The sequence below is a fragment of the Dendropsophus ebraccatus genome, chromosome 13, assembly GCF_027789765.1.
Source record: "Dendropsophus ebraccatus isolate aDenEbr1 chromosome 13, aDenEbr1.pat, whole genome shotgun sequence".
NCBI lineage: Eukaryota > Metazoa > Chordata > Amphibia > Anura > Hylidae > Dendropsophus > Dendropsophus ebraccatus.
In genome coordinates this window covers 20,923,393-20,995,481 of record NC_091466.1, presented here as the reverse complement: position 1 = coordinate 20,995,481, position 72,089 = coordinate 20,923,393, and the positions used below count along the sequence as shown (strand labels likewise).

The 72,089-nt window shown below is 41.5% G+C and overlaps 6 protein-coding genes and 1 long non-coding RNA gene across 7 annotated transcripts; 5 read left to right on the top strand and 2 right to left on the bottom strand.

Moving 5' to 3' along the window:
• The first annotated feature begins 9,767 nt into the window (after nt 1-9,767).
• On the top strand, nt 9,768-10,739 carry LOC138770475 (olfactory receptor 6N1-like). The gene has a single exon (XM_069949581.1). It carries the CDS (start codon nt 9,768-9,770, stop codon nt 10,737-10,739), a length of 972 nt encoding a protein of 323 aa, XP_069805682.1.
• A 7,940-nt stretch (nt 10,740-18,679) lies between these two features.
• On the top strand, nt 18,680-19,612 carry LOC138770474 (olfactory receptor 6N1-like). The gene has a single exon (XM_069949580.1). It carries the CDS (start codon nt 18,680-18,682, stop codon nt 19,610-19,612), a length of 933 nt encoding a protein of 310 aa, XP_069805681.1.
• Nucleotides 19,613-27,099: 7,487 nt separating this feature from the next.
• Nucleotides 27,100-28,041, top strand: LOC138770473 (olfactory receptor 5AR1-like). Its single transcript, XM_069949579.1, has one exon. It carries the CDS (start codon nt 27,100-27,102, stop codon nt 28,039-28,041), a length of 942 nt encoding a protein of 313 aa, XP_069805680.1.
• Nucleotides 28,042-39,191: 11,150 nt separating this feature from the next.
• Nucleotides 39,192-40,163, top strand: LOC138770472 (olfactory receptor 6N1-like). Its single transcript, XM_069949578.1, has one exon. The coding sequence runs from the start codon at nt 39,192-39,194 to the stop codon at nt 40,161-40,163; it is 972 nt and encodes a 323-aa protein (XP_069805679.1).
• Nucleotides 40,160-47,988, bottom strand: LOC138770844 (C-reactive protein-like). Its single transcript, XM_069950101.1, has 3 exons — nt 47,895-47,988; nt 45,179-45,237; nt 40,160-43,933 (listed from the first exon to the last, which is right to left on the bottom strand). The coding sequence occupies exons 1-3, from the start codon at nt 47,897-47,899 to the stop codon at nt 43,284-43,286; spliced, it is 714 nt and encodes a 237-aa protein (XP_069806202.1). The 5' UTR covers nt 47,900-47,988; the 3' UTR covers nt 40,160-43,283.
• Nucleotides 46,905-58,331, top strand: LOC138770846 (uncharacterized). Its single transcript, XR_011359516.1, has 2 exons — nt 46,905-46,939; nt 58,144-58,331. It is a non-coding gene; the product is annotated as an uncharacterized lncRNA (long non-coding RNA).
• Nucleotides 58,332-63,957: 5,626 nt separating this feature from the next.
• LOC138770471 (DNA damage-regulated autophagy modulator protein 1-like) lies at nt 63,958-65,916 on the bottom strand. The gene is made up of 7 exons (XM_069949576.1): nt 65,772-65,916; nt 65,236-65,303; nt 64,897-65,039; nt 64,566-64,737; nt 64,416-64,471; nt 64,160-64,246; nt 63,958-64,038 (listed from the first exon to the last, which is right to left on the bottom strand). The coding sequence occupies exons 1-7, from the start codon at nt 65,888-65,890 to the stop codon at nt 63,958-63,960; spliced, it is 726 nt and encodes a 241-aa protein (XP_069805677.1). The 5' UTR covers nt 65,891-65,916.
• Nucleotides 65,917-72,089: the final 6,173 nt, after the last annotated feature.

Genomic DNA, 72,089 nt, shown 5'->3' with positions numbered 1-72,089 from the left:
GACATGACTGCTTTGTACATGCTGTTATGGTGACTATTCACATTACATGTCCGGTATATGGATGAGAACAATCAGCCATCTCAGCAATAGCGGCGGTACCGGAGAACATGGAAGTCCGGGGTGATGCCGTCTATCTGGATTTGGCTGCTCTCACTACTACTACAACCAACATTCCCATTACGGGTTTGAGCATGATGGGTGTAACTGTTTACTCTTTGGGCGCTGACATGCGCACTACTGCCTGGCTTTACGTCCCTCCTTCATTGATGGTGAACCGGAGCCGCTACAATGGACTATGTTTTTAATATTTAGTTACATTTCACATGAATTTTTACGATACTTCGCCGCCTGATTCAAGCGGCTAACATTACACTGGAGCACTTGTATATAGACAATTATACTTTTGTATTCACTTATACTATTGTTATGTATGTTTTTGTTTGCTGGCCAAACCCTAATCACGTGCACATTTGCACTAATCACTGTTGAGCACTAATTTGTACACCTGTATAAAAGGATCTGCTGTTGATGTATAGTCACGCTTGAAAAAGACGACGGTGGTCGTTGAAACGTTGCTTTGACTTTTTTGTGCTGTGTTTCACTATGCAATAAATCACGTTTGATTGCTACATCGGAGTGCTGTGGGAATTTTCTACGTATAGATAGATAGATAGATAGATAGACAGGAAAACAATAGATATAATAGGTAAATTGGAGGTGGCACTGGAGTGAATAAATTCCTTGGGGAAGGTGCTCGCGATGTGCACAAGAGAACCACCTGTGTAAAGCTGTATAATTAGGGTAAACCACCGCAGCACTCCAGCTGCTGTCAAACAAATAGGTTTATTGCTCCCACAGGTGCACCTATGGTAGCAATAAACCTATTTGTTTGACTACACCCTGAGCACCGCGGTGGTTTACCTTAATTAGATAGATGGATAGATAGAGAGATAGATAGAAAGATAGATAGATAGGAGATAGATAGATAGATAGATAGATAGATAGGAGATAGATAGATAGATAGATAGGAGATAGATAGATAGATAGATAGATAGATAGATAGATAGATAGATAGGAGATAGATAGATAGATAGATAGATAGATAGATAGATAGATAGATAGATAGATAAGATATTGCAAATTTTTATCTTAAGTTTCATGTAATGTTTAAATTAAAAGTCTGGTAAAGTAATTCATGGTAACATAGTTTGCTAGGCTGAAAAAAAAACAAACAGTAGCTGCATCCAGTTCATATTAATCTGCAAGAAGTTAAAAAAAAAAAGAATGATATATGATCTGTAATGTTCTTTACAATGTAATGTAATTATTATTCTCTTTAAATCACTCTATTCTTTTGAAGCTTACCATGGACTTACAGACAAACGATAGGAAAAGAGATAAAGAAATAAAACCTGGAAAGTGAAGCCATGTATCCCAACCATTCTATCAGTGAGTTTCTAATAGTGGGATTTCTGAACATACGTAGTTCCCAGCCTCTCATTTTTACATTTATGCTTGTACTTTTTGTTACTATTATAGTCAGTAATGCGGTTGTATTACTTGCTGTTGTCGCTGACAATCGTCTCCACAAACCCATGTACTATTTTATCTTTGTTTTATCCGTGACAGAGATCGGGATTGTCACCATTGTTTATCCTACATTATTAACACTTGTCCTTAAGGGAAATGTCTATGTTTCTTTTCATTTTTGTTTAATACAAATGTATATTTTCCATTCTCTTGTAATAAGCGAGAATTTCCTCTTGAGCGCTATGGCCTATGACCGCTACGTTGCGATATGCAAGGCTCTTCAGTACCATAGTATAATGACTGTCAGATCCTGCAGGATGCTGATCCTTCTTTGCTGGATCCTCGGCTTTTTTACACCATTGCCTTTGGTTATTATGGTTTATAGATTGCCTTTTTGTGGGCCAAACATAATTCACCATTTGTTCTGTGACTCTTCTCCACTCTTATCATTAGCTTGTGCCAACAATGACACCAACATCGTACTGGATTTAATGATCAGTTCATTCACCATCACGTTGACTTCATTGTCTATTTTTGTGACATACGTTATTATTTTGAGATCTATACTGAAGATGAAGACGTCCGAAGAACGTAAAAAGGCTTTTTCCACTTGTGCCTCTCATCTGATTCTGGCTATTGTATTCTATGGCAGCATTGCTTTTATGTATATAGAACTTCAGACAAACTACTCCTCGAAATACGACCTGGCCATAGCAATCCACCATACCGTCTTCACGCCACTTCTAAGTCCTCTAACTTATAGTTTCCGCAACCGGGAAATTTTGACTTTCCTAAAAAGATCATTTAATTCAAAAAGAACTTTTCACAAAAATAAAAGAATTTCTAGCGTGTTTGTTAAAAAAAGGCTAACCTTGGATCGCAGTCGATGTGCTAAATGTATAGATTAACATGAACAAGAAAAATAAAAAAAATTCAATACATTTTTTTTTTCAATAGTTTTTTCATTCCTATGATGGAACAGATGGGAAAAGGGGGAGGGCTGTTGGTACTGAAAAATCAAAGCTGGGAGCTGATTGGTTGCAAGCAGCAATTGCTTCACTGTTTAACGGCACAAGGTTTGATTAAACTCTGCCAATAATTGTAGTTAAAGAGGTCGGTCACTCTTTCAATACTTTGTTGAAAAAATATATGAATGAAGGCAGAACATGAATAACTGCAGTACTGTTATCATACGTCTGCTCTTTCATGCGTAATTGTGAAGGTCTACCCCTAAATTGCTGTGCTTCTCTCTAGGGATGGTCGACCTAATACAGACTAATAATCGCTTTGTGTAAAAGGGCTTTAAGGCTATATTCTCACACACATAGTAAAATATTGCCCCTCGTCAGCGTGGAATAGGATTCTGGCTAACGGGGGGCAATAAAAAGTAGACCAACAAAACACAACAATCACTGAGCTCAGGGAGATCAGTGAAAACAGTCCGATGGTGTACTCATTTAAGAGTCTCCATTGATACCTAGCCCCCTATAGATTTTGAATTTGGTCTGCTTTTTATTGCCCCCACTAGCCAGAATCCTGCTCTACACATTACCCCAAAACAGCTTTCTGTGGATGGATGCCTGGCTTTGGTAATCCCTTGTCATGTTACAATACTTGCAACTGAGGTAGACATTGACGCAAAAGGGGCCACCCTGGTATTTCCCTATTTGTGTATTGATACTCACAACCAAGTGGGACTTAAGGGGCTACGTTTCAGGGTGGTTTGGTGATCTCCCCACTGGGAGGCACCCCCTTGGCAACAGGTTTTCATTCCATGGAGGGATATCTGGCTATTCCTGTGTTTTGAGACTCGTAACTGAGGCTCCACTGACCCCTTTTTTCATATTTAAATTTTATAGGGAGCAATATATCAATGGAGACTCTTAAATTAGTACTCCATTTAATTTTTTTTTAACTGATCTCCCTTAGCTCAGTGATTGTTGTGTTCAATTATTTATGTAGCTAAAGAATATATAGTATTTAGGTTACTTATAACTTTTTTTTCAATCTTTACCGACCTTATTTGTCTCTTACACAGAGAGCTGACCTTCTATTATAAGTAAATAAGTGTTTTTCCATGAAATACATTTTTTACTGTTGATTTTTCTCAATACTGGAGTATTATGTTGTTTGACATTCTACTATGGTTAATAGTCGTAGATTTTGTTAAGCTTCCCCAGCTCTTAAAGCAACTCTGTACCCACAATCTGACCCCCCCAAACCACACTATGGAGTGTGTGGCCGGAGCTGCTTGCTCCATAGTGTGCACTGACAGGTTTTCGGCAGCCGCTAATCATTGAATAGCGTCTGCAGAAAACTGACATGTCAGTTTCTTGCGGCGCTGCTGGGGATCCTGGACAGAGTGTATACTATGTAGGCCAGGATTCCTTAGAAGGCAGCATTACGTAAGTTCCGTACTAATCACGGCCGTTGTTGCAATGGCCGAGATTATTACGAAACTTGCGTAGTGTGGACATAGCCTAAAAAAAACACTGACTAAGCAATGTAATGTAAGCGTTGCTTGAATATCCCAACTGAGCTTTAAATTCACCTCAGTGCATCTTTCTTGTACTACAATTACTAGGTAGAAAATTTTAATTACAATATAACAGATGCCTTTAAAGAGTCACTGTCGTGAATTTTTTTTTTTGCAGAAATCAATAGTCCAGGCGATTTTAAGAAACTTTGTAATTGGGTTTATTATCCGAAAAATGCATTTTTATCATGAAAAAGCAGTTTGAAGCTCTCCCCCCTGTCTTCATTGTTCTCCTATGGAGAGAGCTGAAGAAAAGACCAAAACAGGACAACAAAGAGTTAATCTACAAATCCCTCAGGGGATATCTCCTGTGACAGTCACCAGTGACCTGTCTGAGCTCGGATTACAGCTGTCACCCAGCTCTGTGCCTGTAATCCTCTGTTATCTGCTTTCTGCTGCCGGCTAACTCCCTCCTTCCTCCTCCCCCCTCCCCTCTCCCTAGAGCAGACAGGGTACGTCTCCTGCAACAAGTCACAATTTTCAGATTTTTCAGAGTGGATGAAAAAGAGGAAGGAGGGGGGGGGGGGCTGGGAAAAGGCTTTTTACATGCAGATAATGGCAGATTTGGCTAATAAACCCAATTACAAAGTTTCTTAAAATCGCCTGGACTATTGATTTCTGCAAAAAAAAAAAAAAAAATACGACAGTGACTCTTTAAAGCCAATCTGTACCCACAATCTGACCCCCCCCTACCCCCCCCCCCCCCAACCTTCAGAAAGCTGCTTTTAATCCAAGATCTGTCCTGTGGTTCGTTTGGCAGGTGATGCAGTTATTGTCCTAGAAAACAACTTTTAAACTCGCAGCCCCGTGCCCTACGGGCTTATCTGTGCCCTAACTTTGCACCACCCCCCGCCCTCCTCATCATTAGGAATGTTTCAGGCAGATTGCCTCCTATTCCCCACCTGTGGCAGCCCGGCACATGGGCTGGATCGTTAAGCACCTGTGCAATGTTCAGCATGGAGGAAATGTTCCAGTAGCATTCCTAATGATGAAGAGGATGGGGAGCGGGGGGGAGAGGTGGTGCAAAGTTAGGGCACAGATACTCCCGTTAGGCATGGGCTGCAAGTGTAAAAGTTGTTTTTTAGGACAATAACTGCATCACCTGCCGAACAGACCCCGGGGGGGTCAGATTGTGGGAACAGATTTGCTTTAAAGGCATCTGTAATATTGTAATTAAAATTTTCTACCTAGTAATTGTAGTACAAGAAAGATGCACTGAGGTGAATTTAAAGCTCAGTTGGGATATTCAAGCAACACTTACATAACATTGCTTAGTCAGTATTTTTTTAGGCTATGTCCACACTACGCAAGTTTCGTAATAATCACGGCCATTGCAACAACGGCCGTGATTAGTACGGAACTTAGGTAAAGCTGCCTTCTAAGGAATCCTGGCCTACATAGTATACACTCTGTCCGGGATCCCTAGCAGCGCCGCAAGAAACTGACATGTCAGTTTTCTGCGGATGCTATTCAGTGAATAGCGGCTGCCGAAAACCTGTCAGTGCAGACTATGGAGCAAGCAGCTCTGGCCACATGCTCCATAGTGTGCAGTGGGGAGTTCTGATGCGGGCACCTGCATCCGAATTCAGCGGCAGTGAAGATCATCCGGCCGGTACTGCAGTACCAGCATGAAGATCTTCTCTGACAGCCGGCCGGGTCAGGAAACGCCCGGTGTCTCACGCAGTGGGAACATGGCCTCAATTCTCATGAGACAAACTGTGTGTAATCAGAAACTTATTATGAAAAGGGTTTTCCTTGTAATTCCTGCTCTGCTTTTGGCTATGCTCACACTATGTTTAACAGCGTCCTGCTGGCCACCAGGCTGCATTCAGAATGTTCCTGCAGCTGATACATCTGTAGCTGATATTACCTCTGTACCTCTGTATCAGCTGCAGGAACATTCTCTTTTTACAATTGACTTGCCGGCACTGTTGGGTGTGCCTGCAAATCAATTAACCATTTACTTCACAGCCGTTTCTAGGACCAGGCGGGCGGGGCCACTGCGCAGGGCACTGACAGCTAGGGGGGCGCCCCGGCAGCGCCGACAGCGCCAAGCCCTAGCGCCGTCTTTTCCCTTGGGAAGCACTGCTAACTGGAGGCTAAGGGCCGCTGCCGGACCGAGTGTCTGGCAGCCCCCTTAGTCCGGTGGCGGCCTTCAGCCACCAATTAGCAGTGCGGCGTCAGCGCTACCATCTACTCCTCAGGTCGTGGGGGGGGGGTTACCAGGGCAACTCACCTGTCCCGCTCCCCAGCAGCTCCTTTCTCATTTTCCGGCACAGGCAGAAGGGTTCAGGGAAGCTGCTTGCGCCGGATGTGACCTGCAGCCTCTGTCATTCCTCTGCAGGGACACCCAGCACAGGCAGCTGAAGAATGACAGGAGAAAGCATGCTGCCAGGAGAGGAGCTGCTGGGGATTACTGTTTTTTCTGGTGGGGGCATTATGGGGAGGGGGGGCTGGCTACTATATGGATATATGGGGCACTGTGGGGAGACAGGCTATTATATAGGGCATTAAGGAGGGGACAGGTTACTATATGAGGCACTATGGGGGGACTGGCTACTATATGGGACACTATGGGGGAGATAGGCTACTAAAGGGGGGACAAGCTACTGTATGGGGCACTATGGGGGGAGGACAGGCTACTGTATGGGGCACTATGGGGGTACTGGCTACTATATGGGGCATTATGGGGAGGAATGGCTACTTTATGAGGCACTATTGGGGGTGATTGGCTTCTATGTGGCGCAGGTCTGGGGGAAGGAGTAGGGTGGCTTTGGAAATAGCCGGGAAGATGGGAGAGGTTGCATGGTTAGGGGTGTTTGGTCAGCGGAGAGGGGGGACAACAGTTCATAGCTCTGCCCAGGCGCCCATAATGCTCTGCCCCCCCCCCCCCCCTTTCTACCCCACTGAGCTCTGGGCTAAATGTCGGCACCAGCCAGCACCCACCAAACCCTCCCTCTCTGCAAACCCCATTGATCTCCCCATCACTGCCCCGAGCACAATCCCCTAATCTCTCTAGCAGAAGGATCCTCCAGCTGACGGGCTGGAAAGGAGGGCAGAGAGCCAGACGAGAGGAAGACCAGCTCCATACCAGGATAAGGTGAGTATTTTGGTTCGTTTTTGTGTTGAGGCAATGCAAGGGAACATTATCACTATGGGGACAGAGCCCAGCGGGACATTATTACTATGGCGACACAGCACAGGGGACATTATTACAATGGGGAAGAGCACTGGGAGACATTATTTCTATATGGATGCACAGCAGGAGATATTATTACTATATGGGGCACAGTAGGGGATCCTACATACAGGGGGCAACCCACATACCTACTGACTTTACTGCACCAAACCGCAGAATTACCACAGTTTTGGACTGTATGAGTGGGAAAAGGGGGAGGAAGTTTCTGGAAAAGTGCAGAGTCTGAAATGTTTGTCTGGCAGGTTCTGAAGAGACAAATTGTAGCTGGAAGAAATCATCATTGAGGTCTTGGCTGGAAGGAGAAGAAAAGGAAAGTGATGCCTCAGAACAAACAAGACGTCACCTGTGAGTCACTCAATGCTGTTTGAGTGGGCCTTAAAATAACGATGTGTGCATGCAGCAGACGGCATTGCGTTGACTTCAGTGCAATGACGCCCCTGCAGTAATGAGCAAACGCTGATTCTATTGCAATCAGCTTCCGTTCTTTACTCAAAAATAATGTTGTGTGAACATATCCTTTCAGTGTTTTGTTAAGCTTCCCTAGCTTTTAAAGGCATCTGTAATATTGTAATTAAAATTTTCTACCCAGTGACTGACGTACAAGAATGGTGCACTGAGGACATCTTGTGGTAAATGTTGTAGGTTAAAGCTCAGTATAAGATGTCTAATGTTTAATAAAAATAGAATGTTCCACTGTGAATTTAACTATCTTTTACTCTATAAGACTATGGAGTTTCAGCCTTATATAGGGAGATTTGGTCATCTACATTACTAGATGTACCTCTCCACACTCCCCTGGTGTCCACAGTCTCTGGTCTGGCCAAAATCCTGCTTATCCAATCACTTACTGAGGAACAATGCCATGGCCAGTGATTGGCTAAGTGCTCTGTCACTCTCGAGACAGAAAAATGGCAGTCTACTCAGCCAATCATTGGCCTCTGTGCTCTCCTGGCTCAGTCAGTTGGTCATTGCTTGAGCAAGGTGTAACTCTAGAGATGAGAGAAACAGCCCATTCAGCCAGTGACTGTCTGAGACGAGACAGCACCATGGCCAGTGATTGGCTGAGCTTTCTGTCACTCTCCAGACAAGAGTGACAGCCCACTCAGCCAATCACTTGCTTCGGCACTGCCCCATCTCAGTCAGTAACTGCCTGAGTGGGCTGGAGGAGGCTGGAGACACCAGAAACACAAAGTAGGACATTGGGGATGCAAGAACAGGCGAGCATACAATTATTATTTTTTTTTAGATGTTTAATGAATTTTAAAACTTAGATTTGTCTAAATAAAACTATGGTTGCAAGATTTTTTTTATGGGGCAATAATCAGGTATCAATATATTTAAAAATTCTTGTCTTGTAAATTTCATTTAGTACACATTAATAAATTGCTATAAATAAGTATACATTGTTTGTTATCCTACCTTTCTATACTGACAGCTGTATTGACCTCATTAATTCTGACATTAATAGGAAAGATACAAACTTACACCACCTGTCACTATCTCCTGAGGTTTATCCCTTTCTTGATTCCATTTCCCAGAGGGATTTGTAGTTTTCTTCAGAGCTTAATAAAAGAGCGAGATTATAGGAAACTATAGACAATTGGAGCTTTCGGAGACCTGAAATTCTTACAGTCTAAGAACATTCAATGTTGCATCTTTATTGAATTGTATATTTACTAAACTAGCAGGTCTTTGCTGCTAATACTAATGGACCAAGATGGATGTACACGATTCAATGAAAGCATAATAATAAAATGTAAGTAATAATAATAACTTTTAGACATTACAGACATTGACATTATGAGAAAACTCATAACTCAAGAAGGATATTGATTCTTAGCAGAGATACGATTATCCAGAGGTAGGAAAACAATTTTTTGAGTACAAAAAGAAGCTTTTTTTTGCCTAATAAAACCTATTACAGATTTTCTTAAAAGCTCTTGTACTTTTGAATTTATAATTTGGTAGCAAAAAAAACAACAACCCTCAAACAGACAAAAAAAAAAACATTCTGTGGGAGTGGCTTAATCATGTTATGAGGTCATAGAACAAATTTCATAACAAAAATCAAAGTTTTGTTACACTAAATTTCTGTAGTCTTGTGATGCTGTTATTGGCAGCTCTGTTTTCTTTCGTCTGTATAATAATGTGTTAAATGTCTGTCATTTGAACGGTGTGTGAATGGAGCCTAAAATTGTATCCGATTTTATTCCAATATTTCTTCCTTTGCTTTCAAGTCCCTTCATCTCTGTCATATTTTCCAGATGTATCAAGATCTGTGGAGAGTCCTTAAACATACTAAGATGTTTGCTTCAGGAATCCATTACGTGAAGTTTTCAGAACCATAGATGTTCTTACCTCCTTTGTACATGTCCTCATGGACAATGTGATGGACTTCTAGTCCGGCAGGAGCTCAACGAACAAGTCTATAGAGATACTTTTAGAAAGAAGTTAAATGTGTATACTGCTCCAATCTTTTTATATTCCACATATACCAGACTAATGGAATCTCTGAACAATAATACAACTGTATCGGAATTCATAATGATAGGTTTTTCCAGAATCGAACATTTTTGGCCTTTGGTCTTCATGGTCTTGCTAGTCATATATCTTTTTATTGTTTCTGGAAATCTGTCAATATCAGTACTGGTCCTGGCTGATAGACGTCTCCATACGCCAATGTACTTGTTTATTTCCCTCTTGTCTTTCTTAGAGACTTTGTACACAACTGTCTCAATTCCTTTTATGCTAACAAATATATGGAGGGGTAAGGTAAAAATCAAGTTCCATCATTGTATGTTACAAATGTATCTTATACACTCATTGGGCATTACAGAGAACTATTTGCTAAATATCATGGCTTATGACCGTATGGTGGCCATCTGTGACCCGCTTCGGTACCACATTATAATGACCTCTAAGCATTGCACCGTTTTAATTTCAAGTTGTTTGCTTCTCGGATTCACAAGTCCTATTGTTCATCTTGTATCTGTCGTAAAATTACCTTTCTGTGGTCCTAATACAATCAATCATGTTTTCTGTGATTTATTTCCCCTTTTAAAATTGGCCTGTACAGATACTTCTTACACCTTCATTGTCAACTTTTTGATCAGTCTCTGTATCATCAGTTCCACCTTCTTCTTTATCACCCTTTCATACCTTAAGATAATAATCGCTATTCTACGAATAAGCTGCATGGACGGACGCAAGAAGGCCTTTTCTACATGTGCTTCTCATCTTACTACCGTCCTTCTCTTCTATGGCAGCCTAGCCTTTATTTATATCAGACCCAAAGTAGATCATACCCCAGAATATGATAAACTAATGGCAATAATTTATGCTGTGCTCTTCCCATTTTTAAACCCTATAATATACAGTTTCAGAAACAAAGAGATTAAAAACACCTTAAAAAAGCTCCTGAAAAGGAAGAAAAGTTTTTCTACGACACTTACTATTAAAATTAATGGGACATAAATGTCGTCATGATTTTATGATTATTGATCCTACTACTCCCACCCCCACCCCTTGCTATGTAGTTCATACCCTGTTTCTCTGAAAATAAGACAGTGTCTTATGATACTTTTTGCTCCCAAAGATGCGCTATGTCTCACAAGTCAGCAAACCAGGCAACCCACCATTTTTGCCCACTCCACCCCCTTGCCCTCAATGCCCCCCCCCCCCCCCAACAGCAAGATGGCCAAGGGAGACAACAAGGGTCTTTCTTTCAGGGAAATGCCTTATGTTTGGAGAATGTCTTATTTTCGGGAAAACGGGTAATGAATATAATTTATAATGGTCTTCTTGTTTTTCTTTTATCAAAAAAACATACTTTACTAATCAGTGGATAGTTTCATGGGGGTTGGGTGCATTGTCCATAGTTCCATCCATCCTGCCTCATGCCCAACGCTGTAACTTGCCTTTTCATAACTATAAGCTCAATGATGTCAGCCGAGCCCAGAAAATCCTCACAGGCACTTTGGTCTCCTAAAAATACTGTAGGAGATCAAAGAGGCTCTGTGGCATTTCTTTCTGGGCCCAGCTTGCCTCACAGAGCCCAGCATCACCAGGATGTGGGTTACAGAGCTGGGGACCAAGGTGGGACAGAGAGCACCAACAGAAAATATGTCTCACTTCTAAACACTGTCCACCAATGATTAAAGTTAGGGATGAGCCAAGAGAATCCAGTGAAGCTGGGTTCGCTGCAAAGTTTGCAAAAATTATCTTAGTTGACAAAGCAAATGTTTTAAAGTTCGCAACCACTTAGTAAATTACTGACTGCCAGTCAATAACTGACTGACAGCAGCACAGTCAGAGATTGGCTGTGTGGGCTGTGTCATTTTTCATACAAGAATGGCAGCCTGCCCAGCTAATCACTAGCTGCAAGGTTGTCCTATCTCTGGATAGACAGCCCACTCAGCCAATCAGAGACTAACTAAGAAGAGGCAGCCCAGCAGCAAGTGATTGGCTGAACAGGCTTTGACTGGCTGCGGTGCGGTCCTGTCTGAGGGTATTTGCACACAGAATAATTCTGCCGGAAACCTCTGTGGAATCCTGCTTCCCTCTCTCCTGGCTCCATAGGCTCCATTATATGCTCAGGTGGATTCCACTTTCCGCCAAAAAATTGACATCAAAACTGCACTAAAAGAGCTAAACAATAGTTTAGCTGTTTTAGTGTGGTTCGTCAGGTTTGGTTCACAAGTTCACAAATTTCAAACCAAAAATTCTCGAACCTGGCGGAAAATACGCTCATCCCTAATTAAAGTACATTTCATGCCAAAAGAAAAACGTGGAGGCCATTATATGAGATATTTTTGGTTACAGTTCCTTATGAACAAGATCATGGTGCTAGAACATACATAGAAGCCAATGAGGTGATGGAATTATAGTGGATGGTTAAATATTTTTCTCCTGTGAACTAAATATTCAGACAATATTCAGTGGAAGCTTTAAAGGGAACCTGTCACCCCCCGTGCCGGGGTGACAGGCTCCCGACCCCCCGTTAGAGCCCCCTATACTCACCGAATCCCGCTGGGTCCCGCTTCTGGATCCGGTCGGGTGACGGAGATCTCAGCCGCTGCAGCCCGGCGCGTGCGCTCCTCAGATGAGTCCAACGCTCATAGAGAATGACGGAGTGTCGGACTCTCCTGTGTTGGGTGTTGGACTCACCGCGCCGGGCTGCAGTGGCTGAGATCTCCGTCACCTGACTGGATCCAGAAGCGGGACCCGGCGGGATTAGGTGAGTATAGGGGGCTCTAACGGGATGTTGGGAGCCTGTCACCCCGGCACAGGGGGTGACAGGTTCCCTTTAACCAATGATACATGTCATGTGAATAGTTGTAAGCCTGTAATAAAAGAGAGAAGAAGTCAAAAAGTCTTTTTATTTTTTTTAATTGAATTCTCAATTATTTACGAAAACTGTTTAAGATTGGCCAGCAATAACAGCTGCTGTTACATTATTCTAGTGGTCATTAGGTGGACTAATTGGCCTTTTGCTATGTTCATACTTCGGCCGCTGGGCTCTGTATCGGCTGCAGGAACGTTCTTTCTTTACAATTCTTTTAACACCCCTTCTAAAGAACAGACTATCAGCAACTTACCTGCCAGGGCTCCAGTGTCGTCCTCGCTCTCTCCCTCAGCAGACAGCGCTAGGACACAGCGCCGCCTTGGAGACCAGAGCTGGGTGACGTCATGGAGACCCTACGGCTTCCCTGGGAACCAGGGGAGCCGCTGGTCTCATGTCACTCGCAGCCAACCGGCCATGCAGCTGAGTTGCATTGCACTCAGGATGAGTGGCAGGTCGCCCTGCCACTCGGCATGTGGTGCCTCAGCTGCAGTGTGGCTGGATTTAGGAGGCCGGACCAATCAGCTTTTGGTCTGGACTCCTGATCCAGTATAAAGTATGATTCGAGCCAGTATGTGATCGCTGGCTATTAGTTTTACTCCTGGTCCCAGCTCCCCTGTGTCTATTACTGCTACTCCCTCCCTAATTCCCGCGGACTGCTTTACTTGTTATTTAACCTCCCGCCTGACCTTTGACTACCCGTTAGGTTGCTGATTCTGTACTGCGCAGCTCATTTGGTTGTGATCCGGCTTGTTCACCACTCTATATTGTGTTTGTCTGTCTGTCCTGTTTTGTGTTCCATATACACAGCATAGGGAACGCGTGGTTGTCCGCGGCTGCCTAGAGCCGGCTGAGGCAAGTAGGTAGGGACAGTGAGCGGGTTGAGGCCTAGGGCCCACTGTCTTGTCCTGTTCATACCTTCCAGTCTTGAAACGGATGTTAAAATAACAATGTGTGGATACAGCGGGCGGCATTGCATTGACTTCAAAGCAATGCTGCCCCTTCAGTAAAGAACGGACGCTGATTCTATTGAAATCGGCATCCATTTTTTACTTAAAAAGAACATTGTGTGAAAATAGTCTTTAATTGAAAAGTCCATTAAATGTAAAGGGGTAGTGCGGCGTTTTAGTTTTTCCTCTTAACACACATTACAAAGTTATACAACTTTGTAATGTGTGTTATTAAGCGGTCTAGCTTAAATCTGTGTGTAAACAACTAAAAAATAATGTCTGCTGTTTGCAACAGACATCCGGAAAGAATTGCAATGATCATTATTTTAACTTTTGGACAGATAACGCCCATCATTTTATACACTGTGTGCATTTGACGTCCGTCATTTCATTGACTTCAATGCATTGCAGTCTGTAAAATCACGGCAATAACGAACGTCTTTTTAAATAGAAAAAGCAGGCACCTTTTTTTGGGCAGATGCCAGCTTCAGGGCTCACCTTTCCTTTTGTCATCCTGTCCCTGATTCCTAACACTATGGCTATGTTCCCTTTAGGAGCAAATTGGGCAAATATGTCCGTCTCATTAAATACTGTAGATAGCCGCTAATAATAATCATGATCATTATTGGCGGCCTTCAATGTTAGGAGATGGCCACCTTTCCCAATATGTTCGTGCAGTGGGAACATAGCTGTATGGCTGTATTTTTACCTCAAGATGACGGATGTAGCAGAGAAACCAAATCTGTCAAATCATGTAACAGATCAGCAGGTGTCAGCCCAGTGGTAGTCTGGCATTGAGCTTGCAGGCTGCCGATAGGTATCCATGACAACAATACTCTTCCAGATTCACCGCTCCTCTACACCATCATCCTCAGAGGGACATTGAGACATCCCTCATCATCCTCCGCAGCAGCCACAGCCAACATGCCAGTCTAAACCTAAAAAACATCACCTGTGAGAAACCCGATGTAAAAGTTGTATGCTGATCAATATAACATGACAGGGTTCATGAAAACATTTGCTATGGGGCCCAACCTTTTAAGTTATACCAACTTATAATTGCTTATGCTTAAACAGAGATGAATATCTCTGAACAAAAAGGCTTTTGGGGAAGGTAAGGAGTCTTTCCTAGTGGAATAGGGTAGTCCAACCTCAGGCAGGGTTTATTTAAACAATATGACTAGACATGAGTGAAGAAAATCAGGTGAATCAAAATTCACTGCAAATCGGGCCATTAATTTGCTGTGTTCTACAAAGCAAATCCCCGCCCATTCATTTAGAAAATTCGCAAAAAAAATAAGCTGGTGGGCTGATTGTTGTAGCTGTCAACCAAGTGTCCAGTTTACCAAGTAACTGGGTGCCTATAGGAATTTACTGGAACCACTGAAGACACAGTCCATATTATGCACTTACTTGCCACTGGGCACTGTAAACTCTTATTGAGGTATACCAATTTATTGGGATCATTTAATTGAGCATGTGCCTTACATAATCAGTGGTGGCACTCCACTCCTGTGTTTCAAAAAAATTTTTCAATACTGAAGTGAATGTGCACTTTACATTATCAGTGTTTGCACTCCTCTCTTACTGTGTTAGAGAAATTTGTTTTCATTATTGAACTGAGTGTGCTTTTTGCACTCCACTTCTGCTGTGTTATAAAAGTTAGGTTTTATTAATGAACTGTGTGTGTGCTTTACTTAATCAGTGCTTCCACTTCATTCCTACAGTGTTATACAAGTTGGGTTTCAATACTAAACTGCGTGTGTGCTTTAATTACTGAGCGCTCACACTCCAATTCTACTGTGTTATACAAGTTGGGTTTTATTACTGAACTGTCCACTTTTTTCCTGTCAAAAAAAATAATATTACTCCACTGATCCACGAAGGTCCACTGCTGTTCATGGCGGAAATTGGATGACTGACTGGCTGACATTTTTTTGGAATTTATTACACTTTTACTTTTAAACATGCTTTAACAAATTCACTTTTCTGTAATAGTCCCAGTATTGTAGCTACTATAGTTTGGCTGTTTTTTTGACATTCGTAAAGGTTCGATTTGCGAAGATTAACGAGTTTGACACAAAATTCTCAAAACTAGCAAAACAAATTTCCAGCTGCTTCGCTCATCTCTAAATATGACAAAAAATATTCAATAAAAATTAAAGGCACCTGAAAATATTAATATAATATAATGTAATATTGTAATATTGAATATTGAAAAAGTGTACACACATAATCAGCTTGAAATCAACATGTCACTTTCAGTTGTTTCACAGTGTGATGATACAATAATAATATTTGTTTATGTTATTAAGATAATGTACATAATATTATTTTCATCTCTTTCCTAATAGCTGTATTTCATTCATTGATCATATTCTAAATTTAAAACAAATTTAATTATGCACCTGGTAAGTCTTCTGGGGTTAATTTACCGTTCTTCCTCTCTTTTTCCCAGAGGGTAAAAAGAGTTCAGTTAACAAGCCCTTAGGAGCCGAATATGAGGCTTGAATATGACATATGCTATACCAAAACTGTATATATAATTGTAGTACCGTGCCTCTGAGAAATGGTAACATCTCAGATTAGAAAAGGACAGAAGATTCCTGTAAATATGTGAGTTTTATATGAGATGATCCAATTTATTTATAAAAATAGAAGATATTATTTAATTAAGAACAAAAAAACATCCAACTCATTTGGACAAAATTTGGAAATAACAAAATTGACATATTAAGGTATGTACTTAGGAAATAACCCTTTTTGCTTTAAATAAATTCTTAGAATTTTGTAACGTCTCAGCTTGAGCAATTTATTTACGGGAAAGTTCACACTTTTTTTAACACAAAAAAAGTCTGTATTATAGTCGAAAATAATGGTCGGGGTAATTATTTACAGCTGGAAGTATCAAAATACGGTCATGTTTTCAGCTAAAAAAGTTGTGTGAACATGCCCTTAAAATGCAAAGAAATAGCCTTAGAAGTAAAGTATGTACCATAGCCTGCACAATATTATGTACCATGCACATGACATGCAATGAAGATATTGGGGGAGATTTATCAAACATGGTGTAAAGCAAAACTGGCTCAGTTGCCCCTAGCAACCAATCAGATTCCACCTTTCATTCCTCACAGACTCTTTAGAAAATAAAAGGTGGAATCTGATTGGTTGCTAGGGGGCAACTGAGCCAGTTTCACTTCACACCATGTTTGATAAATTTCCCCCATTGTGTATGAATATAAAGGAAATGTGGATTACTGATAATAAAAATCACCTTATTCCTCTTCTTAAAGGAAAACTTAAAGGGATTATCCAGCCTGTAAAAATGGATGGTTTATCCCCCAACAGGAAGTCTTAACTGAATAGTTTGCAAATGTAGGGGTGCTGTAGTCTCTCTTTAAAATTTACTTCTGTTCATTCTTACATTACTGTACTATTTGTATTGAACTGTAGCAATGTCCTGCTCCCTGGAACAGGACAACAGTTCCATGCACCTCCACCATGAATGGTATGGTGATGGATGGATGGATAGAAAAATGAAGAGACTGTGCTGAAGTCCCCAGGTGCTGCAGTCCATTCAGAGAGCTGATCAGCTATATGTAGTCATGTCAGGAATTGTACGACCATAGCGCAGTCTGGTATTCCAAAAGTCTCTATGTCCTATAGATCTGATTACTATGCTTTGAAGGCAGCGATGGCAATGCATACCACAGCAGCTAAAAGCTATGTTAAGATCTTGAATTGAGGTTGAATTCAATGCGGAAATCATGTAAATTGACAACCACTAAATGTTGCCAGATTGTTATCAATTCACTTCTTGAAGAAAACCACAGAAGAGATTTGTAACTGCAATATTTACTGTTTAGTACTACTATTGTAGATGATTATAAAACTGGCATGTTAAAGGGATTGTCCTATCACAGAAATACAAATGTCATAGAGATTAGGATGATCCCAGATGGGGTGGACTTGGCTCATTTATTGAAATAATTGCCAAGTAACGTGAGTGGGTCTGCACTTGGTATAACAGCTGATTGCTATAGATAGAGAATGGCTTTAATATCATAATAAGTTGCTTTAACTTTTATCATAGATGTCTACATAATATAATTTGATCGTGATCAGCTGATCGGTAAGAGTGTGACTGCTTGGACCCCCACAGATCATAAGAATGGAGGAAAACTGTAGCCTGAATTTATCTCGTGACCATTGGTAGTCCCAGCAGTCAGACCCCCAAGGAGAAGCTTGATATCCTGTGGACAGAGAATAACTTTGAATATCGCAAATGCATCTTTAATTAAAAAATTAAAAAATTAAAATTAAAAAAAGGAAACACTAAAATAGTGGATAAAAAAAAATAATGCAACCAAATCCTGTGGCTATCCACTAGTTAAATGAATTAAATGCTATGTAGTACCTGTAGTTAATCACATTAAAGATTGCAAATATGGACATAGGAAATAGTACGCATTTTTAAGGTTATGCATACTCTTTAGGCACACAACCTACAATTAGGATCTCTTACAAAATATTGACAATTTTTAAGGACCAAAAATTTTGAATACCAAAAAATAACCCTCATAGACAAATATGCCAAGAGGTTCAAAAGAAATATAATCTTTATTAAATCATAATTACCCTTTAGGCAGCTTGGGGAGAAGGGGTGCAACTGGATTGTATGTATGGCACTTCCATGCAGAACCCAAAAACACAGTTTTTATACTTCATTTGCCCTATGTGATTCACTTTTAGGGTCTGACAATTAGTGAGTTTTTTTTTTTTTACATGACAATGCCTAATTTTTATTTATTTTTTTTATTTAAGAAAACACCATTGATCAAGTATGTACGCCAATGTATAAGAATATTGCTTAAGAAGACCTTTGGATTCAGTATATGTTAACAACACGGGACTATATTATCTATATAAAAGCTATATGATTACATGTTGGATTGGGAATCTCATGATCTTCAAAAACTCAATAGGAGGAAAAGGAATAGTCTCCACCGATTTTGTCAGAATCAGTAAAGCGTTTACATTTTTATTGTCTACTGTGAAGTAAAGAGGGATACTACAGGGACTTTTGTGGATTCTGTCCTCATTTCTTACCCACCCTCAAATTTATGGATACAGAAGACAATAACAGGACAGTGACTGAGTTCACTATTTTAGGATTCTCCAGTATCGGTCCTTATTGGCCTTTGTTCTTCACAGTCTTGTTATTTATTTATGTTACTATAGTTATTGGCAATATTTCCATATCAGTTTTGATTCTGAATGATAGACACCTTCATACACCAATGTACATGTTTATCTCCATATTGTCTTTCCTTGAAATATTGTACACAGCAGTCACAATTCCATGTATGCTAACGGTGATATGGAAGGGCAAGATCCAGATCACCTTTGGTAATTGTATGTTACAAATGTATCTATTCCATTCGTTGGGTATTACAGAGAACTATTTGCTCAACGTGATGGCCTATGATCGTATGGTGGCCATCTGCGACCCACTTAGGTACCACACTATAATGACCTCTAAACGTTGCAAAACTTTGGCTTCGAGCTGTTGGTTTTTAGGTTTTATAAGTCCAACAACTCTTCTAATATCTGTCTCTACGCTCCCCTTCTGTGGTCCTCATGAAATTGATCACCTCTTCTGTGATTCCTCACCCCTTTTGAAGCTGGCTTGTACAGATACCTCTATTAATGCTATCACTGACTTTGTTATCAGTCTCTGTATGATCGTTTTAACCTTTCTTTTTATTTCAGTGACATACGTGAAGATTATTATCACTATTGTAAAAATGGATTCTACGCATGGCCAGGGGAAAGCCTTTTCCACATGTGCTTCTCACCTTGTAGTTGTTTTCATATTCTATGGAAGTGTTACATTTATGTATGTAAGACCTAATGTAGATTATACTCCAGAATTCGACAAATTAGTGGCTCTGAATTATTCTGTGCTTACCCCACTCCTAAATCCCATAATCTACAGTTTTCGAAACAAAGAAATGAAGAACACCCTGAAGAGGTTCTTGAAGTTGAAGATTTGAAATTAATGATGAAGATTTGTGAAAGAATATTTGTGCTCCACCAAAACATTGGGCTAATTCTAATATAAATATATATATATATATATATATATATATATATATATATATATATATATATATATTGCCCTTTAACAAGTGATTTTTTAAAATTTTTTATTTTAACCCTTTCCCGCACAAGGACGTAACTGTACGTCCTCGCGCGGGTGCGGGCGTTCAGAACGGGGCCGCGTGGCAACCCCGCTCTGAACCGCGGCGGTCCCAGGTGCCGCTTGTAGCCCGGGACTGCCAGTATTAGCGGGCACGGTCCGATCACCGTGCCCGCTAATACAATTATCAGATGCAGCTGTCAAACATGACAGCTGCATCCGATTACCGGCTGCAGCACTTCCCTGGTGTCTAGTGTAAGGCCCCATTCCCACTGAGCAAAGCTAGCGGAATTCCGCGACGGAATTGTCCGCCGCGGAATGCCGTTAGTCTCCCGCTCATAATGGAAGTCTATGGGAGGCGCGCGCTCCTGCCCTGTCCGCGCTGAAGAATGAACATGTTCCGCTAGCTTTGCTCAGTGGGAACGGGGCCTAAGATAAAAAATAAAAATGTTGTTTATAGTAAAAAGCCCCCTCCCCTAATAAAAGTCTGAATCACCCCCCTTTTCCCAGGTTATAAATAAAAGTAAATAAATAAATAAACATGTTTGCTATCGCCGCGTGCGTAATCGGCAGAACTATTAATTAATCACGTTCCTGATCTCGCATGGCAAACGGCGTCAGCGCAAAAAAATCCCAAAGTGCAAAATTGCGCATTTTTGGTCGCATCAAATCCAGAAAAAATGTAATAAAAAGCGATCAAAAAGTTGTATATGCGCAATCAAGGTATCGATAGAAAGTAAACATCATGGCGCAAAAAATGACACCTCATACAGCCCCATAGACCAAAGGATAAAAGCGATATAAGCCTGGGAATGGAGCGATTTTAAGGAACGTATATTTGTTAACAATGGTTTGAATTTTTTACAGGCCATCAGATACAATATAAGTTATACATGTTATATATCATTTTAATCGTAACGACTTGAGGAACATATATTACAAGTCAGTTTTACCCCAGGGCGAATGGCGTAAAAACACATTCCCCCCAAATAAAAGAAATGCGTTTTTTTTTTTTTCAATTTCACCACACTTTGAATTTTTTTCTGGTTTCGTAGCGTACTTTATGCAAAACTTCAGCCTGTCATTGCAAAGTACAATTAGTGACGCAAAAAATAAGGGCTCATGTGGGTCTGTAGGTGTAAAAATGCAAGTGTTATGGCCTTTTAAGCACAAGGGAAAAAAAACGAAAACGCAAAAACGAAAATTAGCTTGGTCCCGAAGGGGTTAATTTCTTGTATACTGGGTAAAATGCAAACACCAGCCTGTTTTATATGTTACTTTCATAAAAATGTAGAGTAGTTTTTAACAGGCTATCCATAAAAGTCTCTAGAGAGGAGCGCTACTCGAGCATGTTTGAAACTGATCATTCTGCATTTGAATACCAGTGGCTGAAGAAGTGGCGGTCAACTGTAGGGAGTTCTGAAAAACATGGATACAGCCTAAAGCCTTTGTCAGTTACAGGTTATCAAATGCCGAACAATAAGTCGCAACATGGTCAAGAAGCGCTCAACTCTAGCTGTCACATGTACTTATCCAGGCAGCTGATTACGCCTGCCACTCCCCATTACTTTTTGCGTTCTGAAGCAAGTGTTTTCACCATGGTTACTAGACTCCCTGCAAGGCTGGTTAGCCAATTACAGCAATAGGATGCCAAGCCTATCAGGCCCAGCCTCAAAGACAACGGGTTGTCTTGCCCGAGCAATTTAAACCAGGTTCCTGTAAAAGAAATGTTCACCATTTTTAGATCATTTTAGACCATTTGTGTTCAGACTTCTTAATTGTTCACCCTTAATTGTTTAGTCAAAGTTCTCTTTTCATTTTCTTCTCCGTCTGGCTCAGCCCATCATGAAGATTTCTTCAGAATCTGTCAAGCAAACATTTTTGGCTCCTTGCCCCAGGATCATCATTATTACCTTCGTCATCATCTTTTCTATAAAAACTCCCCATGTATTGCTCCACACAGTAAGAATGCCCCTTCTGGGCCCCCATACAAGCAGTTATGCCCAATATATGCCTGTATAATATAGTATTCAGGTTGTTCTGTGTCCCCCATATGGTAAACAAGGCTGCTCTCTGACCCCATATACTATTGCCCTCCCTGTGCCTCCATATGGTATAGGCCCCTATATGCCTCCATATAATATAGCCCCCTCTGTGCCCCCATATAATAATTAAAAAAAAATCTATCTATCTATATCCCCCATAGGTATTCATGTAGTTAACCCCACTGTAGCTAATTACCTTCCCCCTTCCAACCCTGTAGTTAACCCTCCTTCCCCATAGGTATTCCTTTAGTTAACCCCATTGTAGTTAACCCTTCTTCCCCATAGGTATTCCTGTAGTTAATTCCCCCCGCTGTAGTACTGATATAGTACAGAGAAGCCATAGTATAAAACAAAAACATTAAAAAAAAACACATACTCACCTGTCCCAGCAAAGTCCACCATATTCTTCCTCTAAGCTGTGAAAGCAGCCACGCTCTCTTCTCGCTCACCATCGCTGTCACTTTGGGAAGACAGGGAGACAGAAGGGCCTCTTGTGGCTGGAGGTATTATGCTGCTTCGGACCACAAGAGTGACTGGCAGGGCTGGGGGCCAATGGCTCCCTGGCTCTGTCAGTCAGAGCGCGGCCACAGTATTTTAATGTGAGCGTTCATCATGAACGCTCACAGTTGAAGGGCCAGTGCAGGGTTTGCGGTGCCATGCACCTGCCCTCTGTAGAGGCCGAAATAATTCTTGCAGCCCCTAAAGAGGGCTAGTGCAAATCTGTGACTGGACCAGCTGCCCATGGCAGGCATTTGCCGGCTTGCCAGATTGACGATCCAGGCCTGGAGGGAGTGCTGACTTACTTCTAGAATCTACGTTTCTCACTTACCCTCAAGCCTAGTATTCATTACACGTTTTGAAATACATTTCCATCTATTCAGGAAATAACGCAGAAAGTCAACCAGAGCGTTCAATCCTATATATGTTGCAGGAAAATTATCAAATCCCGGGAAATGATGAAATGACCACTCCGTTACATTATTTCAATTAAGAAAGTCAGGGATTTGATCAAATTTCTTACCCTTTTCAGGGAAATGATCAAATGAACAAATCGGGAGTTGTCACAGCCGGCACCAGGCTTGTTCAATTGCTCACCCTGCTCACTAAGCACGGCGGGCGGACGACATGGGAGCAGGGGGCCAAGGATATCCTGGCAGGCGCTGCAGGCTCAGCGGACAGGGAACAGGAGGCCCAAGACGGGGATGGCTTCCCGGAAGACTCGGCAGCGGGGGGCAGGTGGCCCAAGATGGCAAGCTCGGCAGACGGGGACCAGGAGGCCCAAGATGGTGCCAGCCTCCCAACAGGCATAGCTTTCGGGCTGGCAGGGTTGGCAGACGGGGAGCAGAAGGCCCAAGATGGCGCCGGCCTTCCAGCATGCTCGGCGGACGGGGAATAGGAGGCTCAAGATGGCGTCGGCTTCCCAGCAGGCACAATGGTTGGGTGGACGGAAATCAAAGGTGGACGGAAAGGCCAATAGGGTAAGCAATGCTTGACCATTTCATCTTTTCTCTGAAACTGGTCAGGGATTTGATCAAATCCCTAACTTTCTTCAGGAAAATGATATGGGTAATGGTGTGGTCATTTCATAATTTCCCGGGATTAGATCAAGTTTCCCTGCAACATATACAGTACATATAGTGAATAGCGCAGCATAGCAAGAAATAAAGCCTTGAAATCAGGGCACCTGAGGTTAAAAAGTAATAAATAAATAAAAATAGGGTGGCATGTGGAACAATACTATATAAGACAAAAAGTGTTATCTATTATACCTACCATAGCTCCACTTTAGGTGAAAATATATGAAAGATTATCAAGTACTCATTTAGGAAATTTTTAATGCACCAATTTAGATTTTATGCGATAAAACCCATATATCATATTGGGAAATATTTATTTTAATGGACACAACACACATATATTCTATTTTGTCTTATTTTTTGTGTGGTGTATGTTTAATACTAAACCTATGTTACAATTATCAAGAATTTCATTATGTAACAATTATATTAGGCCAGTGGGAATGTAAATATAAAAAAAAGTTTAGTGAAATCCTTAAAGGGACAATTAGCACACTATGGTAATTATGTAAGAAATATATTAAATCAATGCCTTGCTGGATATAAATGAACAAAAAGTATACACTCTGCTCTATCTTATGGCATGAAAAAGCCTGGCAATACGGTAAAGAAACATGATACTTTATTATCACAGAAGAGACTTTTATCTGTATTTTGTCTTTTTTACTGTTACTGGTGACTGCCTAAATCCAGGGTTTTGCTTCTATTTAAACTTAATACTTATAATTTAAATATTAAATACTTAATATTTAGTGTTTTATTTTCTTAGTATACAGGAAATGTTACTACTGTTGTTTGTTCTATGGAATGGCGTCTTCCTCTGTAGTTCAGAGCTGTATTTTGTATGAATTTAGAAGCTATATGTAGGGACAGAAAGGCTCCAAAGGCATCTGCGGGATCATGCAATCTGTATGATTTGAAATCTAGGTTCAAAGCATCTTTCTCATTTGTTGTTTTTTTTTTGTTTTTTTTTAATAAAATTTATTTTTACTTTTTAATACAGTGGCACCTGGGTACACAAACTCCTTTGACCCTAAACAACTAATTTCTTAACCAATAATTTCAAAGAAATTTTGCTTTAGAATTTACTTGCTTGGTTGTCAACCGCATGTTCCACACAAGTCTTCCAATCTTGTGTAAAGGCGTACTACCACACACAGTGGCTATGATCACACAACGTTTTTTCCTCTCCGTTTAAAATGACATCCGTCATTTTGAGTTTAAAGTTTGGCCGCCCGTCAGTGCAATGACGGCTATTGGTACATTATTAGTTGAGGTGGACTGATTGGCCTTTGGTTGTGTCTTTAGCTGAAAAGTCCATTGAATTTAATAGTAAAAACAGTGAAAGGACGGTGAAAAAATAAAAACTGTGTGAAAAACTAAAAAATGAAGTCCATTGTTTGCAAAAGACGTCCAAAAAGAATTGACATGACCATTATTTTGACATCCGCACAGACAAAGTCTGTCATTTTATACACTGTGTGCTTGGACGTCATTCATTCTATTGACTTCAATGCATTGTACTGAAGTCAACTAAAATTGCCATAATAATGGATGTCTGTTGGATTGTCTGTACCGGCCAGTTCCTCCTACTGATGCCATGCGGGTTGCCGAGATCCCTTTGTGCACTAGTTTATTGTACATGTATACTACTGTACAGCAGTGATTAAATTGTCCATTTTCAATGAAATACATAGGTATTGTAGTTGGCTATTGGTGGGTCCTGGAACTAATTGAACAAATTTACATTTCTTCTTATGGGAATAAAATGCTCTGTCCTAAACCACAGTATATAATATTTAACATGACATTCTATTATTTTCAGTGCAGTTAATTCCACTGACTTGAGAAGCAAAACGTAAGTAAAAATTAAAATCCATTGAAATCTATACACTCAGTTGATATAGAAGTTGAGGTTTTATCCCAATTTCCATATAGTATTTATATAGGGTTAGTCTTCTAGACAAAATTATAATGCTACAACTTTTTGTCCCTGCCCAGCAGTAGAACTTGGTAATGATGATCCACAGATGACTGTAAGGACAAAAGCACACAGCTATATCCTAACTTCCTATCAGTGGCGTAGTTATAGAGGTCGCAGCTGTCGAAAAGTTGACCGGCCTTCATGGTAGGGGGGCTCGCTGGGCCCCCTCACTACATCCTGTGAATCTGCAGCTCTCCCAAATCAGCAGTGATAATGACAGACGGTTCGTCTGGTAGGAGCCAAAAAAGCTCAACTTCTGTAACTTCTGCTCTGTGTAATGCCATTTCAGTGATTAGCTCTGCCACCATTACACAACAGCCAGACCCAACCAGAGGAGGCCAGAGCACCCAAAAAGAGCAGAAACCTGGACAGGTGAGCGGAGTAATATGGGCTGTACTTCCCAACCTGAGACTCTGCAGACTGCAGAACTACAACCCCCATCATGTCCTTCTGACTGTTCATGATGGGAGTTGTAGGTTTGAAACAGCAGGAGAGCCACATGTTGGGAAACAATGATTACAGGACTGCACACTACATAAGGGGCTGACGGGGCACAGTCTACATGAAGGGGCAGACAGTGGCACAGTGTACATAAGGGGGCAGATAGAGGCACAGTGTACAGGAAGGGGCAGACAGGGGCACAGTGTACATAAATTGGCAGACAGGGGCACAGTATACATGAAAGGGCAGACAAGGGCACAGTGTACATGAAGGGATAGACAGAGGCACAGTGTACATGAGGGGGCAGATGGGCACAGGGTACATGAAAGGCAGGCAGGGGCATGGTGTACATGAAGGGGCAGACAGGAGCAAAGTGTACATGAAGGGGCAGACAGGGGAACAGTGTACATGGAGGGACAAACTGGAGCACATTGTACATGAAGGGCAGACGGGCACAGTGTACATTAGGGGGCAGATGGGCACAGGGTACATGAAAGGCAGGCAGCGGACCGGTGCACATGAAGGGACAGAAAGTGGCAGTTACATATACAGTCCTTTGACTACAGAAAAATATATTTGCATGCTCCATCAGATATTGTGTAACCACAAGGGGAAAATCCCTCTGTAATATGTTGCAGATAGAGATACAATACAGCAACACACGGAGTATTTGCTGAGTATAGTCCCCTGAAAAATGCATGTGTAATATTAAATAGTCTTGGTAAGTAAAGGGTTTCTTTTTCTTTCTTTTTTTTTTTCTCCATAAAGATATTTAACTTTGTAATATAATTTTATTAATTTGGTTGGCTGCAATTTGGTAAAATAGTTCAGTGTACAGTATTAGTAAGTGTACTCACTTTATATACTGACAGCAGCTCCCTGAGTACCTCATAGAGCTAAAATCAGACTCCTCTTCTCCAGGATGTGCTGTCCTGCTCTGTGGTGAGTCTGTCCATAAATGGCTGACATGGAGGAGCATGTGACCATCTGAATTTCTCCTGAAGTCTATTTTAATACATGTTAGCAATAGAATAGACATTACAGTTTGGGAATCAGCCTGTGTCAGTAGCGCTACAACTATAGCACAGCAGGTGGGGATAACTATCAATATTCGCTGTGCTACACTGTGCCATGGCTGCAGTGCTAGTGACACAGGCTGCTTCCCCAAGTCTAATGTCTATTCTAATTTTAACATTATTATATTTATTTTGATGTTAGTCATTATTATTATTATTATTATTATTATTATTATTATTATTATTATTATTCTTTATCATTACGAGGAACCTTCATCATGGCATCAGTTAACCACACAAAAAATGGAGACTTCATTTTGATCGGGCTATCCAGTGACCCGCAAATAAAACTTGTATTATTTGTTCTATTCTGCTTAGTTTACGCTACTTCAGTAACGGCTAATGTGATTTTGATTGTGATAACCCAACTTGATAATGATCTCCAAACACCAATGTACATATTCATATGCAATTTATCTCTTTTGGATATCACATTTACATCGGTGACTGTTCCCAAAATGCTGATTGGACTACTTTCAGATCACAACTACATTTCATACGTTGGATGTTTTGTCCAGCTCTACTTCTTTCACTTCTTGGGAAGTTCAGAATGCTTTCTATTAAGTATTATGGGATATGATCGGTATGTGGCTATTTGTCATCCCTTATGTTACTCACAAATCATTGACAAGAAAGCCTGTATCCAAATGGCCTTGGGTTGTTGGATAACTGGCGTCTTTTACTCATTTGTTCATACAATACTTACTTCAACTCTATCTTTTTGTGGTTCCAAGAAAATCAACCACTTTTTCTGTGACATGCCCCCCCTACTAAAGCTATCATGTACAGATACAAGAACCAATGGTATTGTTATATTGGGTCTAGGTGGTCTTGCTGCTGGTGCATCATTTTTATTGACCATAATATCTTATTTTTATATCATTTCTACTATTCTGCAAATCCGTTCTACAATAGGTAGACGTAAAGCCTTTTCGACCTGTGCATCCCATCTTCTGATTGTGATAATATTTTATGGAACTATTATAGTTATGTATATAAGGCCCCAATCAAGTTATCACATGGAACATGATAAAATGCTCTCTGTATTTTATAATGTAATAACTCCCATGTTAAACCCAATGATATACAGCCTGAGAAATAAAGAAGTCAAGCGAGCGCTTAAAAAACTATGTATGACAAAAAGAAATCAGCTCGAGTAAAATTTGAAATGGTGATTTATGTGCATGTATTTCTTAAGGCTTTGTAGTATCCCAGTACGGTTGGTCCACTAAGTCCAATATCACTTGGGTAAAGGTAACTTTGTAAGGTGTCACACTACGGGATTTAAGATGCCTTTGTGAACTTTCACCACTTGGTGTCTCACTCTCCGTTTGTAAGAGCACAGCTGCTTTATAAAGGGTTAACTACTGTGGCTTTATGTTCACTGTTCTAACCAATCACAGGTGCAGGTGCCTCACATAGCCAACTACAATATTTCCCTCTTTTTCCTTTGCATAGCCCCACCATTTGGAGGTTAGACCCAGTCATCCCTTTTTAACCCCTTAACGACCCTGGGGCGTATATTTACGCCCTGCGGTCGTTAAGGAAGTTCAGAGCGGGGCCGCGCTCTGAACCGCGGCGGTCCCGGGTGCCGCTTGTAGCCCGGGACCGCAGGTATTAGCAGGCACGGTCCGATCGCCGTGCCCGCTAATACAGTAATCGGATGCAGCTGTCAAAGTAAACGAGTGCCTATCTCATGGATCTCTGCAGCATATCTATGCTGCAGAGATCTCTATGAGAGATCAAAGCACTTATACTAGAAGTCCCCCAGGGGGGCTTCTAGTATAAGTGTAAAAGTAAAAAAAAAAGTGTTGTTATTAATAAAAAGCCCCCTGGTGTCTAGTGTAAAATAAAAAATAAAAATCTTGTTTTTAGTAAAAAGCTCCCTCCCCTAATAAAAGTCTGAATCACCCCCCTTTTCCCAGGTTATTAATAAAAGTAAATAAATAAATAAACAAACATGTTTGGTATCGCCGCATGCGTAATCGCCCGTACTATTTATTAATCACATTCCTGATCTTGCACGGTAAACTGCGTAAGCGCCAAAAAATCCCAAAGTGCAAAATTGCGCATTTTTGGTCGCATCAAATCCAGAAAAATGTTAATAAAAAGCGATCAAAAAGTCGAATATGCGCAATCAAGGTACCGATAGAAAGATCACATCATGGCGCAAAAAATGACACCTCACACAGCCCCATAGACCAAAGGATAAAAGTGCTATAAGCCTGGGAATGGAGCAATTTTAAGGAACGTATATTTGTAAACAATGGTTTTAATTTTTTACAGGCCATCAGATACAATATAAGTTATACATGTTATATATCGTTTTAATCGTAATGACTTGTGGAACATATATAACAAGTCAGTTTTACCCCAGGGCGAACGGCGTAAAAACACATATCCACTAAAAACACAAAATGTGTTGTTTTTTTTCAATTTCACCACACATTGAATTTTTTCCTGCTTTTGCAGTGTACTTTATGCAAAAATTCAGCCTGTCATTGCAAAGTAAAATTAGTGGCGCAAAAAATAAGGGCTCATGTGGGTTTCTAGGTGAAAAAATGCAACTGCTATGGCCTTTTATGCACAAGGAGGAAAAAACGAAAACGCAAAAATCAAAATTGCCCCGGTCCTTAAGGGGTTGAGGATAGTTAGTTCCTAATGGTAGGTCTAAGTGAAGACGTCTTTTGTCAGTAGATGGTGGGAAGACACCAGATTAAGACAGAACAGATTTTTTTACAAAGATATTATGATGCAGTGCTTAACCCACCAGAGGGGTAACCATCCCCTAGGGTAGGGGTCCTCAACTGGCGGACTGCGGAAGCCAGCTGTCCGGACCCCTGCTGCAGCTCAGTATACCTGTATACTGAGCTGTGCCGCTCCCTGCACAGTATCGATGAGCGCTTGAAACGAGCGTTCATAGTTACCGTGCGGCAGCACTGACAGAGAGGGAGCCATTGGCTCCCTCCCTGTCAGTCACTCTTGTGGCCGCAACGGTCACAAGAGGCCGCACTCTGCCTCTGGTTTCGGCGCTCGAGTGATGTCACTGGAGCGTGGATGCCAGGACAAGGGGAGAGCGGCCTCTTGTGACTGCTGCAATGCGGCCACAAAAGGGAAGCTATATGGGAGGGGGAGAGCGCACAGTGGGGCTATATGGGAGGGGGAGCACTTAGGGGGGCTATATGGGAGGGGGAGAGTGCACAGGGGGGCTATATGGAACGGGGAGCACACAGGGGGGGTATATGTGAGGGGGAGCGCACGGGGGGATATACGTGAGGGGAAGCGCACAGGTGGGGATATATACTACTGAGGGGGAGCTCACATGGGGATATATACTACTGGGGGGCTATATACTACTGGGGGAGCGCAGAGGGGGGCTATATATACTACTGGGGGGAGCGCACTGGGGGCTATATACTACTGAGGGAGCACTCAGGGGGGCTGTATACTACTGGTGGAGCACCCAGGGGGGCTGTATACTACTGGGAGAGCTCACAGGGGGCTATATACTACTGGGGGAGAGCACAGAGGGCTATATACTACTGGGGAAGCACACAGGGGGGCTATATACTACTGGGGAAGCACACAGGGGGGCTATATACTACTGGTGGAGCGCACAGGGGTCTATATACTGCTGGGGGAGCAACAATGGGGCTATATACTACTGGGGGAGTGCACAGGGGGTTATATAATGGCTGGTGAGAGAGAAAAAAAATACCAGTTTTCCCACCGATAAGCATCCATTCTGTATGTAAATAGTTCAACAACGTTTGTGAAAAGTTAAAAAAACACATTTCCTACTGATGTTCAGCTTGGACCTTCACCTGACAATAGACCCTGGTAAGTGGACCTTCACTAAAAGTTGTTGAGTACCCCTGCCCTAGGGCAACCTTGTTTACGCTATAGATCTTTCTCCACTTTGTCAGGACAGTTTGAAAGAGTTATTTGACTGATTCCCAGTAGGACAAAGAGCCTAATCCTACTGATCCATGCTTGACCAGCTTGAGAAGCCTTCAGGAGTTAGTTATGCCCAGTTGTAAAAAACTGGGGAACTGGGGAACTGGGGCTTGTACTACCAAAACCTGGCACTTTCTGATCTAGTTTGGCAAAAGCCTGCCTTCTATATGTATGGTGAGTATGAGTATTTTTCACAAGTACACTTGTCTCTCAACACAATCCCAGCAGAGTACATTCCTACATTAGACAAGGCCCCCAAGATGGCCCCCTGCACCTAGTTCCAGTCAAGCAACACTTCTAGTTCTCCTGCACTTCTGCTATCAACCAGCTTCTTAAGTCACTACCTTAACGCTTAAGCCACCCACTCCTACAGCTAGTGAAATGCCTGTGTTATTCTGTTTTGCACTGAAGAGTTACAGTGAAGCCTACATTTGGTTAGGCGCCGGACTCATTTGGTTAAGTGTTGGACTCAGTTGGTTATGTGCCGGAACCTGTAAAAAACACCAAATGCCAACCGCTGCATAACACCTAAGCACTCCAGGCCACAGTAGCTATATAAACATAATATTGAACCCTTATATGTTAACCCCTTAAAGAGAACATACCAGCGGTACATCGCTTTTGTTTTTACTATGAATAAAACGGCACCGCCATGATGATGCCGGTGGTGTGGGCCTTTTTTTTTAACGGCAGCATGGTTCCTGCTCATGGTACTAATCTATTACCCAGCACCAGCCCAAAGCGTTGGAGGTAGGCCGTCCTGCTCCCAGTGAAAGGAAACCCCCTCCCCTCTATGACGTGGCTCCATTGATTCTAATGCTAAAAACATTCCTCAAACACCTGTGGGGTCTGAATGCTCTATCCACTCCTAGATGACTTCTCTGAGGGTTTATTTAAAAAAATGGGGTCATCTTTGGGGGTTTTCCGCTGTACTAGTACCACATGGGGCACTGTAAATGTATATGGTACTCCTAAACCAGATATATGGCACTCCTCTCCTTCTTAGGCATGGCGTGTGCCCAAACAACAGTTTATGGTCACATATGGGGTACTACTATATTCAGGAGAGACTGGGTAACACATTTGGGTGTATTTATATCCCTGTGTTCCTCGTGAAAATGAGACATTTTGAGCCAAAAGTGAATTTTATTGTAAAAGATTTAATTTTCATGGCAAAAATTATAAAAACTTTTCCCCAACACTTGTGAGGTCTAAATGCTCATTACACACCTAGATGAACTCTATGTGATGTCCAGTTAGCAAAATGGGGTCTTTTCTGGGGGTTTCCTCTGCTTATCTTGATGTTCTCTGGCAAAGGCCAATCACCCAGTACAGTGTTGGTTTGTAAGCCCAACACCGACCTGTTGATGTTGGGCTCTCATACCACCCTCATGGAGTCTGTTTCCGACAGTTTGGACAGACACATGGATATGTGTAACAATGACTTTTTACATTAAACATAAAAAAGAATCCTGAAGTCTGGTTTTTAGTCTATAATCCAAAGGGGGGGACTAGAAACATTAGTGCTATGCTCACACACCGTTACACAGCAGCTACTAAGTGACGACTGTCTAAAAAAAATGGCCATCATTTTGATGGAGTGAGAACATAGCCTTAAAGGGGTTGTCCACAATAAATTCATCAACTTGCTGTTGGGGATATGATAGTGCTATATACTTACCTGTCCCGCTGCGCTTCAGCCGTAGCTGCCTGTTCCCGGGCTGCCAGCTGGGCTTGCCGTTGTCAACGTTTTAATCAATCAATCAAACATAGTTTTTACATTTACCATATCTCCTGAGTCTGTCTCAGTTTGGATTTCCCACTGTTTGCAGATCTCTGAACCTCCAGTTTGTGTCTTCATTTTTTCTTTACTTTCTGGTTTGGGCTTTCCCATGATGCACTTTGTCTCCTGCGATGTCTAACCGACTCTGTAAAACTGTTAGATGGCTTACAGCTTGCTCAGCCAATCAGAGCTGAGCAACCTGAGTCATCTGACAAAAGGAAGGTGGCTTTAAAGGGCTTAGACCCGCCTCCTTCTTGATGATATCATTGTCACAAAATGCCTCAAATGCCGAAAATGATCACATTTTCGAGTATTAGGAGCCTTTGACTATGTTACTACTTGTTCATCTCTAGTTAATTCTATCTGCTGTAATAGAAAGTATTTTGGCAATTAGTTACGCTGAAAAACATAAATATTCAGTAATTCTGGTCATGTCCCAGAACTTTGTCATAACCAATGGTTCACATTAAATACCTAAGAGATCAATTATTAGGAATACAATACCAATTAGTCTATAGGAGAAATCATTATATTCTATATTTATATGAGAATTCCCATTAAGTGTATTTTCCCCACATATTGCTGATTGGCACATCTGTTAAAATCCCCAAAGACTTCCCTGTAGAACCTTCCCTGTATATCCCTATGGATATTGCGATTAATATATATATGTGTTTTCCAGAAAGTTGTACTGTCTTTACGGGGGCTGTGTCAGGCTGTCAGGCTGACATGTCAGGTTGGTATTCATAAGATTTAAAGCCCATGCAATACTGCAGAAGAAGTAGAACTCGAAGTTTATCCTCTATATGGTTTTAAATCTTATTTTTTGTCTATGCATTACATATAAATGGAGCAAGAACTTATTGATTATTGTTTCAGGCTAGATGTACAGTATTGCAGTGGATTTTACATTGTGAGTTTTGCAACATTGTGAGTTTTGTATTTTGCAATACTCATTTCTATTAACCCCTTGCCTCCGCAGCCTGTTTTGGCCTTAATGACCAGGGCCTATTTTTCAAATCTGACCTGTCTCTCTTTATGTAGTGATACCTCTGCGGTGCTTTTAACTATCGCGGTTATTCTGAGATTGTTTTTTTTTTTCGTGACATATTTCTCTTAATGTTTGTGGTATACTTTGGTTGATACATTCAGTACTTTTTTGTAAAAAACACAACATTTGCGCAAAAACTTGAAAATTTACGTTTCTTTATATTCAAAATTCTCTTTTCCTAAGAAAAATTGTCATGCCACATGAGCTAATTACTACTGCAACAACTACAACATGTCTGCTTTATGGTGACGTCATTTGGTGAACGTCCTTTTACTTGTTAGGATGTTAGAGGGCTTCGATATTTTGTAGCGATTTTTCAAATTTTCTGAAGAATTTCAAATTCTGATTTTATTAGGGGCCAGTTCAGTTCTGAAGTGGATTTCAGGGGTACGTATGTTAGTTACCCCCATAAATCTCTCCGCTGTAAAAACTGCACCCCTCAAAGTATTCAAAGTAGCATTTCATAACTGTATTAACCCTTTAGGTGTCTTCATAGAAATTTGAGCAGGTTGGAGGAGAAATTTAAAATTTTCTTTTTTTGCAATGGCAGATATTCCATTTTAATTATTTTTTTCCTCTAACACAGCAAATACTAACTGAGAAATGGAACTCAATATTTATTCCCCATATTCCAATGTTTCTAGAAATTCCCCATATGTGACCACAGTGTGTCACAGGCCACAGACATGACAGAGACCTGGTGAATTTTGGGGCCTTTTTTTATTTCATTTTTTTTTTAGCCATTATTCCATGTCACAGAGGCCTTGCGGTGCCAAAATATTTGTGTAAGACAAGTTGACGTTTCCATCTGTACCATTCTGAGGGACATGTGACACCCTGATCATTTTTTATAAAATTTTTATGAGGTGGTTTAAAAAAATACAATTTAGCAGCAGTTTTTCATCGTTTTTTTTAAAATCCGTTTACTGTACATTACAAATGCGATATTATCGTTATTCGTCCGATCGGTATGAGTACAGCGATATCCATTTTTTATAGCTTTTGTTATAGTTTATGGCATTTATACTATAAAAACTGTTTATGTGTTGCATATTGTAAGGGCAGTAATATTAAAATTTTTTCGCCAATAGAGTTATGTGAGGGCTTTTTTGTTTGCGGCATAAGCTGATTTTTTTCAGTGGTACACCTTTTGGGTACATGTGACGATTTGATAGCTTTTATCTATATTTTTAAGGTGGCGGGATTAACAAAAAAAATTCATTTTGGTTAGATTTTTTATTTTTTTAAGGGGTAATTAATTTAACAGGTTAATAGAAGGGCTCATTACAGAGGCGGCAATACCAAATATGTGTATCTTATTCATAGTGGATAATTTATAAAGGGGGATGGGGAATGTGTATATTTTATTTTTTATTTATATTTATTTATTTAATAATTATTATTTTTTTATTTAACTTATTTGTTTATTTATTTATGTGTGTAATTGTGTGTGTGTGTGTGTGTGTTTAACTTTGACTTTACAGGTACATGATCTGTGCTGTAGTGTATTATAAAATGAATGAGCTGTCAGAACCTGACAGCTCATTTATACGATCAGACCACTGCCCCAATGTAGGGGCCTGATCGTTCTCATCCATATCAGCCCAGACGCATAAAGCAGTGTCTGAGTTGCTATGGTAACCCCCCCGGAGCCGCACGAGGTGAAGGAGCGTCAAAGGGAGCAGATCTCCCTCCAGCTGTCCCATAGACACAGCGGTCCCATGGACCGCGGCGCCTATGGGGTTAACTGCCCGGGGGTAGCGCGGCTCCTCTCCAGGCTGGGGCAGCAGGAGGAGCCTGTGTGACACAGCTTCCTCCTGCTGCCCGATTGCCACTAGGGACAGCAGGGGGAAGCAGGGACAGCTTGCTGTTGGGGATATGATAGTGCTATATACTTACCTGTCCCTCTGCGCTGTAGGCGGTGGCTGCCTGTTCCCGGGCTTTACATTTACCATCCCTCCTGAGTCTCAGTTTGGATTTCCTGCCATTTACAGGTCTCTGAACCTCCAGTTTGTGTATTCATTTTTTCTTTACTTCCTGGTTTGGGCTTTCCTATGAGGCACTTTGTCTCCTGCGATGTCTAACCGACTCTGTAAAACTGTTAGATGGCTTACAGCTTGCTCAGCCAATCAGAGCTGAGCAACCTGAGTCATCTGACAAAAGGAAGCTGGCTTAACAGGGCCTTAGACCTTCTTGATGATATCATTGTCACAAAATGGCTGCCACAGAACAGCCTGGGGTCAACAGTTATTAGGTAAGAATGAATTTACTTCACTTCCTGGTGGGGGACTGAGAGGAGAAAAGATAGGGAAGGGGGCAGATAGGTGATTGAAGCATATTACAAAGTTAGATAACTTTTTAATGTCTTTTAGTTACTGGGAAAAAGCTTTTCGCTGGAGTACCCCTTTAATGGCCTCCAACTGGTCGAATTTAGGTTTCCAAGAAACAGGCAAGCATCTCCCATCTCCCTTGCATTGAATTAAATAAGATTCAATATTCGATCAAATTTTCGAGTATTAGGAGCCTTTGACTGTGTTACTACACGTTCATCTCTAGTTAATTCTATCTGCTGTTAAAGAAAGTATTTTGGCAATTAGTTACGCTGAAATACATAAATACATAATTCCCATGTCCCAGAACTTTATTATAACCAATGGTTCACATTAAATACCTTAGAGATCAATTATTAGGAATACAATACCAATTAGTCTATAGGAGAAATCATTATATTCTATATTTATATGAGAATTCCCATTATGTATGTTTTCTCCACATATTGCTGATTGGCACATCTGTTAAAATTCCCAAAGATTTCACTGTAGAACCTTCCCTGTATATCCCTATGGATATTGCAATTAATATATATAGATGTTCTCCAGAAAGTTGTACTGTCTTTACAGGGGGCTGTGTCAGGCTGATATGTCAGGTTGGTATTCATAAGATTTTAAGCCCATGCAATACTGCAGAATAAGTAGAACTCGAAGTTTGTCCTCAATATGGTTTGTAATTCAACCACAGACCTGCTGAATTTTGGCGCCTTTTTTATTTCAGGTTTTTTTTTAACCATTATACCATGTCACAGAGGCTTTGGCCAAAATATGTGTGTAAGACGATTTGACGTTTCCTTCGGTACCATTCTGGGGGACATGGGGCACCCTGATCATTTTTTATAAAATTTTTATGAGGTGGTATAAATAAAAAACACAATTTAGCAGTTGTTTTTCACCATTTTTTTTTGGACTCCATTTACTATACGTTACATATGAGATATTATCGTTATTCATCAGGTCGGTACGATTACAGTAATATCCATTTTCTATAGCTTTTGTTATAGTTTATGGCATTTATACTATAAAAACTGTTTATGTGTTGCATATTGTAAGGGCAGTAATATTTAAATTTTTCCGCCAATAGAGTTATGTGAGGGCTTTTTTTTAGCGGGATAAGCTGATTTTTTCAGTGGTACACCTTTTGGATACATGTGACATTTTGATAGCTTTTATCTATATTTTTAGGGGGCGGGATTAACAAAAAATTTCATTTTGGTTAGTTTTTTTTTTTTTTTTTTTTTTTAGAGGTAATTAATTTAACAGGTTAATAGACGGGGTCATACCAAATATGTGTATCTTATTCATAGGGGATTATTTATAAAGGGGGATAGAGAATGTGTATATTTATTTATTTATTTATATTTATTTAATTAATTTATTTAACTTATTTGTTTGTTTATTTATTTAAGTGTGTAATTGTGTGTGTGTGTGTGTGTGTTTAACTTTCACTTTACAGGTACATGATCTGTGCTGCAATGTATTATAAAATGAATGAGCTGTCAGAACCTGACTGCTCATTCATACGATCAGACCACTGCCCCAATGTAGGGGCCTGATCGTTCTCATCCATAGCAGCCAAGATGCATAAAGCAGTGTCTGAGTTGCTATGGTAACCCCCCGGAGCCTCAGGAGGTGAAGGGGCGTCAGAGGGAGGGGATCTCCCTCCAGCTGTCCCATAGACACAGCGGTCCCATGGACCGCGGCGCCTATGGGGTTAACTGCCCGGGGGGAGCGCGGCTCCCCTCCAGGCAGGGGCAGCATGAGGAGGCTGTGTGATACAGCCTCCTCCTGCTGCCCGATCACCACAAAGGGACAGCAGGGGGAGGCAGGGACAGCATGACCTTCCTGGAACGTCATGTTGCAGGAACTACCAGCTTTACATGATGTTCCGAAAACGTTATTTTGTGGCAAGTGGTTAAAGTCTATGGCAGTCCATTCTCGCAGTGGATTTTTATCAAATACTTAGTTCCCTGTCCGCATTTTACCTGCGTGCTCCTGTTTTACTGGGTCCCTGCTCAGTGACTTCCTGCTCAGCCAATCACTGGCTGCGGCTGGACAGCACAGTGAATAGTTGAGCAGGCTGTCAGTGTGCGGGAACCTGGAGAAGCACGCGAGAACATGTGGAATGCGGAAAGGTAAGCATGGTGCCAGCCGGGAGCAAAGTAGTTAACAGAGTAAACTATTGCTAAATTAGTTATTAAAATTGTCCCTAAAAATATGGTTTATCAACCTGTCTGCGATGGTGTCTTCTTCCATGTCTGCAGGCAACTCCAGGCAATTACTTACTGAAGGACAGCGCCACGGCCAGTGATTGGTTGAGTAGGCTGTCATTCTTGAAACACAAGAGCGCTGTCCCTTCTCAATCAGTCAGTGATTGGCTGAGCAAAGTGTGACAGCCCACTCAGCCAATCACTGACTGTGTTATCTAAAACATATACAAATAAAGTTACGTCCTAAACAAGACAAAACAGCCTTGGCAAGGCCTTTTTTGTAATCAAAGTGCTTTTAATGGGGTCTTCTTGTGTGCCATGCATTTAATTTTTTTTAATGCTGAGGTTGATAAGGCAATTTTAAAAGGTTTATGTGTATGAATTGATATTGCAAACTTGGTTTATATCACATCTACTGTTGATTTAGATTTTGAAAATTATAACAAAAGTGACACTTTAAGATTTTTATCATAGGAAAATCATTCTAATAGCCTCATGGAAGAACCAATAGAAACTTTGACATTCAGAAATTCATTGTGCAAAAAAAAAAAAAAAATCATTAAAATAACTTAAAAATAAAGGCATACCTGAATACCAATCAATAGTAAGATCGATTGATTTTATTTTTTATTTTTAGGTCTTTATCGTTCTTTGACAATCATACTAATAACCTCAAGGAAAAACTAACAGGAACTTTGTCGTTCAGAAACTCTTTGTGCAGAAAATTTGGAGGCTATCGACAATTCTGTTTTGGTAAAAGTATTCCACGTGGAATTATTTGGTCACTTTGCTTAAATTCTAAATAACAAAGAAGTTTTTTTTTCTTATTTAAAGTTGTACTTATCTTTTGTAACTTGATTAGCCTTAGAGTATATCAGTAAGTTCCGGTGTCGAATCCAATGAAGCTAAGAGTGAACCATATCATTATGTAGATGCTCTAATAAAGAATAACATAAAATAGTAACTAAAGTATTAAACAATGTATAACAACCAAAGCGTTGTTGAGTTCATTGTGGTTGGATTCACTGACATCACTCCTTTCCACACGTTACTTTTTATATTATTTTTTTCCCTCTTCCTTATTATCACTGCCGGTAATGGAATTATCTTTGCGGTGGTTGTTTTGGACTACCACCTTCACACACCCATGTATCTGTTCATAGGGACGTTATCCTTTGTTGAGATTTGTATCGTCATAACCGTCTATCCGACAATCTTTATTCTTTTCCTTAAGGGAAGGGCAAATATTAATGTGAATTTTTGTTTTTTGCAAATGTACGCTTTCGATGCATTCTTAGTCACAGAGAATTACCTTCTCAGTATTATGGCCTATGATCGATATCTAGCTATTTGTAAGGCTCTTCGATATCATACTATAATGACTTTAAAATCAAGCAAGATCTTAATATGTCTGTGTTGGTTTCTTGGGTTGCTTAGCCCGTTGGCCATGATCATCATGGTCTCCCATTTACCTTTCTGTGGACCCAATGAAATTGAGCATCTTTTCTGCGACTCTTCTCCTCTGTTAACTCTTGCTTGTGCCAGCAGTAAACTTGACGTTACAATGGACCTATCCGTGAGCTCTTTCTCCATTATCTTAAATTCTATCATCATCACATTAATATATATAAATATCCTAGTGACAATACTAAAAATGAAAACATCAGAGGAACGTAGAAAAGCCTTCTCCACCTGCCTGTCTCATCTTCTTATGTCTCTTTTCTACTATGGAAGTGTTGCCTTCTTGTACATGAACCTTCAATCGACTTATTCTCCTGCATATGATTTAGCTGCATCAATACATCATTCTGTCTTTACTCCACTTTTGAGTCCACTAGTATACAGTTTTAGGAACAAAGAGATCAAAAACTTCTTAAAGAAACAACTTCCGTCCAAAACTTTATTGATATGGAGGGAGAATGAGAATGAGATGCTTGGAAAAAAATATTGATGTGAAATATATGCTTTATTATGTATTCGTAACCATTCTGGCTGGTAAAATAATAAAGAGTGGAATGGATTTAATTGTCAGGTTCTTATAATCTATGGAATTTTTTATCTTTATTGTCTTAAATTTAAGGGGTACGCTAGAGAATTTTTTTTTTTTTTAATCAACATAATACTTCAAGTCTTCTAGGTTGAACCTGATGGACAAGGTTGGACCTGATGGTCTCTTGTCTTCTTTCAACCATGACAAAGTGCTCTCTTCTGCCACCACTGACCTTGTCAGGAACTGTCCAGAGCAGGACATTAGGATCTGCTACTGCTCTGGACAGTTCCTGACATGGACAGAGGTGGCAGCAGAGAGCACTGTATCAGACTGGAAAGAATACACCACTTCCTGCTGATAAGTACTTGAATAATAAATACATATTTTCAATGTAATAATGTGCTCCATTGAAATCTATTGAAGCCAAAAAGCTGGAGCTGCCCCAACTCAGCCAGTGATTTATTATTGCTCCCTCCTGGTTTACAGCAGCAATACTTGTCACATGGTCATAGATTAACTTTTACAACTCTATGGCCTCACTTTCATTTTAAGAAAGAAGTGTCTCAGACTTTATTGCTATTCAGAATTGCAGCGGATTTCACTGCAAAGCTCGCTAAAAGTAGATGTGCAGACATTCCAAGTCATCACATAGAAGCAAAGAATGAAGCTGTGATGCAGGTGGTTGACTTTATTTATAGAATTTCATAAAATCCTTACATAGACGCACTGCTTATGCTTTTCAGACTATTTGTGGTCCCTTAGTTAATGGAGAAGTCCGGCAATTTTTTTTTTATATTAAAGTATTGTAATTCCCCCCAAAAGTTATACAAATCACCAATATACACTTATTACGGGAAATCCCTATAAAGTGCTTTTTTCCTTGCACTTACTACTGCATCAAGGCTTCACTTCCTGGATAACATGGTGATGTCCCTTCCTGGATAACATGGTGATGTCACTTCCTGGATAACATGGTGATGTTACTTCATGGATAAAATGGTGATGTCACGACCCGACTGCCAGAGCCGTGCGGCTGTGGCTGCTGGAGAGGATGATGGCAGGGGGATGCTCAGTGTCCCCCCAGTTCCCTGTGTCTCTCAGTGCCCCCCTGCCATCATCCTCTCCAGCAGCCACAGCCCACACAGCTCTGGGAGTCGGGTCATGACATCACCATTTTATCCAGGAAGTGACATCACCATGTTATCCAGGAAGTGACATCACCATGTTATCCAGGAAGTGACTTATCCCTGTTATCCAGGAAATGAAGCCTTGATGCAGTAATAAGTGCAGGGGAAAAAAGCACTTTATGTGTATTTCCCGTAATAAGTTTATATTGGTAATTTGCATAACTTTTGGGGTGCAATACAGTACTTTAATAAAAAAAATTTTGCTGGACTTCTTCTTTAATGAATTCTGCCTGGCACCTGGTTGGGAATCTACATCTCCCAACATGCATTACACCTCAGAGCCAACTCCCAGGTAACCACCCACCACTGGCTTATTCTGCTTCTGCTTTGGAAGGGTGATCACTGATAATAGGTTACAGAACACATGTTACAGCTTGTCTGGCCCACAGAAGAGGCGATGATCGCATGTCCTCTGTCTCAGAAGGGAGGGGGAGGACCAAGGAGACAGAGTGGACCAGGCAGTGAGGATTTTCAGCAGCTTCAGGGGGTGGAGTCAGCATGTGATACAGAAACAAAAGGCCTAATTCATAAAATAGAAGCCTATTACAAACAAGTTCAGTTTATGGATGGGGATTAAACAGGGTTATCTCTTGACTAACAGTAATACCACTTTAAAAAATGACAGGTTATCTTCAAACATTTTCCACAACGTTACATATCACATATCTGCATCACATGATGCCTTCAAATTTAATGACATTTTCAATGTGACAGGTTCTCTTTATTATAATGAATAATAGTAATAATACTAAAAGGCAATCCCTTTACTTTCAAGACCCACTTGCAATCTATTGTACACAAAAGAGAGCAATGGGCATAGACATCGTGCGATAATATGGGTGCAATAGAGACTGAGGATCTAGTAAGTGGTAATTGTGGTTGAATGATTCTATCTAAATGGTGATTCTCAGAGATGGTAGTAACCTTAGACTTAGACTTCCATGATTACTCTTGTTTTTTGCACAGTACATTTAATTTATACTAGTCCTCAGTATCCCAATTTGTGAAAATTAATATACACAGTCTTATAGCTTTTTTTATTATCTGGTCATTTTTTTTATACAAATTTTATTATATGGTATATTATTTAAATTATGTATGTTTTAGAAATCATGCTGATAAAGAAGATGTAATTTAGATTCTTAACTATGCCCATTGCTCTCCTTTGTGTACAATATTTTAAGTGGGTTGTTGATTTTAAGGATAGGGGTGACACCTAGTGGCACAGTTTATAACTGCTGCTCGGAGTTGGTTTGGAACATCTAATTTGCCCCATATCCCGAACCTTTGTGTGTATATCCACTTGTAATCTATGTCCAGGAGCTGCATTTACATAAATTGCAGGTTCGGGCCAATGACCCTGCTGATATCAGCCAGCTGTTCTTTACCTTAGAACTGAACTACTGTTCTTCTTATTTCTGTGGGGTCCGGTATTGTGACGCTTTTTGATGATTGTCCATATGCTAATCCCTGGGTTCAGACCATTCTGGGCACTCCCCATCTGCCTGGAGCACCCCCTCGGCCCGCCAAGCCTGCCTTTCCCGACCCGCCCACTATGCATATTCATATATGCATACTTAGGCCGCTTGTTTTGGGCTGCTTCCTTCACATGCGCGGTGATAAGCAGCCTAACTATGCATATATGAATATGCCTAGTGGGCGTGCCAGCAGAGGCAGGCTATGCAGGCTGAAGGGTCACTGGGGAATTCCCAGAATGCTCCGAACCCGGGGATTAGCATATGGCCAATTATCAAAAAGCGGCACAGTACCGGATCCCACAGAAATAAGAACAGCACTGCAGTCCTAAGGTAAAGAGCTGCTGGGTGATATCAGCAGGGTCATTGGCCCGAACCTTGTGTTGCTTTAAGCCACATCATGAACAGGACTGGTTGATTTAGCATTGACCATACAGGGTTGATGCATACCCCGAATATTTACATTGAAGTTTTGGTTCAATTAAAACACTTCCTTTAATTTCAAAATTTAGAGATCGCCAGTTGATCACATTTCCAGTCTGATCATTGGTGATAACTTTTCGAATGTCATTTGGCGTAAGAACGTAATCCCACATATGGACATCATTCAGTTCACCCACAAAGCATTGATTCAAATCAAACCCACCCCCAAAGGAGTCTTGTTCCTGCCCTAGAACAATGCTTATTTCTGGTTTAATAGAAAACCCCTTCTTTGTAACCCTTCTAGGGTAGACTTTTCCATTGACCCAAAGTTGAAGCAATCCAGTTTCCGAGTCCCATGTCACACAAGTATGTTTCCAATCTAGAACATCTGGATCTGTCTTTATGAGGTTCTGAGACTGATCCACATAGACAGAACAATAATCTGGTGGTTTCATGAAGATGAGAAATGCGTTATGTTGGTTTGCTCCAGACATAGCAAGAGAGAATAGGCTATAGTTGCGAGAAAGCTCAGTGTAGGACCTCAGGCAAACCGTCAGCTTCTGTAGTGGGGCTTTTAAGTTAGGTTTTAGGATCACATGCGCAGTTGAAGATGCTTTTGGGAACAGGAACACTTTGTTTGACAAATCTATAGTATAAATAACAAAATACAATCATTTGTATCAGAAACAGAGTAAGGAAAAAGTTGAGAAAATAAATATATTAAACATCACATACCGTATACATAATGTCAGGGATCTGTTCCATGGAATGATAATCCGATACGGCAGATCATCGCCCCATGTAATAAAGACAACAATATGCTGAAGACAATAATCATTGGCTGATTGTGTCTTTTGGTCCCGACCTAAAATCATCGGCCACCGAGTCCACATCGCTATGTGTAATAGCATTGCATGGCTGATGGTTAATGACTGCGTAAAGAAAATAAAAAAGTTCATACATAACCTGTCCATGCTTCAGGGGTTCTCATCTTCTTCTTTGCTTCTCAATGCTCCCCACAGCCGCCTGTGCAAGTTCAGAGCTAGTGATTGGCTGAGTGGCCTGTCACTTCAGAGATTGGCTCATAAGTTGCACCGGCGGCTGTGGAAAGCAGGGGGAAGCATAGAGAACACCGGGGAGCGTGAACAGGTAATGTATAAACTGTATTATTTTACACTCTTAAAGCAAAGGGTTGCACGGACATCAATGTATATACTGCCTTCGCTGCACGAAAATTGAGCCCTGCCGGATGCCATTTTCTCCCAGCTATGAAGTACGTCATGACCCGGCTGCCACATCACTGAAGGCTGGGATTCAGCCCCCTCAGCCAATCAGTGACTGCAGCAGTATCACGCCCAGTCACTGATTGATCTCTCAACCAGGTCATGATGTAGGAGCAGGGGGAGATGTGCAGGCTGTCAGCGTGGTCCAGGAGCGGGACACGCGCTGCGTGGGCATCGGGTCAAGTAAATATAGCTTCTTTATTGTGTCCCCCCCACCCCCAGACTGAAATTTTTTACCCCCTTCCCCGCCACTACCAAACTTCTCCTTTAAAAGGCTGGATATAAGGACATGGCAGATGTCGACCTGCAATGTATAACATGGTTGGCGATGGGGCAGGTGATTATATTTTTTTCATTGTTATGTCGGCAGAAGACAATACTCCCCAATTTTGTCTCCAGAGTACCCCTTTAAACTTTCTTGCCATCTTTTTCGGGTGTCCATTATTTGATGACAAATATTGGCATATTGTGCCAATTATAGTCGTAATTTGCATAATGCCGCCGTGTTTTAGGACTAAAATGACGGACATCCAAAAAGGCATCCTTAAAGCTGCCAAAGCAAGATGTTGTAGGAACATAGCCATAAACTAGATATAAGAATACCGTACCTTCTTCTGCATAAGTTCCCATGAGGCCAACCAGCAGCAGTACAAGTAATGCTATCCACCTTAATGAGAAAAATATTTTAGATGTTCCATCAGTTCTCTCAACATGCAAAATGTCATTTACAATAAAGAGTATAAAAAAAGGGCATGTTCGCTATTTTAGGCCGGGTTCACACACTGTATGACACCAGCATTTCTGTGACATGGCCGTGTCACAGAACAGCCGGTGTCAGTGAAGTTCTTCGGACCGTCATCATTTAAAGGCAAATACCGCCAGCCGCTGTTTTTGTAATAATGAACGTTACTTGTCGTTAAATGACAGTTGTCCAAAAGAAATGGCAGGAATTTTGTGTGGGAACACAGCCTCATGCCTATTCATTGGCCTTTTTCAACTTCACATTTCTCCCTTTGACTTCTATTAAAGGGGTTATCCAGCGCTACAAACACATGGCCACTTTTCCCCCTACTGTTGTCTCCAGTCCAAACTGGAGACAACAGTAGGGGGAAAGTGGCCATGTTTTTGTAGCGCTGGATAACCCCTTTAATAAAAGAAAAAACCTTGTCCTAAAGGGTCCCTGACATTTTTAAATGTCACAGACACAACACATGGAAAAAGTCATGATCGGTCCCAATCTGGGTGTTGCTTAGAACAAAATATAAGTAGCTCATGGCTAAACACTTTACTCACTGCAATCTTTATGTCAATGCCAGAGACTGGCTCCTTAGACTTAGTGTACAATGGAGATCATCTTCTGCAGTGAGGTAGAAAAGGCAGCCAGTTGGGGTGGGGAACAGCTTAAAGGGGTGCTCCAGCGTGGGGGCACTTTTTTGGGGGGACCGGGGAGGAGGTGGCTAAAATAAAAGACGTCCACTTACCACCCCGGTTCCAGCGGCGGGTCCCGCATCACGGCGCTCCGGTCCCCGGTTCCCGGCCGCTTCCGGGTGTCTGACGCGGGCCTGAGACATGACGTCTCAGGTCCGCTCAGCCACTCAGTGAAGGAGGCAAGATCCGTTTGAAGTCCGCTCGGATCCCGCCTCCGTCACTGAGTGGCTGAGCGGCCCTGAGACATAGCGTCTCGGGCAGCGTCAGACACCCGGAAGTGGCTGGGAATCGGGGACCTGAGCGCCGTGATGCGGGACCCGCCGCTGGAACCGGGGAGGTAAGTGGACGTCTTTAATTTCAGCCACCTTCTCCCCGGTCCCCCCAAAAAAGTGCCCCCATGCTGGAGCACCCCTTTAACCTTATGGTCAGTGGAGGTCTGAATACCCTGACCACATTGATCAAAAGTTTTGACATGACATGTCAAGTTTTTGCCAGTGACAGGGACTCTTTATTAATGCACTGGGTAGTCGTTTGATACAGCAACTAATGCTTTCCAGTTTATCAAAAACAAAGATATATACTGTACCTAGACTTGAAAAACAGTATGGGTACTTTAAGTCTTTGTTCACACGCCATGTTTTTTAGGCGAAAAAGGCAGTTATTTTATAATGACGGCCATTAAAAGTAACAAATCTTTATTACACCTAAAAAGACATTGTGGGAACATAGCCTAAGGGTACACACACGTGTACCGGATCCCGCTGCGAGTATGTAACCCCCAGAGCATACTGTACCTGCTGAATGCTCCGGCTTGCCTCTGGAACTCCCGGCGTCTGGCCATCCCTGTCAGCCAATCACTGCACTGCCCCGCCACAGCGCAGTGATTGGCTGAGCTGGATGTCCAGCTGGGAACCTCCGAAGCAAGACGGAGTGTGGAGCAGGTACAGTATGCTTCGGCGGTGGGGGTTTGGAAGCTGTCAGTTACATATTGGCAGCAGGGTGTCAATCACGCTGTGAGTATTTCCTCTCGTGGAAACTAACAGGATGGGATCCGCAGCGGATTTCGTAGTGAATTTGCAGCAAGAAATCTACTGTTGATTCGGTACTTGTGTTTGTACCCTAAAGGGGTTTTTCCATCTTACAAAGATATCCCCTATCAACAGGATAAGATTGCAGGGGAGCTCTGTCCACTGGTGCCCTCTGTACTCTTGAGAATAGGGACTTGTGTCTCCCACTAGAACAGAGCAGCAGGGCATGCATGTGCATCACTGCTGCATTCATTCACTACCATGGCCATAGAAACTGCTAAGCACAGCATTTATCTGTTTTAGCACCAATTTGCCCCAGCCAGCCAACACCTTCCAAAGACTATTGGGGTGCTGCTCTGCATTGATGTCACTCTGGCACTCATCCCTAAAGAGCACCGGATGAATATTCATTAGAAGGGGCCTGCCTGGGTGGATCCGTGCACTTAGTGCCTCATTTACTTATCTAATAAACTACAAAGTTTAAGGAAATGGTGCCAAGGATCAAGGCAAGAAAATAACCGGCATCCTCAGAGTCCCTTATGCTACAAAGACATATTAACAGGTTTATCTTTTAATGAGTAAAATGGAGACATTGATGAGGTGGGGTGTTACTAGAAACCTATATATAAATTGCAGAACAATATTTTCTGCTAATCGGATATAAATGTGACCTGCAAGCATCTAGAATAAAACTTCTAATAATATTTAGTAGTTTCTTTCTCACCACTTACTCTCTTACTCCTCTTGCGTCATGGTGATAAAGAATAATATATAGTTTCATTATGTACAAGTAATATAACTTTTCAGCTATCCATGTCTAACATGTCCATACATTATAAAGCTATAGGGCAGTGCCATGCACTCATACCTCATGTTGTCCGAGTCAGTGTTCTTTCTTATTCTGTCAGGCTCTTCTCACTCTGTGTTTAGACGTTGGAGTCCATCCATCATATAACAAAGCAGTGCGGTCAGCCCAACCAGTAACCAGTAAATTTCGCAATAAGTTTCTCAGAAACTTCCATTCAGTTGATATAAAAATAAGCTTTTATTGATTTTGAATGGACTGCAAATATTTGTGAACAGATAAAACTTTATCCCCGCTTCCCGTGTAAGGATTGCCACACACATTAGGGTTTCTTTATCGGCTGGATTCATATGTAATATTTGGTAAGTATTTTATCCCAAACCAAGAGTAGAGCAGAGAGAAAAACTTTGAAAGAGTATGTACATAGGTATTTTATTGTAAAATATATATTTATTATTTCACATTTTTATTAAGAAAAACAGTAATAAATTATAATACAACAAAGTCAATTTTTTTCCATGGCTATACAATAAAAGCTTGAAGATCTCTGCAGTGCTTTGGATGCTGTTGGACTTTCTTACTTTTACCTACGTACTAGCCAGCATGTAGAATTGCTGGCATCCTGGCAGGCATCCACCCCTCTACTTGCCGATTTGACCTGGTTCCTCTGTGTTGTTGGATTTTAACTCTCTGGTACAGTATGTCACAAAGGAAAGTCAAAAGTTTTTATTGGTCAGGGCCTGAGAGTTCAGACTGTGACCAATCAGACCATGTTGGGAGGGACGTGCACCTCTCTGTCTGCTCTGTGTCTAAGTGAGAGAGACATATATTATGTCGCCATCTTAGTCAGCTGGGAGAGATTGCGGTAAGCAAGAAGCTACCAAAGGCTTTGCACTTTTCCAGCAATCTCCTTCCCTTTTTTCTCCCCATAGGCTCCCATACAGAAGTAATTCCCCAGTTTGGTGTCATGCGCAGTAAAGTGAGTGGGTATGTGGGTAGCCGCCTGTATGTAGGATCCTATGCTGTGACTTCCATATAGTAATGCCCCCTGCTGTGCATTCTATATAGTATTAATTCCCCCTGCTATGCACTCCATATAGTAATAATGCCCTGCTTTGCCACCCATACAGTAATAATGCCTCCTGCTGTGTCCCCATATAGTAGTAAGGCCCCCTGCTGTACCCACATATAGAAATAATGCCTCCTGCTGTGCCCTCCACAAAGTAATAATGTCCCCTGCTGTGTCCCCATATAATAATAATGTCTCATGCTGTGCCCTTCTATATAGTAATTATGCCCCCTGCTGTTCCCCCATATATAGTAATAATGTCCCCTGCTGTGTCTTCAAATAGTAATAATGCCTCCTTCTGTTCCCCTACATATAGTAATAATGTCCCCTGCTGTGCCCACATATAATAATAATGTCTCCTTCTGTGCCCCTCTATATAGTTATTATGCCCCCTGCTGTTCCCCCATATATAGTAATAATGCCCCATACTAAGCCCCATATAGTAATTATGTCCCCTGCTGTGCCTCCATATAGTAATAATGCCCCCTGCTGTTCCATCGTGTAGTAATAATGTTCCCTGCTGTGCCCTCATATAGTAATAATTCCTCCTGCTGTACCCCTATATAGTAAAAATGCCTTCTGCTGTACCTCCTTTTAGTAATAATAACCCCTGCTGTGCCCCATATAGTAATAATACCCCCTGCTGGGGACCCCCTTAAAGTAATAATGCCCCCTGCTGTGCCCCCATAGTAATAATGCCTTCTGCTGTGCCCCTAATAGTAATAATGCAATTAACCCCTTCACCACCTGAAAGTAACCCCCTCCTCCCCACCGCCTGCAATTACCCCATCTGCCCCCCACCACCTTCAATTAACCCTTTCTGCCCCTCCCCCCCCCCAGTACCTGCAATTATCTCGCCCAGCACCTGAAATTAACTCCCCTCTTACCTAGATGAGTTGCGCTGATAACAGAGGGCTCCTCTTAGCAGGAAGTGTCCACATCACTGCACATATACTGCTTATGATGCACATAAAGGTGTCCTACGAGGAAGGCATGCCTGTGGATTGGTATGCCTGCTCCTCTGCGGTAGGAAACAACCAGTGTCACAGGCTGTACTTTCCGCTGTGACCATTTATCCAATAAATAATAAAACTGGGACACCATTTTATTCTACATCAAGCATGTCAAACCCAGGCCCATGGACCAAATCTGTCCTGCGGTACCATTATTTTTAGCCTGCAGAGAAAATCAATTGATTTACCACAGCTGGATAGCCAACAACACAGCTAATTATAATGTGGACCCATATTATTATCTTCTACAGGACGCACCTGGTGAAAAAAGCATGTGTGATGATGTCACCACACTGCCTGTGCCTCAATGTGTATAATTTACTTGTAGGCTGCAGGCCTAATGCTGTCTGTGGCCTAGAAATAATTTGTAATAAAAGGCAACGGCGCGTCCTGGCACAGACAGTGTGGTGACATTATCACACATGTTGCCTGTACTGGGTGCATCCTGCAGGCAGAGGAGCTACTTTGGAAATTAACAACTGTGGGGCACTATTGTGAGGGCTAAGTACTATGGGAAACTATTGGGGGATTGAGTACCAGAAGTACTATATGGGGCACTATTGAGAGGTACTGACTACTATATGGGGAACTATTGAGGGGGGCTGGCTATTTTATAGGGCACTATTGAGGGGGGCTTACTACTATATGGGGAACTACACACATCACGTACACACTTACTAGCACGTGACGTGGATGCCACTGCAAGGGGTTAATCTATTTCCACTCACTCAATCTTGCACTCACCTTCCACTCAGGTGGCAAATTGAGTATAAATCACACCCCAACCACCCAGTCCAAGCACCCAAACACACACGCTGCCACCACCTTTCAAATTTAGTGTGAAAGGACACTGTCAACCCACAACACCACTCACTGGAACTCACAGGGTTAAAACACTACGTCCAAAGGCTATGGATTCTTAGAGCATACAAGGACCAAACTTATTAAAGTTTTAAGCTTTAATAAACAAAAGGTACAGTGCTTACAAAAATAAAGGTAAAATAAGGTGACATACGTACATGCAATAACAGTATAAAATAAAAGAGAGAAATAAGCAGAAACTATCTAACACTTACAATAGTTGTTGCCTTCCCAGGGGGTAGGAGAAATCATGGATCGCAGCTCAGTCAGACTAACCCCCTACACCGCCAACAAGGTTTGCAGTTGCCACCATATTTTCTACAGTCAAAACTCAGCTTAGATTTCCGAGCCGCCCATCAGGTGATTAGGATAATGAGTTGTCCCTGATTGGCCGCCCATCAGGTGATTAGGATAAAGAGTTGTCCCTAATTGGCTGATTAGCTGATAATGGGGAAGGACCAGGGACACCTCATTGCATTTGTCCTTTAATTCAACCATTACCCTACGGTTGGGGGGGGTGTTGTGCTTGAGTGGGTCTATCCATTCTTTGAAGTAGATAAGAACTCCAGGTTTCCTGAGACCCTCAATAAACCAGGCCTGGTGTTTCCTGACCAGAGTTCCTCAATAAACTGCTCAGAGTTTATGATGTTTGGACAAGCTTAGGTATAGTGAGTGGAATACACATAACAGTCTGTAGTGTTTCACTTTCATAACCACATATAATATAACTACACACTCATGAATAGGGATAGGGCTGTCCATATTCATCACATGCAATATTAAAGGAGGCTGGCTACTATATGGGACACCATTGAGGGGGGCTGACTACTATATGGAACTCTATTAATGGGGCCTGACTACTATGTCAGGCACTATTTGAGGGTAATGTTTAGTACATGGGCACTAATAAGGAGGGCTGACTACTATATGGGACACTATAGTAATGATTACTATATAGTAATGATTACTATATAGTAATGATTACTATATGGAGCACTTTTTGGGGGGCTTAGTATTATATGGGGGAAATAATGGGGTAACTACTGTGTGAGAGCAACTACTTTATGGGGCAGTAGTAGGGTGTACTATAAAGGGAGCTAACACCGCATGGGCTACAGAAGGGGGCATTTTTAAAATTTGGGCACTATGGCTGGGGAGCTTGTATATACAGTAGGTGGGTAGGAGGTGTTATATTAGTGCATCGCCTAATGTGGATATGGATATGGAGTATGGATATAACATACAGGCAAGCTGTGTGGACAGCCTGGCCCATGCATCTGAGGCAGTACATCTATGTTGGCTGCAACTTATTTTTTAATTTTGTCCCACTATGTATTGTAGTTTGACACCCCTCTTCTACACTATTACTCCGTCTCTGTATACAGTACATAAGCCTAAGAGTTAACTAACAGTTACATTAGGTCAGTTGGGACTGTAACATTTACACACAGATAGATTCCCTGTCTCCCAGAGGACCGACAACACTGAAAACTACTGGGAGCATTCTAGGGAAAATATGTATAAATGTCAGGCTGCTATAGAGTTAGTGCGCTAGGGCTTGATCTCTGCTGCACAGCAATACATATGGCATGTGCATCAATAGGTATGTATAGTATAAGCCCACAGATGAAATATTATGTCATTCCTTGATGTTTTTCTCTAAAAAATATTAAGATTGGACATCACAATAGGATAATAATAATAATAAAAAAGAACAACTGAAATAACAGACTTTAAACTGTTAGGCTTTTCCCACAGATTTCTGGTGAGTTTTTGAAGAGATTTTTGCAGTGTATTTTGATTTTTTTTAGTTTTTTTAGGAAGAAAATCTACATCTAAATTTTTAGCTGGGGATTCTTTAAAGGGGTATGTTATAATGCCTTTGTGCAGATTTCGTAGACCTATTGAGTTCTATGCAGAAAACCCCATTAAGAACTGACTTTTACATTCTCGAAGTTGAGAATTCAATGTGATGAAGTTTTTATGCAGATTTCAAACACAGAATGTATGTCTAAAAATTGTATAAGAACATATTTGTCTTTATCTACATTTGATTAAACCTAATCTGAAGGCTATATATTCTCTGCATGTTGGGATCCAGACACTGGAGGTAGAAAAAAAAAACTTGGATACTACCTCGATGCATTTTTATATACTGTATTATTATATACCACTGTAAAATTATTATATCTCACTCTTATTTTCAAAGAATAGTTGCTATTTGAATAGAAATTCCCTCAAACACATTTTATGGCATCAGAAATCTATATAAATTATGATAAAACTGTATTTAATGGGCACAATACGTAATTATTTGAAGGACTTTTCTCAACAACAAAAAATGACTAACCACTAGAGTTGAGCAAACTTTGAGCATGCTGTATCCATGTTTTCCAGGCAACCTTAGGGCTTTAATCTACTTCAGCAGCCACCGTTAATGCCGTACGCTCAGGTTTGGACGAACTTGAGCATGCTTGAAGTTCACTTAACTCTACTATATCTTTAGAGCACAAGGTCTATACAAAGGTGGGACCCTGTTATGTCATGACTCTTTTAGTCATAGAAGAAAGCCACCTAGTAAAAGCTGAAATTATTTCAAAAATTAAAAGATGCTTTGTATATTTTTATATTAGTTCACTTAAAAAAAGGTCAGGATTGAAGATGAACTTTGCCAACCACAGTCATGGCACAGAGTTGCTTCTTCTCGGCTTTTCAGAAGTTCCCGACCTCCAGATGTCCCTTTTTGCCGTGTTTCTCCTCATATATTTTCTCACCGTTTTTGGAAACGTTGTCATCATAATAATAATCGCCTTCAGCCATGAACTGCACAATCCCATGTACTTCTTTATCAGTAACTTGTCATTCCTTGACGTATCTTACTCATCTGTCACTCAACCCCAGCTTCTCTCCATACTTGTAGCAGGCCCAAGTGTCATCTCGTTTGAAGGTTGCATCTCACAGCTCTATGTTTTCATGTCATTGGCTTGTACTGAATTTGTTTCCTTAACGGCCATGTCTTATGACCGATACGTGGCCATTTGCAAGCCGTTACATTATTCAACTTTAATGAACAAAAAGGTATGTTTACTGTTGGCGACAACTTCATGGGTGGTGGGGTTTTTGGACCCCTTAGCGCACACAGTGGTCATATCACAACTGCCATTATGTAGACCCCGTGTCCTCAACCATTTTTACTGTAATATGTCAGCATTATTAAACTTATACTGTGGTGATAAGCTTTTCATTGAAATTATGACTTATATTGTTGGCTCCATTGTAGCACTCCCGGCCTTTTTGCTGACACTTATCTCGTATATTTTCATCATATCCAGTATTCTTCAAATTGCTTCTTCGGTTGGAAGACAAAAGGCCTTCTCCACATGTGCATCTCACTTAACTGTTGTTATTCTGTTTTATGGGACGGTACTAGTTATGCATATGAGCCCTTCATCACAGTATTTGCTTGCCCAAGAGAAAAACTTGTCCGTGTTATACACTGCCATCATCCCTATGCTAAACCCTCTTATTTATAGCCTGAGGAACAAAAATGTGAAAAAAGCTTTGGCAAAATTCACAACTGCCAAAACCTTTAATTAAAGATTAATTAAATGAATGCGACAATTTATGTACATACCAGTAAGTTGTGGATTCTACTTTTTTGTGAATTTTTAAGGGGAAATTTATATTTTTTGATATTTTGCTTCAGTTTGTATAAAAAATATTGTAAAAAAAAAAATAAGAAAAATCCTATTTCCACCTACCATGCTAACTAGAGATGAGTGAACTTTTCGAAAGTTCATTCCGATCGGACTTCCGGATTTATTTGAAAAGTTCGGTTCGACCGAATTTTGGATTTCTTCGGATTTCATAGTTTAAAGCATCTATATGATACAGGGGTAGTGTATTTGGTTGAATTTAGGGCTCTACATGTCAGTAACATCATTATCTTTTCAATATCTCAAAGTCAATTTTTTGCAGGAAACTACGTATGTCATATACACTCTCGCAAGGTTCCAACTATAGTAATCTGTATAGCCCTTTTTTTAGAGTTTTATTCTACACACATGCACAAGGTATATATTTGTGCCTTAGAAAAACACCTCTGTCATATACACTGTCGCAAGGGTGACAGTATAGTACTTGTATATCTGTATACCATGTTTTTGTTCTGTGCACCCTTTGCTCTCCTATGCCTAATCTATCTACCTATCTATATTTTGCCCTCTTTTTTTCTCTCTCAATCACTATATGTTTCTCCTCTCCGCTTTCCTAATAATCTTTTTGTCTTTGCTTTTGTACAATATCTTCTCAGTACAGCAGCGTGCAGCAGCAGCGTTTTGTTACTGACGAGCTCTGTGCACTGCTAACAGTCTCCTTCCTCTCTCTGTGCAGACTGCATCGTGTGGTCATGTGATCGCTCCTCTTAAAGCAACACCGACGTCTCACAGGGGGTGGGCTAGTGCAAGATCCCTGCTGATTAAATGTGTTCCGGGCATCATGGGAAAGCGCTTTTCTTGCCCAGAAAACTTCCTGCTTTCAAAAATCCGAACTGGATCCCATACCGGCTGAACTGGTTCGCTCATCTCTAATGCTAACCCCCACTTCCCCACCCCCAGGTTCCTCAAGTCACATCTTCAGGTGAACGTGCAGGTCACGTGTTCTGAGACGAAGCAAAAATGAACGTCCCTAAGTGATTGGCTGAGCGGGTTGTCACCGCTGAGACAAGTCTGTGCAATGGGGGACCCAAAGATGTGACAGGGGGTGTCTAGGAGCGTGTGGTTAGGTGAGAATAGGATGTTTCTTGTTTTTGCAGCAATATATCAAAATATATAAATGCCTGAAGTACCTCTATAAGCTCTTAGTGGTGGCCATAAAGTGTACCTGTCTTTATAACTTTACGAATCTAATTCAACAGTAGATGTGAAATAAAGCAACTTTTTTTCCCCAGAGTCTAAACACAGGAAGTCCCGTGTTTCCCAGGTCATCTGAGCGCTTACAGAGATGGCAGCCATGTGAATGATGTAAACATTGAGCTGTGGCGCTGTATACTGGTCGGGCTTCATGTTTAGTCTCTTTTTTCAACCAGCACAAGACTTCAGGAGACTGGACCTGTCTTTCGGGATAAAACAAAAAATAAAAGAATGCATTATGCAAACTTGCTTTATTTCACACTATTGATTTTTAAAGTTATAACAACAGGTACACTTTAATAGAGATGAGCGAGACAAGACAATGTATTAAGATAAGGGGGGGGGTGTCAATATTGTAGACCAGCCTCTTCTGCAGGACTACATAAGAGCTGTGCCCATAACTAAACTAGTTATACTCCTGCAACACCTCCAGGCATTACTCCTACAACATCCCCTGGCATTCCTCCTACAAAACCTCCAGGCATTACTCCTACAACACCTCCTGGTTATACTCCTACAAAACCTCCAGGCATTACTTCTACAATACCTGCTGGCATTACTCCTACAACACCTCCTGGTTAAACTCCTAGTTAAACTCCTACAACACCTCCAGGCATTACTTCTACAACACCTGCTGGCATTACTCTTACAACACCTCCTGGTTATACTCCTAAAACACCTCCTGGCATTACTCCTACAACACCTCCAGGCATTACTCCTACAACACCTCCTAGTTATACTCCTGCAACACCTCCAGGCATTATTCCTACAACACCTCCTGGTTATACTCCTACAACACCTACTGGTATTACTCCTACAACACCTCCAGGCATTACTCCTACAACAACTCCTGGTATTACTCCTACAACACCTCCAGGCATTACTCCTACAACACCTCCAGGCATTACTCCTACAACATCTCCTGGTTATACTCCTACAACACCTGCTGGCATTACTCCTACAATACCTCCTAGTTATACTCCTACAACACCTCCAGGCATTACTTCTACAACACCTCCTGGTTATACTCCTACAACACCTCCGGGCATTACTCCTACAACACCTCCTAGTTATACTCCTACAACACCTCCTAGTTATACTCCTACAACACCTCCAGGCATTACTTCTACAACACCTCCAGGCATTACTCCTACAACACCTCCAGGCATTACTCCTACAACACCTCCTGGCATTATTCCTACATCTTCTGATTATACTTCTGAACACTGCCTGGTATTACTCTTACAACATCTCCTGGCATTACTCCTTTAACATCTCCTGGAATTACTTTTGCAACACCTCCTGTTTTTTTTAGTCACACTGACAGACTACTAGCCCCTAAAAGTAGACATGAACGAACCCGCCGGATTTCTGGTTCATATGAACCAGAACTTTGGGCTTCTGATTCCCGCTGTCTGCAGGCTCGGTGCAGAGGGTGGAGACAGCCTAAGGACCACCTGGAAAACTGGGATACAGCCTATCCCATAGGCTGTATCCCAGTTTTCCAGGCAGTCCTCCAGCTGTATCCACCCGCTGCACGGATCCTGCAGACAACGGGAATCAGAAGCCGAGAGTTCAGGTTTATACGAACCCGCCCCACCACAGGAAGACAACCCCCCCCCCCCCCAACTCCAATGGCAACCAGAATAATCCCTGGATCACCGTATCACCAGAAATCTAATGCCCATAACTTGTAGTATTATATTTTTCAAGAAAAAAATGTGTTTGGTTTTTGAAGGGTTTCAGGGAATTTTAAGGGGTTATGAGCCTGTTATACTTGTCTTATATTAGGCAGATTGTTAATTCAGACAGATTCATCTGTCCATCAAAACTAGAAGTTGGAGTTTTCGGTTTCCCTATTCAGCAACATTTGTTAAGAGCACACATGGATATTTCCAATGGTCCAAACCAAGAAAAACGGATACAAGTTTGCTTTAAATTTTCTTCTTATATGAATAAATTCTTTGACTTTTATCATCATAAAGTACCTAGAAATAAGCTTCTCTGTTGTTAAGAGAATAAGAAACTTTAACAGTCCCGGGTTTCAATGAATGGTGCTCTTTCTCCTAGACATACATATAGTCACATGTTGAACAATGTTTCACTGTTGGTCTGGTAAGAGAGTTTAATTTTATTAAATTACTGAGAGTGTCCTGATCACACATATTTTTTACAGTGTCTTCATACTTCTTCCCGTTCTCAAGATATAGGGGTATACAGCGTGTCTGACTGTCTTGTTCATAGCCAGAAGGGCACCCATTTTTATAATGGGAGTGACTATCAGGTGATAGGTGTGGTTATATAGTCAGGGGGTGTGAATATTTTACATTGAGAGGTGTGTATGACTAATACCCACCCCATGACTCATACTATATGTAGAAACTGTAAAAAGACTTGTATTTGGGTCACTCTGAGCTATTTAATCATAGTAACATCTCGTTTTTGCGTGTTGGGTACAGGTGAAGTATCAATGCAGAGGCATTTGACATGTCACAGTCTATGGAGCCCATCTCCTGCAGGAGGATATACCGTAGATCTCAGTGAGCTAGGCAAAGAAGCTGCCAGCCATACTCTTCTACCAGCTCATCTAACAACTTGTCAGGGTCTGAACACTCAAACCTCAACCAATAAAAACTTTTAAACTGTCTCTGTGACCAACTTGTTTTTTTTTTTTTTTTTTTTTTTAACCATAGGGATACCGTCGTTATAACTTTCAAAATCTAAATCGATAGTAGATGTGGAAAAAGAGCATGTTTGCAATATACATTGATTATTTTTTTTCTTGTTATCATGTTGTAAAAAAAAGCTGAACTTACCAGAAATCCAGGTCCAGTCTACTGCAGGCAAATTTTCTGACTTGTGCTGGTTGTAAAAAACAGACTAAACCGAGGAATTCTGGCCAGTACAGAGAATCACGGCTCAATGTGTCCATGAATCACATGACTGCCTTCTCTCTGTGAGCGCTCAGATGGCCTGGGATACACAGGACTTTCTGTTTTCTGACTGTTTCCTGCTTTTTGACAAAAAAAAAAAAAAAAAAAAGAGTCGGAGAACAGGAAGTGTCGTGTTCTCCATGATAACTAAAAAAAAAATAAAAAATGAATGTAAACTGCAAACTTGCTTTATATCACATCTACTGTTGATTTAGATTTTGAAAGTTATAACGACAATGACACTTTAATGATTTGATGCCTTTGATGAAGATGATCAGATCAGGTCAATGTTGACATCAGATGGGACACTGAATAAAATCTCACATTAGCCTAATGAATTTGTACTACACTGATCTATTAAAGCGACTCTGTACCCACAATCTGACCCCCCAAAACCACTTGTACCTTCAGATAGCTGCTTTTAATCCAAGATCTGTCCTGTGGTCCGTTTGGCAGGGGATGCAGTTATTGTCATAAAAAATTACTTTTAAAATTGCAGCTCCATGCCCTACAGACATATCTGTGCCCTAACTTTGCACCACCCCTCCGCCCCTCCTCCCCACCCTCTTCATCATTAGGAATTCCACTGGAACATTTACTCCTGTTTGAACATTGCACAGGTGTCTTAATGATCCAGCCCATGTGCTGTTGTAACACAGGTGGGGAATAGGAAGCAATCTGCCTGGAGCATTCCTAATGATAAGGAGGGCGGGCAGGAGGGACCGAGGGGTGGTGCAAAGTCAGGGCACAGATATGCCTGTAGGGCACGGAGCAGCAATTTAAAAAGTATTTTTTTATGACAATAACTGCATCACCTGCCAAATGGACCGCAGGACAGATGTTGGATTAAAAACAACTATCCGAAGGTACAAGTGGATTGGGGGGGGGGGTCAGATGGTGGGTACAGAGTCGCTTTAAGTCGACACTTTGCTGATAGAGTCTGCCACAGGCAGACTCTATCAGAAGATTAGGCACAGCAAGTCCGGAGGCCTAGCTCAGGCATCGGGCTACCATAACAGCCAGGCGGCATCCTGCGAGGTCAACAGCAGGACCAAATACACAACAGAGACAGGAAGCTACATACATTGGCGATATAGTTTAATCCCCAGATAATTGGTGTGAGAACATATGGGTTTAGAGAGATCTTACATGACATAAATACTGTATGTGGTAGCCTTGTACTTTATCAGTAATATTTCATTACTCAATCTGTAATTGCCTTGGTAATTTTCATAAGAGGTAAGACCTGTTATGCTCTCACGACAACTCCCTTATCCCCACCCCACCCCCCAAGGAACAAGGATATACAGATATGTCATGGTGCTGGTAAGGGGGGTACAGAAGAGGCTCAGGATGAAAATCCTCTCTATGCCTGGTAGCTCCTGGCTGCCAGCAGGACCTGGGGGCTCCTGCTAAAACCCAGCATGGATTCATCGTCCGTGATGACTATTTAACTATTTAGATGCTACTGTCAAAACTAACAGTGGAATTTAAATGGCCAAAGCGTACCTTCCTGACTTCCTGGGCTTCCTGACATCCGTGATTGCTTCAGCTTGTCTCCAGCAGGCTGAAGCAATCGAGCTCTGTATTAATGGATCTATGCAGTACATACAGTATAGTATTTATCTCTATGCGCAATCATGGTATTGCTCATAGAAGTCTCCTACAAAAGTGTGCAAAAAAATTTAAAAATGTTTTTTTAATATATAAATAAATCCATCTTATAATAAAAGTTTAACCCCCCCCCCCCTCTTTTTTGCTATTTTTTAAATTGGAAAAAAAAAATACATACTTGGGATTGCCACATGTGTTATTACCCAAACTATTAAATTATGACATTGCGTATCTTGCACAGTAAATAGAGTAAGTGGAAAAACTCAATAAAAGTGTTTTTGTTCACATCCAGGGGAAAAAAAATAAAAATAAAAAGTGATGAAAAAGTTGTATATAGGCAAGTGTGGTTCCATTGTAACGGCCTGTGTCATTAAGGGGTTAAATAACGGCCGTGTTTGCAAACCTGCAGCTACGGCCGTTGTTCAATGATTTTTTACATTGTGTGAACTTAGCCTTAGGGTACGTTCACACTTACCGGATCCGCAGCAGATTTCATTTAAATAACTGAACACAGCATCAAATCTGCTGCGGATCCTGTAGGTGTGAACGCACCCTAATACTATATTATGTAATTTCTAAATTGTAGTTTAAATTTCTGCTAAAACCTTGATATCTTGTGAAATCATCAGATTGCTGCCAAAGAACACTCTCAAAAATAACAGGTTATTAGAGGCAAAGGACATATTAGTTTTCCTTGAAGATGCGCTTCATCTTTGTGACCTAGATATGATTTATATAAGGAGCTTTTCATGCTTCATGGTTTTTGGCTGTGCGAGGAGATGAGACGCCCATCACTGACAGGTGCTCGGCACTCAGATTTCCCATAGCTTCTTATGATGGTGGCTGCTATGGAACCAGGAGCAGGGACACTGGTAATACTTTTCCTAGGTCGGATGCAGAACACCTGGCTTAGTAAATCTAAGTATAAATCATTACTGGCTTACAGTTAAGTAAGTGAAACAGTTAAAAAAAAAAAACATAATACAGAGGACGGCGCCTCATGTGATACCATACAGGTAAACAGTAAGCCCTAAATAGTAAGTAGGTCTTTCATCTTTTAGCCACTTGGGCTTTGTGCATCTCCCCCATAGAGATGGTGTCCAACAGTCCAGAGAATGGGCTGCTGGCTGAGGAGGTCACGGGGTCGGGATACTCCCATAAGCTGATGGGGCCATCACTATACAGTAAGGAGTGAGGAAAAATGTGATGGCCATTGGTTGCTGCACTGCCCTGAATAATCTCTATGGATGCAATAATGTAATGCTAAAGAAAGGGATCATTTATTTAACGGGAGTATATATGGGGCAATCCACTGTCACTATGGGCTGTATATATACATTGGGGGATGCACTGTCACTATGGGCTGTATATATACATTGGGGGATGCACTGTCACTATGGGCTGTATATACATTGGGGGATGCACTGTCACTATGGGCTGTATATACATTGGGGGATGCACTGTCACTATGGGCTGTATATACATTGGGGGATGCACTGTCACTATGGGCTGTATATATACATTGGGGGATGCACTGTCACTATGGGCTGTATATACATTGGGGGATGCACTGTCACTATGGGCTGTATATACATTGGGGGATGCACTGTCACTATGGGCTGTATATACATTGGGGGATGCACTGTCACTATGGACTGTATATACATTGGGGGATGCACTGTCACTATGGGCTGTATATACATTGGGGGATGCACTGTCACTATGGGCTGTATATACATTGGGGGATGCACTGTCACTATGGGCTGTATATATACATTGGGGGATGCACTGTCACTATGGGCTGTATATACATTGGGGCATGCACTGTCACTATGGGCTGTATATACATTGGGGCATGCACTGTCACTATGGGCTGTATATACATTGGGGGATGCACTGTCACTATGGGCTGTATATACATTGGGGGATGCACTGTCACTATGGGCTGTATATATACATTGGGGGATGCACTGTCACTATGGGCTGTATATACATTGGGGCATGCACTGTCACTATGGGCTGTATATACATTGGGGGATGCACTGTCACTATGGGCTGTATATACATTGGGGGATGCACTGTCACTATGGGCTGTATATACATTGGGGGATGCACTGTCACTATGGGCTGTATATATACATTGGGGGATGCACTGTCACTATGGGCTGTATATACATTGGGGGATGCACTGTCACTATGGGCTGTATATACATTGGGGGATGCACTGTCACTATGGGCTGTATATACATTGGGGCATGCACTGTCACTATGGGCTGTATATACATTGGGGGATGCACTGTCACTATGGGCTGTATATACATTGGGGGATGCACTGTCACTATGGGCTGTATATACATTGGGGGATGCACTGTCACTATGGGCTGTATATATATTAGGGGATGCACTGTCACAATGGGCTGTATATATATTAGGGGATGCACTGTCACAATGGGCTGTATATATATTAGGGGATGCACTGTCACAATGGGCTGTTATATGGGGAAATACACTGTCACTATGGGCTGTATATATATTAGAGATGCAAGGTCACCTTGTGCTGTATATATTAGGGGATACACTGTCACTATGGGCTGTATATACATTGGGGGATGCACTGTCATTATGGGTTGTATATATCTTCCCAATTGGGGTCCCACATAATGTCTACATAGTCTATCTATCTCTGTCTATTATGTAAGGATCTATCATCTGTCCATGAATTCCCATTGCCTCCTATTTCCTATGTAAATTGCGCTTTCTGTGAAGTAACATGGCACCGGAGATTCTGGTCTTGTGGGCTGTAAGATAGTAGCAGGGGCTAACATGGTGCCCACCAGTAGGTAGAAGCTCTTATTCTCATAGAAGGTTGTGACTTTTTGTAAGGTCGGCACTTTCCCACTGTGGTTACTATATGGTATTATTAAAAATCAGGAAGAAAACACTAGCGGTCATTTTATATCTTTATTAAGGACCCATAGGGGGAGATTTATCATTACTTGTACATCGGTCATATAGAAAACCTTGCCCCCATTCACCCTGCCAGATTTACTGAGCTTTATCCTCTGGGTGGGACTCCTCCAGCTTTTCAGGCCGTTCACACTGAGCAAAAGTGACGGAATTTCCAGCCAGATCGAGCCGCTGTCCCATTGTATCATGGGGATTTCTCAGCCGTCTCCATTCTCCGGCCATAGAGCTGACATGTAGGAGATTCTGTAGTGTGATGAGATGGTATAATCCAGCGTTGTCCGCATGTTGTTGTATCTTTCTCCAGTCCCCGAGGTTTTAGGGTTCTGGGTCTTTTCCCTCAGGCAGATGGAGACGCCTTCTCAGGATAACATTAGAGACAGACGCTAGGAAAAAGAAGAAGAGAGAAGATTAATGATCTCTATGTATATATGAGGAAGGGGATTATATCTGGAGTCCATGAGACCTTCACACGTCATCTACTCACCTGGAAATTTGTCTCAGAGTCCTATATATTCAGCTACCAGGACGGGAAAATAGAAGATCTGCAGGAGATAGAAGGACAGAATAGGGGGGTTAGTGTGCGGCTGTACTCACCAGGGGCTCAGGTATGGAAGGAGATGGAGGATGACATGTCCGCCAAGAGGTTCTATATTACTCTTATACAGGACAGGTGGATTACACAAGATGGTGACTAGTGACAGGCACTCACCTCAGCACATCGCCCGGGACTCTCTATACACATCCTCGTTCTCCTGGATGTTAGGCAGGGTTTTCAGGGTCCTCGGTCTTCTTCCTCAGGCAGATGGTGATGCCGTCACTGGAGACCGTTACAGATAAACTCTAAGAAAAACAAGAAGAAAGAACATTAATGATCAGACATCACTGATCTCTTATAACTTTCTATATGAGGAACAGGACGATATCTGTCGCCCAATGAGACCTTCACCCGACATCTCCTCACCTGGAAGTCTGTGTAGCTGGTTAGCTGGTGTAATGTCAGGCCGCAGAATCCCAGGTACTCACTTACCAGGACGGGCACATTGAAGATCTGCAGGAGATAGAAGGACAGAATAGGGGGGGTTAGTGTGCGGCTGTACTCACCAGGGGCTCAGGACTGGGAGGAGATGGGGGGGACATGGCCACCAAGAGGTTCTATATTACTCTTATACAGGACACATGAGGATTACACAAGATGGTGACTAGTGACAGGCACTCACCTCAGCACAACGTCCGGTACACAGCTCAGTGTAGAAGGAGACCATTCCTACAGCAACTGGAGAGAAACAGAATAGTAGTATTATATCGCCTCCTATACTGTCACGTCTGACCTATTTTACAGTGTATCCAGCACACAACATGTTACTTACACAGAACCAGTATCACGATGGTCCCCAAGGCTGCGGCCAGTCTCATGTGGCACATCAGGCGGCTGCTGTACGATCTTCTGTACAGGAATCCAGCTTGGCAAACATTGTAAATTGCTGTGCCGACAAACGCCACTCCTGCGCCGATCCTGTGGGCCAAAGGATTGCTTCTCACCTAGACCATAAAGAGACCTGTCAGTGTCATACAGCATCCCCAACCTCAGCAGCCTCAGGTGGAGTGTAATACAAAACCTCCTGACCCCCCGCAATGACCCCTCTATATATCACTTGGTCTGAGGTCCTGTATACTACAATATATACAGTATATACTCACTGAATATACAGCATTCACAGAGGTCCCAATGGCCACGATCCACCCGATGATAAGGAGGAGTCTCTGGCAGATGATGAAGCGCTTCTCCGCTGGTTCACACCGATATAACATGAACCTGTAATGGAGGAACGCGATGCCAGGTCCTGAAATAGAGAAGACGTGTTACCAGCCCCAGATCTCCACAGGTCATGTGTATATCTGCTCCAGGACCCAGTGATGGATATAATCTCCAGGTATGGCGGCCGGTCAGCGGTATATAGTGATCGGAGAGTTACCGCCATCACTAAGCGCTGAGCTCCTCCTAATGTCACCGCCCTATAGGAAGCCGCAGCCACTTACCTAGGATGGATAAGACCAGGAAGACAATGGTGTATACCACCGACTCCGGGGACTGTATTCCCGTGCCACTGAAAGAGAGGAAACGCTGGGAGTTATCTAATAATAATAATAATAATAATAATAATAATACAGAAATAACACCACAACACCATCAACAACAATAACAACAACAATAATAATAATAATAATAATTATAGTAATAATAATAATGAAATAATAATAATAATAATAATAATAATAATACAGAAATAACACAACAACACCACCACCACCAACAACAACAACAACAACAACAACAACAATAATAATAATAATAATAATAATAATAATACAGAAATAACAACACCACCACCACCACCAACAACAATAATAATAATAATAATAATAATAATAATAATAATAATAATAATACAGAAATAACACTACAACAACAACAATAATAATAATAATCGAGATATATCACAGAAATAATAATAATAACCCAGAGATAACCCAGTAATAATAATAGAATAACATAGTACTTCTGGCCGTCTTACCTGATGTACGGCTGCTGGTTGTGTCCTGAGATGACGGTCAGGATAACCAGCATATACAGGCCCCATAGACTCCATAGACTCCAGGCCACAGGCAGGAAGGCCAGACCGCGGATCTCCATGGTGATCGCTCTATCTCTGCTCTCACAGATCAAGAAGGCAGATTACTGTCCGGCAGGGGGATTTATGGGCTGGGAAGCTGATGATGTCACTGATGCGGTTACTCGGTCATTGTGACATCATCAGACATGCCGGGACATGATTGGTCCTCAGTGTTGCAGATCTTATCTTCTGTATTTTTGCTTCTACTTAATGTACATATTGTATATATATTATTGTAGTATATATTATGGGATGTACTGTCACTATTTGATGTATACAGTATATTATGGGATGCACTGTCACTATGGGATGTATACAGTATATTATGGGATGCACTGTCACTATGAGCTGGATATATTATGGGATGCACTGTTACTGTGAGGTGTTGTATATTATTGGATGAACTGTCAATATAGGTTGTATATATTGGGAGATGTAATGTTACTATTGGCTGTATATATTATGGGATGCACTGTCACTTTGGGCTGTATATATTATAGGATGCACTGTCACTATGGGCTGTATATATATTGGGAGATGCAATGTCACTATGGGCTGTATATATTATGGGATGCACTTTCACTATGGGCTGTATATATATTGGGGGATGCACTGTCATTATGGGCTGTATATACATTGGGGGATGCACTGTCACTATGGGTTGTATATATACATTGGGGGATGCACTGTCACTATGGGCTGTATATATTGGAGGATGCACTGTCACTATGGGCTCAATGTGCAAAAACAGCAATGTGAATCCAGTGCGATAAAAATCCAAATTTATTCAAAAATACATGATTAACCCTTTGAGGACCAGGCCCAAAATGACCCAGTGGACGGCGCAAATTTTGATCTTAGTGTTTCCGTTTTTCCCTCCTCCCCTTCTAAGAGCTCCAGCACTCTCAGTTTTTTATCTACAGGCCATGTAAGGGCTTATTTGTTACAGGAATAGTTGTACTGTGTAATGGCGTCATTCATTTTACCATAACATGTATGATGGAATTCCAAATATATTATTTATGAAGATATAAATTGGTGAAATCGCAAAAAAGAATGCAATATGGTAACGTTTGGGGGGTTCCTGTGTCTACGTAATACATTATATGGTAAAAGCGACATGATACCATTACTCTATAGGTCAGTCCGAACACAACCATATGCAGGTTTACGCAGATTCTCTAATGTTATATATTTTTTTTAAATGAAATCCTTTTTTTTGGCAATTAATTATAAATAAAATGGGACTATTGTGACGCTTATAACGGTTTTATTTTTTCACCTACGGGGCTGTATGGGGTGTCATTTTTTCCGCCATGATCTCTAGTTTTTATTAATACCATATTTGTGAAGATCGGACGTTTTGATCACTTTTTATTAATTTTTTTATATATATAATGTAACATAAAATCGGTAATCCGCGCACTTTTTTCCCTCTTTCCGTGTACGCCGTTTACCGTTCGCAATGACGCTTGTTATATTTTAATAGATCGGACAATTACGCACGCTACGGTATATTATATGTTTATCTATTTATTTATTTTTATATGTTTTATTTATATAATGGGAAAGTGGGGTGATTTCAACTTTTATTGGGGGAGGGGTTTTGGGGTAGTGTGTTAGTGTTTTTAAATTTTTTTTTTTTACACATTTGAAGTCCCTTTGGGGGACTTTTACATTCACTACTTGGATTTTTACACTGATGAATGCTATGCCATAGGCATAGCATTGATCAGTGTTATCGGCGCTCTGCTCATTGAGCCTGCCTGTGCAGGCTCAGTGACCAGAGCGCCGATCGGACCGCACGGAGGCAGGTGAGAGACCTCCGGCGGCCCGTTTTACCGATCGGGACCCCCGCAGTCACACTGCGGGGGTCCCGATCGGTAAGTGACAGGGGACTCCCCCTGTCACATACACTTAAACGCCGCGGTCGCGCCGCGATCGCGGCGTTTAAGGAGTTAATGACACGCGGCAGCGCGATCGCTGCAGCGTGTCATTACCGGTGAGGTTCCGGCTGCTGATTGCAGCCGGCCCCCACCTGCTATGAAGCGCGCTCCGCTCCGGAGCACGCTTCATAGCGGGAGAAACACCCAGGGCGTACAGTTACGCCCTAGGTCGTCTGGGGACAGACTTCCATGGCGTAACTATACGCCCTGGGTCGTCTAAGGGTTAAAAATACATGGACGTCCACACAGGGAAAAAAACAATGCGTTTCAGAGCCTAAGGTCCTTAGTCATGGCTGACTTCCAAAGACTACATGTCATTATTTATAGCCATTAGTGATTAGTGCACCTGGGGTTTGGTACCGCCCACAATGGGGGTTGTAACCACAACCTCATTGCAAAAACAATCAATGGAAAAATACATAGACAGTGAACACTAATCATAACAAAGTAAACACTCAATAGTAGCAAAATATAATAAACTAATAAATGTAAGCTAAATCATTTTTCATATTTAAGCCTTTGGGATTGCGGGTGTCCAGTTCAAGTATCCAAAACGCCTCTCTCAGATGAAGCTGCCTGATCCAGTCTCCGCCTCTTGTGGGAGCTTGAACTTTCTCAATGCCACATACCGAGAGGAAAGATGTGTCTCCTGAGTGATACTTCACAAAATGTTTAGTAAGACCGGAGAAGGATCTATTGGAGAGGAGTCTGGAGGCCGCAGAAACATCCGAGATGTTTTCGGCAAAGCGTTTTTTCAACTTCCTGGAGGTACATCCGACATATTGAAGTGAACATTTCGTACATTCTGCAAGGTAAATGACATATTTAGTATCACAATTAATAAAGGACTTTATACAGAATTTCTTGCCTTTAGCAGTGGATCTAAATGTTTTTTTTTTGGAACAAATTTGCATACAGAACATCTACCGGATGCACACGGAAAACAACCCTTAATGGATAGCCAAGTGTTGTGGTGTGTGTCAGGGAGAACACTAGGGGACAACATATTTGCCAATGACCTGCCACGTTTAGCCACACATTTAATGCCTCCAGACAGAATAGACGCGCAATCCACATCCCCCATCAGAACTGGTAAATGTTTGCATATGATGTTACGAATACTGGGGAACTGGACACTAAACGGAGTAGAAAATACAAGAGGTGATGAAATCGTGTGGACCTGTCCTGTAGGTGGTAATGTCGGTTGTGAGATTCCGCAATCACTCGAGCCCTACATATAACACCGTTTTTATAGCCACGGTTAGTAAGTCTCAACTGCAGATTGTCACTGCTAGCCTGATATGCAATATCAGTGAAACATGCACGGCGGGCTCGGATGAACTCACCTATGGGTAAGTTGCGTGTGACATGCGACGGATGGCCACTCAATGTGTGGAGTATGCCATTACCTGAGGTAGATTTGCGAAACAGAGATGTAGAAATGCCCTTAGAATCTGCTGTAAACAATATATCCAGAAAGGAAATACACACTGGGTCATATTGGATAGTGAACTGTAAATTAAAACAGTTATTGTTAAGAAAATTGAGAAAATCTTGGACATTGGCTCCACCCCCTTGCCACACGAGGAGGAGGTCATCTATATACCTGCCATACCATAGGATACAATCCAAAAAAGGATTATGGCAGGCATATAGACAAGTCTCCTCCCAGTGGGCCATGTACAAATTAGCAATAGATGGTGAACATTTGGACCCCATTGGGCAGCCCTCAATCTGAAAGTAATAGCAAGATTTGAAAGAAAAGAAATTATGTGCCAACAAAAATTCCGTAACTGTTAACATGTACTGTTTCAATGAATCTGCATAATTACTGTACTTGTTCAAATGAAAAGAAAGTGACTGTAGGGCAAGATGGTGTGGGATACAGGTATATAAAGCAGACACATCACATGACATCCACATACATGATTCATGCCAAGGAATACAATCAGCAATAGCCAAGAGAGACTTGCTATCCCTGATGTATCCAGGTATACGTGTGACCATTGGTTGAAGAAGGCTATCTAGCCATGAGCATAGTCGTTCACATAAGAAGCCCACCCCAGAAATAATTGGACGTAAAGGGGGCGGGAAAATACCCTTATGGACTTTAGGTAATGCGTGAAACACAGGAATAAGTGGATGTTCTACTTAAAAATAATCATGTTGTTTCTGGATTATTACCTGCATATCCAAGCCCACTTTCAATATGCCTTTAAGCTTGTCTTTGACCGTATTGGTGGGATTATACGACACAGGTCTATAGGTACGTGTATCAGATAACATGTGTGAAATCTCCCGTTCATATAACCCACGATCTAGCACAACTACAGATCCTCCTTTATCAGAGTTACGGATCACAATGTGTCAATTGCGACTTAGAGCATGTAACCCTTTCCGTTCACTGGGGGTAAGGTCTATCCTGGCTTGTGTTTGTAAATCACGTAAGTCAGCTTCCACTCTCTGTTGAAATATATCCATGCCATCACAGCGAGATTGTATAGGATAAAAGTTTAATCCTTGAGCGATTAAATGTAGTGCTCACCTGTTCTTCAATTTGTATAGTCTCAGTTTGGAGATCCGTGAGAAGTTTCACTGTAGTTTGTTCCTGAAAATTCAGTTCCAAGGGAATAAACCCCGAACCTCTGTTGTTTAAGTCCTGTTTAGTTGAAGAAACACAGTTACTCATAAGATTATCAGATGGATCAGATGAATGTAAGAAATGTTTCTTGACTGTCAATAGTCTTACAAATTTATTCACATCCCTGAGTGTCTGATGGATGTCAAAAATTGTGTCGGGTACAAAGTTCAGTCCTTTCGACAGAACACTCAATTGCACTTTAGACAGGATGCATGCAGAGAGATTATATACATCCAACATCTCTGATGTGGAGCATGCACTCAGTACCTGCTTTTCCTCGGTTGTCCCTTGCCTCCTCTTGTGGCGTTTTCTGCCAGCTCTATGTCTCCTTGCCCGTTTTTTTGGAGCCGATGAGACTTCAGGTGTCGCCGCATTATCCTTACTTGCCACCGACCTGGTCTTGGGGCGGTTGTTTGGATTAAAATACTTGCAATGTTTCTTGGTCTTTTTGGGCTTAGGGCGTTGAGAATCCTCCGAGCTGGACGCGTCTGTCTGTGTATCACTTGTGTCCATTTCAGACAAGCTGAAAGACACATTCCTTCGTATACCATCACCAGCTGTTACATTTTTGAGGATTGGGCAAAGACTACGGAATGGGCGTCTCTTCTCTTTTCAGGTGTATACCGAATTAGACAGATAATCCCTTTGTTCCCGATTGAACTTCGTGCGTTTAGTGTCCACAATAGTTTCCTCCAATTTGCTTATGGACTGTGTGACCTTATTAAGTAGATCATCATATTCTGGAATGGAGGAAAACTGTTCACAGGAGGTTAGTAAAGCCGTGATGTTTGTATCTAGTTCATTTAATTTCTTTTGCTCCCGTGAAACAATAATGGACATCAGTTTAAACGAACATTCACTCAGTGCGTTATTCCATTCAAGCATATATTCCTCCTCAAACTGTGTACTAGGAAATTTCTTGAGGCGTAAGCCCCGAGGAATCACCTGCTTCTCAGTGTACTGTTTTAAGGTGGTAGAATTCCACCACATTTTCATTTGTTGTGTTTTAAGCTTTTCCAACTTACATAATGTTTTTTTCATATTAGCAAATAGTTCATTGTTACCTTCTCCCGCAAACACCAAGGCCACTTTGTTCAGTCTATCCACATTTTCCAGGGATTGTTGCGATTGAGCAGGTGCATCTGAGGCCATCTTGTAAATACAAAAGGATTTTTTATATATATGTTATGAGTAACAATTGCACAGAAAACGAGGGTTGGAAAAATATGTCTCAGAGGAGTAGCGTTAATGTGCTGTCAGGCACCGGACACATGGGATTGAGCACGAAAAGCGGAAAAACTTTATAGCAGAAACAGCAAAAGCAAAGGAAATTCAGCTTACCCAAGTCCTTAGGCCTGTATATACCAACCCTCGGTGGAGCACGGATGCCGATGGGCCGACTCCCATCCAGAAATATAGGTGCAATGTGCAAAAACAGCAATGTGAATCCAGCTCCAGCCAGTGCGATAATAATCCAAATTTATTCAAAAATACATGATTAAAAATACATGGACGTCCACTTACCCATAGAATGTACGAAATGTTCACTTCAATATGTCGGATGTACCTCCAGGAAGTTGAAAAAAAGCCTCGCCGAAAACATCTCGGATGTTTCTGCGGCCTCCAGACTCC

Excerpts from the sequence above, each read along its gene's own strand:
- LOC138770475 (XM_069949581.1), top strand. The coding sequence starts at position 9,768 with ATGGAATCTCTGAACAATAATACAACTGTATCGGAATTCATAATGATA.
- LOC138770474 (XM_069949580.1), top strand. The coding sequence starts at position 18,680 with ATGGATACAGAAGACAATAACAGGACAGTGACTGAGTTCACTATTTTA.
- LOC138770473 (XM_069949579.1), top strand. The coding sequence starts at position 27,100 with ATGGCATCAGTTAACCACACAAAAAATGGAGACTTCATTTTGATCGGG.
- LOC138770472 (XM_069949578.1), top strand. The coding sequence starts at position 39,192 with ATGTATAACAACCAAAGCGTTGTTGAGTTCATTGTGGTTGGATTCACT.
- LOC138770844 (XM_069950101.1), bottom strand. Across the intron at positions 43,934-45,178 it reads GGGAACTTATGCAGAAGAAG|ATTTGTCAAACAAAGTGTTC; the intron begins GTACGGTATTCT and ends TTTATACTATAG.
- LOC138770471 (XM_069949576.1), bottom strand. The coding sequence starts at position 65,890 with ATGGAGATCCGCGGTCTGGCCTTCCTGCCTGTGGCCTGGAGTCTATGG. Across the intron at positions 65,304-65,771 it reads AACCAGCAGCCGTACATCAG|TGGCACGGGAATACAGTCCC; the intron begins GTAAGACGGCCA and ends CCTCTCTTTCAG. Across the intron at positions 64,247-64,415 it reads GTACCGGACGTTGTGCTGAG|ATCTTCAATGTGCCCGTCCT; the intron begins GTGAGTGCCTGT and ends TATCTCCTGCAG.